The sequence below is a fragment of the Gouania willdenowi genome, chromosome 6 (assembly GCF_900634775.1).
Source record: "Gouania willdenowi chromosome 6, fGouWil2.1, whole genome shotgun sequence".
Classification (NCBI taxonomy): Eukaryota; Metazoa; Chordata; class Actinopteri; order Blenniiformes; family Gobiesocidae; genus Gouania; species Gouania willdenowi.
The window spans coordinates 34,520,502-34,592,590 of NC_041049.1; the positions used below are offsets into that span (position 1 = coordinate 34,520,502).

At 37.8% G+C, this 72,089-nt stretch overlaps 1 protein-coding gene across 1 annotated transcript; it reads left to right on the top strand.

The window, feature by feature from the left end:
* Window positions 1–16,646: 16,646 nt before the first annotated feature.
* On the top strand, window positions 16,647–52,443 carry alx4b (ALX homeobox 4b). Its single transcript, XM_028449025.1, has 4 exons — window positions 16,647–16,983; window positions 42,658–42,971; window positions 51,368–51,496; window positions 52,126–52,443. Exons 1-4 carry the CDS (start codon window positions 16,647–16,649, stop codon window positions 52,441–52,443), a joined length of 1,098 nt encoding a protein of 365 aa, XP_028304826.1.
* Window positions 52,444–72,089: the final 19,646 nt, after the last annotated feature.

Below are 72,089 nucleotides of genomic sequence, written 5' to 3' on the forward strand. Positions count from 1 at the left end.
ATATGTTAGAACAAGATCAAGAGTATGATTTAAACGATGAGTAGCTTCATTAATAGTTTGAAAAAAGCCAACTGAGTCTATTAGGGACATAAAGGCTGAGCTCAGGCTATCACTATCTTTGTCCACATGGATATTAAAATCTCCTACTATCAGTATTTTATCAGAACTGAGGACTAAGTTTGATATAAACTCAGAGAATTCTGATAGAAATTCAGAATAAGGGCCTGGAGGACGGTAAATTATCACAAATAAGACTGGCTGGCAGGTTTTTGATTCGATATGAGATAAATTTAGAACCAGGCTTTCAAAGGAAGTGTAACTGGCCTTTGGTTTAGGATAGATTAGGAGAGAGGAATGATAAATAGCTGCTACACCACCTCCACGGCCTATGTCTCGTGGCATATGAGTATTTAAATGACTGGGAGGAGTGGCTTCATTTAAACTAACATATTCATCTTGATACAGCCATGTTTCAGTTAAACAGAATAAATCAAAGTTATTTTCTGAGATAAGGTCATTTACTAGTAGAGATTTGGATCTCAGTGATCTAATATTTAATAGAGAACATCTAATGGTTTTATGTTTTGGTGTTTCTAGATTTGAGATTTTAATTTTTTTCAGATTTTTATAATTGATAGCTCTTTTATTTGATTTTATGTTAAAATCATTGTGAAATATGGGTCGGGGGACTGACACCGTCTCCATAAAATAATATTCATCACCATCACAACAGTTGTCATGGCGATGAACACAGCTATCCTGATAGCAATGGGAGGGAAACTGTCCTAAGGCAAGCGCAGAGGGGCGTGGAGGACTCCCCCTCTGTAACATGGTCTCATTCATGAGATGTCATAAATGTGCCATGTTTTCTGATAGTAGAGATGCTCCCTCCAAAGTAGGATGGATTCCATCTCTTCCTATCAGGTTCGGTTTTCCCCAGAAGGATCTCCAATTATCAATGAAGCCCACCTCGTTTTCTGGACACCACCTCGATAGCCAGCGGTTAAATGATGACATGCGGCTATACATGTCATCACTGGTCAGATTTGGTAAGGGACCAGAGAAAATTACGGAGTCCGACATTGTTTTAGCATAAGCACAAACTGATTCAATGTTCACTTTGGTTGCTTCCGACTGGCGACGTCGGGAGTCATTAGTGCCGACATGGAGGACTATCCTATCAAACTTACGATTACTCTTTGCCAGCAACTTTAGATTTGATTCTATGTCGCCCGCTCTGGCCCCTGGGATGCACCTCACAATGCCCGCTGACTTCGCTAGCTTCACGTTTCTCACTATGGAGTCGCCAATTATCAGAGTTTGTTCCCCGGTGAGTGTGTTGTCCTCACGGAGGGGGGAGAACCTGTTTGAGACGTGAACATGGTGGTGTCCCGAGCGGCTTTTTGACCTTCGACTATGCTTACCACGGACAGTAACCCACTCATTGCTGGCCGGGGGGGAGGCTAAGCTAGAGCTAGCACGGTCCGCACCGGCTAGGTCCTGCTTGCTAGCTTCGGTTTTGGTATCAGGGGTGCGGAACCGCTTCTCCAGATTGTTGATCCTCGCCTCCATATCTAACAGTACGCTACACTTTATGCAACTACCATTGTCCCTAAAGGAGGACGAGGAGTAACTAAACATCTGACACACCGGGCAGGAGAGCGGAGGGGAGGAGAGAGAAGCCATAGGTGCTAAATTTAAGCTAAGCTAAGCTAAGCTAAGGACAAAAGGAAGTTTAAAGGAGATTGTACTGCCTATAAGAGGCGAGATTGCTTTTTACTTAACCTTCGTACGTTTAACTGTACGGTAAAAAATTAAAACAAGTGTTTTCAAGGCTAAAATATCAATGACAACAAGTTTGATTAGAGTTAGCAGAACACAGTAGTAGAGCGCTGCAAACAGCGGTAGAGTGTAAACAGGAAATGATCGATACGTCACCAGCACGTCACCAGCACACATGGAACACCAAAACACCAAAAATAGATTTGTTCCCTCAGTACCGTTTGTTTTGCTTTGGGCTGCTTGTTTGCACTGTGACCCAGACACTGCTGGGTCAGCACACACACTGGGATCTGTTACAAACCAAATACTCACTAAAGTCTCAATCGGATAGAAAAGACCTATGTATGCATAATCTTAATGCAACATTTTAAGCTGTTAGTTTGTAAGGCCATGGGATAACAGCAGTGATATCAGAAACCTGTATTATATATAAATGCATTGTCTGGTCTGGAAACTCGATCATATGCTCAAGCCAGGGCGGGTTCTACGGGGTTTGCAACAGGAGCAATTGCACTGGGCCCAGGCCTGTGGGGGGACCCTCCTCCCAAAAAATTTAATTCTAATTATTATTATTATTTTTTTTTTTTGGTCACTCATTACAAGAGGCCCTTTATGTTGCTCTTACGTTTTTCCCCCATAACGACTTATTTTCAAAAATGTGTCAAAATGTGTGTCGTCACACCCCTCCCTCCACCTTTAGTTAGTATTGCCCATGCCGCAAGCGCAAGAGAGACTTAAGTCAATAGACATTCAGACTGTGACTCGCCAACATGTCGGTAAATAGATTAAAATTGGGTTGCCAGAAACGGAGAGAAGTAAAAGTAGAAAGTACAAAAAAGGAGACAGAAAATGCTAAAAAGGTTTACAGTTCGTGGTTTAACGTTCGGGCAGCCGCAGCAGAAGAACAAGAAGACACTGTGGATGTCCCTCTGAATGAAACTCAACGCACACGCTTACCAAACCCCCTCCTCCTACACTCACTCACTTCAGCAGCCACAGTGACAATATTAAGACAGAGTCGAATGAAGAGTTAGTAAAATAATAAAAAAAAAAGAATAATGGTTAAATTTGGAAATGGTTTGGCTTCAGAGTGTCACTTTGCGTGTGTGTGTGTGTGTGTGCGCTGTAGAGATCCAGAGTTGTCTGCGGGTCGATAACGTTGTAAAAAGAACTCAAAACAACTTGTTACCGTCACACTGCATGTTTATTGTAAGCAGAGGAAGATCAAACATTGCTTCTATGTTGTTTCAGACGGGACAGTAACAGAAAAGTAACATAAATCTCCGTCCATGCGCTCAGAACAAATCAGGACGTAAGCAGGTCTGACTCAACTCTGGCATTACGTTATCATGGCTCCCTTAAAGGGACAGTCCTCAGAAGGCCATCATTACAGCATCTGTGTGTTAGTAGTGGTAAGTATTATATAATAATACTTCTTCTGATAATAGTATCTGATAAATTCACAATTGTCAGTAATAATAAATCAATAATTGATAGTTAATTGTGGTAATACAAAAAAACTCTACAGCACTTTGGTCAGCTGTAGTTGTTTTTAAAATGTGCACAAATGCACATCATTTGTTTTATAAATTATGATATTGTTCTCTACACTTCTGTTAAAACTGACTTACCTTATTTTAAGGGTTTGTCTCTGAAAAAAGAAACTAACAGGTACGCTATGCTATAATAATTAGGGGAAACCCCAATTACATCACAGAGAATACATCAATATACATTGATTATTGCCATTCTGGTTCAATTGTATTCATCAAAGCATTATCTCAAGGCAAAGGCAAAATATTGAGATATTTATCGTATATTGTGATATACTGGATAGCTTGAAAATATTGAGAAATTACAAAAAGGCCATATCGCCCAGCCCTAGGTGGTGGATGTTGCTAGTTGGGTGTGTGTGTGTGTGGTGGTGGAGGCCCTAAGCAATGGTTTTGCTCCCTGGCCCAGAATTTAATAGGACCGGCCCTGGCTCAAGCTACTGCAAACTTGGAGACAACAGAAGATGTTCCACAGGAAGATTTGCTGACATTGGAACAACAAGTGGTCAACTTTCTGCACAGTAAGAACATAAACATTCAAAATGATGTAATATCTATTAGTCCCACATTACCAAGAAAGACAGAGAGAACAAAGCCAGCTATCATCATACGATTCATCAGTAGAAAGCATAGGAACAATTTGTTAATGCAAGCAAGGAAACTGAAAGGTACTAATGTATACATAAATGAACATCTAACAAAAAAATGGGGACATTGCACTCTCGTGCAAGAATGTTAAGAAAGCAGAAAAAATCTATAATGTAGATTTGGATGATAAAATATATGATGTAGATAAAGGCACCAACAAAAATACATTAATTCCTGCCAGTAAATGTGAGTATTATACCAATAAACAATTTAACAATGAAATAATGACAAATGGTACACTATCTATAATCCATTTTGACAGCAAAAGTATAAGCTGCAACTTATCACAAATAAAAGATTACCTAAAATATTTCAGAGAGAGTTTTAGTATAATTGCAGTATCAGAAACATGGCTAAGGAATGGGGATATGAGGGAACTGCAGATAGATGGAGATGAGTTGCATTATGTCAACAGAATGAACAAAAAAGCTTTGTATGTTAAATCAGTTCTGAAATGTAATCTGGTTTGTTGACAACATAATGGAAATGCTCTTATTAGTTGTGTCTATAGATCTCCAGGATCGTGTGTAGAGACTTTCACAGATAAATAGACAGAACTGTTTGACAATAGTCATAATAAGATAGTGTTTTTATGTGGAGACTTTAACATTGATCTAGGAAATCACACATCAACTGAGTTTATAAATTTGATGTATAGTTTGAGTCTGTTTCCAGTGATATTTAAACAAACAAAAATCACATCACACAGTGCTACTGTTATTGACAACATTTTCACAAATGCAACTGATGGAAAAGTAGAGAGTAGACTCTTGATATCTGATATAAGTGATCATTTACCTGTCTTTTGAGTTTACCAAAATTATCAATGTAATATAAAGGAAATACCCTCAGAAAAAATAATAAGGAAGAATCAGAAAAATCCCTGGAGGCACTTATAGAGGCTCTAAAGAAACAGACCTGGGATAATGTGTATGTACATGCTGTAAATAAAGCCTATGATTCATTTATGACAATAATATGAGATTTGTATGAAAAAAATTGCAAACAGGAGCATTCCAAGGAAAAACACAATTGATAAACCATGGATGACTAAAGGATTACTAAATGCTTGCAGGAAGAAAAACTATTTATATAGATGTTTTTTAAAAGGAAGCAGAGGACAGATATAAGAAATATAAAAATAAATTAGTTTGGATTATAAGAAGACATAAAGAATATCATGGTGATCTACTTAAAACAACTTTCCCAAATTACTTTGTGAAAGAAGATTTTGAAATATATGATAAAACTAAAATAGTCAATGAATTTAATGAATTTTATGTAAATATAGGCCCTAAGCTTGCAGCAAACATACCAAAAATAATAGCAAACAGTGCAGGTGAAAACCCAATAATGGATAATGCGAAAAGTATTTTTCTTGATAAAGTAGAGAAAGAAGAAATACTGAATATTGTAAAAGGTTGTGCAAGAACAGGATCCACTGACTGTTTGAATATGGACATGATATTAGTTAAAAGTATAATTGAAGTGATTATGGAAGCATTTTCACATATTTGCAATATATCACTCACAACTGGAATATTTCCTGAAAATATGACAACAGCCAAAGTTTTTCCACTGTATAAAAATGGAGATAAACATTCTTCATTATTCTCCAAATTCGTGGAAAGATATAATATTTTAACTAGTAATCAGTGTGGTTTTAGAATCAATCACTCCACGTCAATGACATTAATGCAATTAACTGAAGAATTATCAACTGCAATAGATGAAAAACATTATTAGAAAGCAGTATGTGCAGATGAACAATGTAAAATCTGCATTATATAATTTAACGTGTTGTGTGCCTCAAGGGTCGGTTCTTGGGCCAAAATTATTTATTTTATACATCAATGATTTTGTTTGTGTCTAAACTGCTAAAAAGTGTTCTCTTTGCAGATGATGCTACTTTATTTTATTCTCGGGAAAATTTAACACAGGTTTTGGAAGTAATTAAAAATGAATTAAAAATCTGGTTTGACATTAATAAATTGTCATACAATTTTGGAAAAACAAACTTTATGGTATTCAGTCACAGAAGTAAAGATATTGAATGTTCAGTTATTATAGATGATATTGAAATAAACAGAGTAAGGGAAACCACATTTTTGGGTGTTATGGTTGATGAGAATTTGAGCTGGAAATGACATATAAATTATACAAACATGAAAATATCAAAAACATTTGCTGTACTACATAAAGTAAAGGATATATGGATAACAAAGCACCGTACATGTGATATAGCTGTCTGATTGTTCCTTATCTGACCTATTGTGTAGAAATCTGGGGAAATGCCTGTAAGACAAACAGTCAGTCTTTATATTACAGAAAAGAGCAATCCAAATACAAATAATAAGTCAAAAAACAATATAGACATCCAACGAACCCATTATTCCATCAGTTAAAACTGTTGAAGTTCAATGACATTGTAGATTAGAGTATTTTGCAAATTATGCATAAAGCGCATCAAAAAATCTTACCTGCAGGTCAGATTTGTAAAAAAGAGTAAGTATAACTTAAAAGAAAAAGAGATCTTTATGAAACCAAAGTTTAGGACAAAAGGAGCGTTGCATTTCTGTGAAAGGGGTCTCTTTATGGAACAATCTGAGCAAGAATGTAAAAGACTGTAAAGCAAATATAAGATTTAAACATCTAATTAAAACAAGTACATTATTAAAATATAATGAACTCCTCTAAAGTACCATCATATTGTGTTGCTGTTGTTTACCCTTTTTGCTTGTATGTTTTTGTTCTAAAGTGTTGTGTCCTTGTTTGTTTATTTTTGGTTTCTTATGACAGAAATATTTGACACAAACGCGTGGCCATGCTTATTTTGTAATCATCGTAGACATTGTAGTTGTTGGTCGTTGTTTTCTCATGCTGTTGTAAACTAATTATTAGTACAGAGAAGTTTGTAAACTTTTATGTTATTAAATGTATTTTTTTATTTCTTTTTCAGTGAATGGCATAAATAAAAAAATACATTTGCTTACTAATAGTGACTGATCTTCCAAATAGCCACTTAATGATGTACAATTATCTCTGTATTTATCTCTTCTTTGTCTGCAAATCAAAATCATAATTGAATGGCAATTACATTGGTTGGATACAACACAGGATATTAGACCAGGCCAAGCACACGTGCTGAAATATCAGATAGACATGACTCTGGCGCTACTGTCATGCTTGAATGCAATGATTGACATTTCTGTTGGAAAAGGAAAAGAGCATCAACATAGGTCAAAACAATAACACATACTGTAATTGTAAAGAACTAGTACAGTGCCCGTCGGAAGTACGCATTCATGTGGGAGCTTAAGTAGAGTTAATTATGGCCAAATGAGAATGTGTTTGAAGGTTGGATGTACAAAGAGGTGTACATACTCTGTACTCTGTAGTGTTATAAAGAGGCTTATTTGCAGGTACAAAATAAAACAGCGTGTGCGATTTCACTGGTTTAATTCTAAGGGACATGAACATGATAAATGTGTTTGATGATTTTTTTTTTAATTCACTTTTATATTTTTTTTGTTTGGTGTATCTTTCTGAAATGCATGTTTTTTGGAATCATTATGTGTATTTGCGTATCTTTCTGTTGTGTTTTTATGCATTTTTTGTATAATTATAGTTTTTTGCTGCTATTGTAGCATGATTCTGGAGCCATTTTGTTCAATTCTGTTATTTTGTGTATTTTTTGTATAAATATTTAGTTGTATTTTTCTGTAATGTATGTTTTTTGGAGTAATGTGCATTTTTTGTATAATTATTTTTGGTTGCTAGTAAAGTGCCCGTCTTAAGTATGTATTCATATAGTGGGAGCTTAAGTAGAGTTGTCATTTATGGTCAAATGAGTATGTGTTTGAAGGTTGGATATACAATGAGGTGTACATACTCTGTACTCTGTAACATTATAAAGGTGTATATTTGTGGGTGCAAAGTAAAACAGTGTGTGTGATTTTCCTGGTTTAATTCTATGAGACATGAACATGATAAATGTGTTTGTTGTTTTGTTTTTTTTACTCACTTTTATATTTTTTTTGTTTAGTGTATTTTTCTGTACTGAATGTTTTTTGGAGTCATCATTATGTGTATTTTTTATCTTCCAGTTCTCTTTTTGTATAAGTATTGTTTTTTGTTGCATTTGTAGTGTGATTCTGGAGTCATTTTGTATCTTTTTTAGTGTAGTTTTTTTGCATTATTTGTGTATTATTTGTATAAATATTAAATATTTAGTTTTGTGTATTTTGTCGTTTAGTGTGTGTGTGTGTGTGTGTGTGTGTGTATGGGGGGGGGAATCTATTCTAAATTTATGCGCACCAGTCCATTTATTAACTTTCACTAAACGTATCTATTTTCAGTAGTTAGATGTAGTGGCAGGTGTGGCGTGAGTGAAGCTGCAGTAATCAGGTGACCTTCAATATGTAACACCGTATACATAACATGTAAACACAGAGCGTAACACGACAGTCACTACCACCCTATGAACAGGTGTAGTGACACAGACTGTAACTGGACTAAATGATGGTCCGTTATACACTCACACACTTACATACCTGCACGCATGTCACGTAGACGGTGATCGATAGTGAAGCTGATTGGCATGTGTGTGTGAGACTCTCTACCTGGGACTCTAATCTCCTCCATTAGTTCTCACACACACTGCGGATAAATGTGCAGCTTTCAACACAGCAGCCATTGCCGTCAATAATTTCCGGGTGAGCTCTGTCCGGTCTAAATACACCAAATTACTCCAAAATAACAGACACACACACTTGGGGTATTTGGAAGCCATTGACTAAGTTTCAGGTCAAACTCACACCGCGTTGGGGAGATAATTGCTCCACACACACACACACACACACACACACAGACCATCCTTGATTTTAGAGATAGATGTTTAATGTGGTGAAAAGAGTCAGTCAGAGTTAGTAACATTGACATTCTTGTTCCTACAAGAAGCCTGTTGCGTCAATCCCCACGTTTCCCTGATCCACAGACGTCTGTCTCTGAATTCATCGTCTCTGTATAAAGTTGGTCAGCAATCTTTGTTTGTTTGACAATGTTTTGGCATAGTTCCCTCTGATTGCAGACAGCTGTGTATAATATATGCCTGTTCAGTGACAAACCATTTATGTTTGATTTTATTATTAACTTGCTTTCCTCCTTCTGCTCCACTTTAAGGAGCAGTGACTCCAGCGGATCAGCATTTTTTTAATATTTATAAGTTAGACGTTACCCATTTTAAAATCAATCAAAGGCTGAACAGTATGACCCCATGCCCACATATCTGAAATTAATACAGTGATATCTGACACCCCAGAATGCAATTGTTGTTATCATCAATGGGAAAGTATAGGCACAAACTTCACCAGTGCCAGCCCCCTGAGACATTAATATTAAAACACAACTCAGGTGAAAAGGATCAGCACCACTCCTTGACACAATGGTTAGGCCCTTTTCCTCCTCTTCTATTAGGCAGGTTTGTCTTTCTGACCTATGGGCCTGAATAATGAGGACATTTGTTCTGTTGAATGAGTTGAGCACAATCCTGAGTGCAAAGGCACCCCGCCTCTCCTTCAGGGAGAACACATCTCCTGTCCACATGTTGAATAATTACACTTGTCCTTTAGGTGCAGCCTGTGCTGCTCAAAATAGGGCCCAATGTGTACTTATAATCTTAGGCTGCAGCATTGCAACACAATTGATTTTAGTTTGTTAGTTTAGTCTATTAGGTTTCTGAAAATAGCAAATGTGTTGGAATTGCTTCACTGTTCAAATGGTTTTTACAAAAATACTGCTTAAAATGAAAGGTTAAAGTCAGATTTCAGTAAGATTTAAAAAAATTATGCACTGCTTTTTCTGATTGTGTAATGTTAGAATAGTGGTTAATTCCTCTCATTGTGTGCCAATACCATGCCAAAAAAGAACATATTCCTTTCCGTGTGCTCCCCCTTAACCATGCTCATTGAATTAAACATCAGTACAACCACTGCCTCTTTTTTCTCCCCTCATCTATACCTAATTTAATCAGAGAATCTGCTGATGCAGTGTGTGCCCACTGCATGTGAGACCAATTTTGCTACACACAATCTTTTATTGACCCCCCCCCCCCCCACACACACACACACGCAAACAATTTTGAAATTAAAACATTAAACTTCTGTCTCTGTGATATTTGGATATTTACGGGGATTTTAGGGAGAGAGCTACATTTGTTTTAAGCACCAGGATGACCTTTGATGAACTTTTTGTTCTGGACAAAAAAGAAGTAACACAAAAAGTACTGGTGAATTGAAACATCATGGATACACACAAAAAAAATCTAAATAAAATTTGGAGGTTACGACAAACAGAGTTGGTGTTATGTATCTACTGGTGCCCAGCGTTACCTGCGTGATGATGGCTGCCATTGGTAGAGCTAGGTATTAGAACATGGAAAATATTGTTTTTACTGCTCTCACAAAAGCTGTGTAATTATCTTTGTAAAAGTCTCTGATTGTAAATGTTCTAACATCTATTGTTTGCTTCGCACTTGCTTCACAATGGATTGTCCATCACCAGTTTATTTTGGATGCTACTATGCTATGCACCACAGAGAAAAAAACTTAAAATGCTGTTTACAAGCTGAAACAACCACAGAAACAGGAAATGGAAAATTGCTGGTGGAAATTATGTGGGATACCAACTGAAATAAATCCTAAACAGTCCTATCCTCTCTGTGTGCGGCCCCTGTGTCTGTGTCGTGCTAATGTAGCAGCCTGCTTTTGACCTTGTGTGCGTGCGTACGTGTGTGTGTGCGTGCGTGTGTGTGTCTGTTCGTTTGGTGTATAGTTAACTCTGCACGTCATATGTTCCCAAAGTGGGGTACAGGTACCCCCAGGGGTACGCAAGTTGGCATAGGGGTGCGTAAAATAGAAATTAAAAACAGTCCGACAACATTGGAAACTACAATAAAAATAGAGCAGCAGTCAGGAGCCTTCATGCATTGCCACAAATGACACATTGGTCTCTGTAAGTCTGCCCTCTAGTGGTGATAGAAAAAAACAAATCAAAGAAGCACAAATATGATGAGAACTACATCGCTTTGTGCTAGTCAAGTGTGCTTGATGCCCTTTGCCACCACATACTTCTGTGAAAATAGATCTTCAGCTTTGACAAACATGAAATAAAAAGGAGAACAAGACTTTGTGTGGAGAAAGATTTAAGACTCCGACTCTCTCAATTTAGCCAAACATTGCAGAGTTCTGTGCATTCTCTCAACCTCACACTTTTCATTAAAGTTGTAACGAATTGTATTTCACAGTTAAGTGCAACACATGTTTGGTAGATTACTTTTCCAAAATAAAAGCGATTGTTTCTCACTGAAATTGCCAGTTGGCTAATTAATTAACTAAACTGTGTGATAATTCTGAATAAGATGTTTAATTGTGTGCATACAGATTATTATTTTTTGCTTTTTATCATATATTATTCCTAAAGAGGATAGGTAAAATTCAGAGACAAATTTCACTGTAGGGATACATTATATATGACATTACATTGTATGTTTTTTTGTTTACAGGAGTAGGAGGTATATGAACAGTCTTTTTGAAGCAAGTGAGGGTTGTTTGTATAACTTAAATATCTTCATACAGCACCTCAATTGTAAGTTCATCTAAATATTAAGTGTCTAGAAATATAATTTTTTTAAAAAACAAAAAAGAAACATTTGATTTGTGAATGTCCTTTGGCCAGCTGCGACCCGCTCACCATAAGAAGCCATCGGTCAGTGTAACAGGTCCACACACATGCATCTTTCCTCTAACTTCACTCATTATTGGTGATTCAATAACTAGGAACATCAGATTATTTAATGCCATTACACACTGTATTTCAGGTAGAGTTTAGATTCTTGGTCCAAGCCCGACCCAAGTTCGTGCCGGGCTCGGGTCTCATTTTCCCGCTCAGCTGTTGAGCCGGGCTGGGCTCGGGCTTCATTTTTTAACTTTTTAAAAATGTTTTCAATCTCTGTTACATTAATATTATTATTTAATAAACACAAAGACACTCTTATATTGTAGTGGTATCATTTCTAAAGTGATTTCTGCTAGTAGTGGGATGGGATGTTGACGGTGTTGTGTTGCGTTTTGTTGTTCAGCGTTCATATTCACTGAATATTATTTACTGATTTTGCTCATTTCTCACTTGCTACTGGAGCACAGGGAACAAATGTGATTGTGTGCTTCAGTCAGGTCTTCGCTCCACACACGGGCCGCGCGGTCTGGTCTGCAATGCTGTAACGGACTGGGTTCTATGTTCTGGTTATGTTCCACTTGTGTATATTCAGTGGTTACCTGATGCTGAAATTTCCCATGGCCGAGAAGGCATCATGGTTACGTGCAGCTTTCTCTGCCAATGTGTGTCTTTATTTACATGTGTTCTGAGTGTTGATTGGCTGGGAGGCTGGGGAAAGGGCGGGCGTAAGCGAGGAAAAGAGTGAACAATTCTATTCCCACGATAGTGTGAGTGTATGACGATGTAAGACGGTTCTTTGTGCGCTTGATTGTTTATTTTTAGCGTGTTACTACGACCTCCATTAAAGCCTGTAAAACTGTGATAACAGCTCGAGTCACGTCATTACAATATATTTTGGGCTGCGGTGAGTGTGTGCACGCCCCCCAGCCCCCCCCGCCCCCTTCCCCCTTGCTGTGCAAGGCACTGCGCTAATAATCTACCAGCTGCCATACGTTCAATAAAATAATAATTTACGTCAGGTTTGCTTCAGACTCGGGCCTACAATTTAAGTGAATGGCTCGGGTTGGGCTTTATGCCCACGGGCCCGGGTCGGGCTAGATTTTTTGGGCCCGATCTAAACTCTAATTCCAGGTGCTACAGTTGTTACTAAAATAGTGTTACATGCAGTGACGGGCCGTGACCACTAGGGTTGGGTAGGCACGTTGCAAATTGAGACCACCAATGACAATTTCATATGTTTCTGCTGGCAACTGTTAATTCAATTCAAATCAATTTTATTTGTATAAAGCAATTTACAACAAAATCATCTCAATGTGCTTATCAAAATATAAAATTCATAATAAGAAAGAAAAAAACCAACAAGATCCACATGAACAAGTATTTAGCCATCTAACAAAATCAACATCATAAACACCATTAAAGAAACATAAACAATTATTTAATATAGCCTCCATACTCTCCCAACAAGACATGTCTCATGACACGGCAGCGCATCCGTTGTTTGTGTTGGAAACACAGAAACATGGAGAAAATGACAACAACAACTCAGAACATCCTCAGTGAGGTACATCCCACCCACTAGCTAGAGAACATGGCAGCAGCGGTCACGTGGTATCTATTCATTAATGTACTGTGAACTTACGTATAGCATTTAGCATAGCGCGGTTACATCGAAAGGCAGCTCTCTACGCTGCCTTTGGACGTAAATGGTTGTCATCTTGGGGACCTGACTGTGCATGCGCAAACACGTAGAAACACGTAATGGGAACGGAGGCAGAGGAGCAACGTGCCTTTGGGAGGGGGGCGTGGCCTCCCTCTGCCTTACAGCGGAGTGAAAAAAAAATAAAAAAAGAGACTGTGCAGCTGTTCCAGGAAATAGCGCTGTTTAGTAATTTGGGCTATGAAACACACAAAATGCTGATACTTTAAAACTTATAGGTACTGTAGGCTATTGGAAATGGAAAAACAAATAATTTATAATTATATTATAATTAAAACAAATAATCAAAATATCAATTCACCCTTGGGTAGGCACTGCCTACCTTGCCTACCCTGACGGCACGTCACTGGTTACATGTAGGAACAAAAGACGCAACCTTCTCTTTAACGTTTTAGAGATGTGTGGAAAATCTGTGTTCATCTCTGGTCCCCTTCATACACTGAATCGAGGTATAGAACGCTTTAGCCGTCGCAGCTCCACCTCTTATAATCCTGCTGCGAATCCATGATTTCACATTTATTGATAACTTCAAACTTTTTTGGAAACGTGCTGATCTATTCCAAAAGGATGGTCTCCATCTTAACTTACATGGATCCCAAATGCTAAAATCAAACTTACAGTCTGTGATTCACAGCTCTACATGTGCATGACTACCTGAGAAAAAGCAGGCAGCTACAAACACCTCCATAGAGGAGCCTCCTATCCAAAACACAAAGCATTTACACTCATGAATTAGTTTCATGAAGTTTCTACAACACTCAAAGAAGTTGGCTAAAAAATTTGCATCCTCCGAAACATCTATTATGAATTAAATATTTCAGGGCTGGTCAAAAACTAAAAAAATACAGTGTCCTTACTTGTAAAAAAAAGAAAAAACCCAGGGAATCTTCCATTGAGGGGGGAAATTGTTTAGCCTTGTTACCGTACCCTAAACTGCAGCAAAATAAACATACAAAAGTGTTTCCCTATAATTAAGTTACTTAAATGTGTGACCCACAGAAGGGCTCTGCCTTTATTTTCCTCTTACTACAGAGTTCAATTGACAGAAGGCAAAAAAAGGAAGAAAAGATGGCATTGGCCGCATACTAGCGTGGACCTTGGGAGTGCACATTTCAGATCCGATTCTCATGGACAGGCGCTGAATCGCCTCAAATGTATATTTCAAGTCTTTTGGATGGTTGAGGTGGGTACATCACCCAGGTCTCACATGACGATCTTTTCCTCAATGAATATGGTAACGTTGTTGTAGAAAACTGGAAGGGGCTCCTTCATATTGTCAGCAACCAAAAGGATTAAAATCACCAATCCCTTGATGACGTCCTCCTCAGGATCTGTTGGCTTTATAATAATAGATCTTTTTTTTAAGAATAATTAGCTAATTATGACGTTTTATTTTTAAAAGGAAGCTATATTCATTATTGAATGACTTTGTACTTTGTACTAGCAGACATAGAGCATTTGAAATTCTAGTACATTAGCACACAGCTAAAATGTTCTAAATGTCAGCAATTTACACAGCTAAAATCAATATCACTAGTCACTTCCACTTAAAATATTGATCAGCCAGTTATTATTTTGTTTATTGTTTTATTCAAGCAATGTTGCTTAAAGCTGCAGTTTGTAGAATTGTGAGGCACTCCCTCCTCCTACCTCTCCTCCTTAACAAACACCGGTCTTCTTGTGCACACGCACACTGTGAAACTCTTTGCGACTGTTTTCTTCAAAGAGACTAGTTAAAAATGTAGGGACTTTGTCTTGTGTTATTGGAGAGTTTTCTGATGTTTCAGAGACATGAAAGCACATATCATGTGACGACAGTAAAAGGCTCACATACCAGCAGCTGCAGAAGATCCCAGCAAATCAGAGCAGACACACTCCATCCACACTGCAGATGAATTATGTCTGTTCTTAGATCATTTTTAATAAGCTATTTATTCCGCTGTTATCATTCTCTCTTTGACTCGGGACGGACTGCGCTGACTGAAAGCAGTTTGCACCTCTGCCTTTCTTTTTCCTCTTGCTTTGCCGTGTAACTGCTGTGCCAAAAGCCGTGTTAGAGACTTCTGCTAGAATATATGCCATGGGACTGTCCCTACTCTCAGATCGAGAACACTCATAGACTTTTGACGAACAGCTCGAGCAGTCAACAGTAATGTTTAAATGGGATCACCCCATGTTGGTAGAAAGATCTCTGATTGGATGAAGTCCATCGTCACGCACCTGTATTTTCAAAGTTCATTTACAGGACCAGGAGAAGGAGAAGAGATGTCCACTCAGAACACTTTGGATTGCAATATGCAATACAATACAATAAATAAATAAAAATCTCAGGCTCTAAACACAGCTAAACTTATTAACTCTAAAACAGATGTTTTATTGGTCTCTATGATGCATTTGGTTATTGTTGGGTCATTTCAATTTTTGTAGTTACACAATATCCGTTGATCATTTTAAAACCAAAAAATAATATGTTGCTCAGTAACAGTTGTAGAAATGTAACAAATTACTTTACTTCTTTTAAAACATACTAGTAACAAATAAAATGACTGATTTGGAAATATACTACAAAGTACCCATAAAGCAACCCAATTACAGTAACGTGAGTTATTGTCCGTTACTTAACTAAATAGTGTAAAAAAACAAAACAAAAAAACAAATCAATGCCATCTCAAATGTGTTTGAAATATAGATGGCATAAATAAATGCATGCCCTTTAATTATATGCATGAAATAAAATCACAAATGTGTGTGACCTACAGGTCTACGACGTTGCCCACAAGTGGAGCAGCTGTGGGGTTAACAGTGTTAAAGTCAGGGCTTTGGCTCCAGAATCAAAGCAGTTCTAATGATATTAATGTCATGCGTTGTGTTGTGTGTCCCTTTCCTCTCCCTCCGCTGGGCCTCCGCTCTGCAGCCTGCATAGTGCATGGTGCATATAGCCTTCAGATACAGCTTCTCCCTCTTACATCCTCCACTGTGACAAACCTTCAGGGGGCTTTTAGCGTTAGTTCATTCTGCAGCCTCTGGAAAACATCTGATTCATTTTTTTAACCAGAGCCAGATGCGCCAGGCCGTGCGGGAGCGCGCTGGATCGGCTTTAGTGTGTGCGTGAGACTGTCAGCGCGTCCTGAGGGGAGGGAAACCAACTCCGAGTGGACTTTTTCTTTCTTTTTTTTTTTTTTTTTTAAATCTAAACATTTTTTTAAGGTATGAACGCAAATTCCTGCGTCTCATACTGCGATATGACATCCGTGGATTCATATTATTGCGCGTCTCCAGCGCACAGTAGAGACCACCAGGCGAACCCTTTCAGGACCTTCACGAGCTCAGAGAGCAAACACAGCACCACGTTCATCCCGTTTGGTAAAGGACAGGCTTACGGAGAGAGGTCAGGTAGTCCATATGAGCCAGAGTGCCAGTCAGTGGATGGCACAGAGGAGGACACCTTCAACAAGTACCACATCTTCATGCAGCAGCAGACCTGCAAAACCCCGCTGGAGGGCAACGAGCTGCACCCGGACACCGGGACGCACATCTCCTGCTACGGTACACACACACACACACACACACACACACACACACACACACACACACACACACACACACACACACACACACACACACACACACACACACACACACACACACACACACACACACACACAGTAATAATAAGCTTTATAATTATTATTATTAGGGACATTTTCTGTGTTGATGATACATAAGGAGACGCACAAACCAAACTCAGCGTCTTTTTGCGTATTTGTGTCAAACGCAACTCTCTCCCTGCTCATATAGGAACACACACTACTTTTACCTCTTATTTGACTTTATTTGTTTATTTAAAAAAGTTATGTAGGTTAAGAACACGCCGCTAAACTGTAACCAAATATTGAAGACACATGAACTTGAATAAAATGATATTTTAATGTTTTGCATTTGGGCCTATTTAAATGTAATAGTTTTGTACTTGTATGTACTTTAAAATATTTCGGGCCTGATCAATTTTAAAGTCACAATTTTTTCTCTCCAAAATTGAGATATTTTATAGAAAACGTGGTTGTTTTTTATTTTTCTTCAAACAATAATAATAAACACATTTTACGTAACATACAACTTTAAAATCCAGCGTTTAATTAAAACAAAACACCCGCACAAACACAATATATCCATGCACTTCTTACATTTTGAATTGAAAACAATGACTGTTTACATCTCTGCAACTTTCCCTCCATCCTTTATTGGCAATTGGTGTGAGAAATTTGAGCAAAAACATGTTGCTCATCAGGTATACGTAAGAATAAAACGGGCCAGCTGATTTATGAGATGTGTGAGATTCAGTGATGAAATGTGTTATTAAATGTAAGACATATAGAGATAATACTGATAATACAGATTCGTTTCAAGTGAAAGATTTATTGTTATAAATTTTTTCTTTCGATATTGAATTTGGGAATATTTAGTAAGTTTTCCTCTCATTTGCTGCTAATCTAGATTTTAGCAATTAATTTAAAAAATAAATTATACACATTTTTAAAGGAATTTTAATATCCTTTTTGTTTTTAAAGTTTAGAGCATATCAGACTCTTATCCCAGATGTTTACGCTGTCTACATCATAATGTGATTAAAAATGAAACTTCAAGCATCTTTGTCTTCATGCCATCATAACAAAACCCAAAAATTTGATTGTGTCTCATTGGCTCTTGATTTTGGAGGCATTTGGCTCCAACGTCCTTTATTATAAGACAACAGCATTTCTTCGTAAATCCCTTCAAAATAAAAACATCAAGTCATTTTTTTGTAACAGCTGCAACCTTCTTTATTTCAGAATCTGTCATTTATTCTCCATGTAACACATACGTGTTGAACTCTGGCCCTTCAGGGCCGCTGTATTGAATGTGATGTGTTGAATATACTTACCTGATTATGAGGGCTAGGTACAGTATACATAATCAGGCCTGTTTATAAAATACTTTTCTCCATAGGAACACCTAGATTTGGTGTCTCTGCTCTAACACACCTGTATATAAAGATATAGCTCTGCAATAGTAAAGCAAAAAGACGTGTTGCCTGCAGGACTGCAGTCCTCCATGACACTGGCTCCATAACATCCAGAACCACTGTGTTGATTTTGCAAATGTGTTAAAAACAGTGGTTCAAAAATTGGTCACCCCTTCATAACAACTTTTATGATCTACTTCAATATCTTTCAGTCTCAAGACAAGTATGTAGATTATATTGTGTAAACTCACTGAATGATGTGAATACTGCCTCTGCCTTAGAGCAAAACTTTGGTTGCCGATTTCTGTTTCTTTCAATGAATTTATGCAAAACGTGAAGTTAAAAGTGTATTTTTCCTTTTGCCTTCCTTATCCGTTAGTAAATATCCAAAACACCTCAAATATAAGCAACATAGTTGCTACTATATTTTAAACGTACTACATTTAATGTACAAGTAGATCCCCATTATATTTTAAAGTGCAAATGCCCACAACCCACTTAAAAATTGGTCCATGACCCAGTTTTGATTCTCGACCCAAAATTTAAGATCATACTGCAGAGATGTTAAAGCAGTACTCCTCCATCGAAGACATCGTGCAACATGATTATTAAAATGTTGCAGCCAGATGAAGGCATCCTGACTGTGGGGAGGAAACTTTGAGCTTTCGCCAAAGCCTGAGGTGTCGACAGAGTTGTGCTGTTACATGTGGTCCATGATGAGAGATAAATTATTCAAAGCTGACTCTTTATCTTTACTGTTGTGGCAATTCATAGTCCACTGAGACGAGTCCACATGGGAACTTTATACAACACACAGCAAACCACCAGTATAAGGGTGTAACATAAAATTGTTAAAGAATAATGAAAAAGGGAGAGGGAAATGTAATGATAATATTAATAATTTGTTATACTCATTGATTTATTGTTTAAATAATATACTATTATCAGGTCCAGGTCTCAGATGAGAGGGCAAGATAAGAGGGTGAATAAAATAATAAAAAAAAAGCTGTTATTGAAAACATGACTTTTCTGAAAGTTCATTTTCAGCAGCCCCCTGCAATGTGCTTGCACTCAATCAGGGGGCCACGTACCACTGGTTGGGAATAAATTAACTGAAGCACAAAAACAAGTTTGTAAAATATATTTGCTATTATCCTTTAATAGACATGAACATATGCTGTCCAAAGTTAATAATTTAAACACCATTTATTTTGTGTTTTCAAAGTTGTCAATATATTGAATAATTTGAAAAATACAGTTACAATGTTGAGAAAAATATCTAAAAGATTTAAACCATCAAAATTATTTTGAAAATTAAAATAGAAACAAATGAAAATATTTGGAATGTTTTTATATGAAATAATTAAAAAAAAGTTTTGTTAAATTTGATTTGGATTTTTTTTTTTTTTACAAATCTAAAAAAACAAACCAAAAAAAAAACCTTACATAAATCCCATCTTACATGGTTCAAAAGTAATAATGTGGAGTAGCCTAATAAAAAAAAAAAACCCAATGCATTTAAAGTCTGTGTAAATCAGAAATACATTTGTGTTATGAGTTTGTCACACCACACAAACATGTGTCATTGACCACTAACAAATTTGAAAAATGAAAAAAATCACTAAGTATATAAAATTAGTTCTCAAAATCATAGAAAAACTCTGTGCTCTGAAACACTGGGAGCGTGTCAGTTAGAGGTGCTGGAACCACGCCCATACGTGAAAATGGCGCTGCCTCCGATAACTGTGTCTATGGGAGAAAGCAGTGTGAAAGCGGCTCCAGCAATAGTGCCTAATTGTCCAAAAGTGCTCAGATCGAGCCAAACAAGGTTGAGTCCGAATATGTGTAACTCACCTGGATAGAGTCAGGACTGCGCCGCTGGAGGTGAAACACCCAATCGCGGTGCAAAAAAATGCTCATTTAATGGAAAATGTGGCACCAGCGGACACGAATAATTGCCCCGAGTCTGAATATGTGGTTTGTTTTTGGCTAGGGGCCGTATTGCGCCCGCTAGAGGCCGCAGAAATTTGGTGTGTTTCAGCAGCAGGGTCGGGTTTATGCTAATGATGGCTCCTTTACGTAATGTAATTGAATTATAAATGGTTGAATGACTTTTCACATGTTTTAAGGAATACATTTATGACCTATTTATTGTGTTTAGAAGAAAATGGCAGAATTTGCTTTACTTAGAATTTAAGGCTGCTTATTGGGGTCCATGGTATTCAGTGAGTCATTGTTGTGGGACACTAACATTTTCAACTGTTTTTACAACAATGGACAAAATCAAACCTCCCTGATCTAAAGTGAAGCTAAGGAATGCATGCCAGCCCTGCAGGAGAGGTCTGCATTAATGTAAGTCAGATGTGCATAACTGACTCCTTTAGTTCATACTCCCTAAACATCAGATCTCCAATGCTACGCTGTCTTAGAGATGACAAAGTAGGGTTGGTTTATGTAACCTTGTTTCAACAAAATGTGTACAAATAAGCAGCTTGGACAGGGAGGTTAAAGCCAGAGAGACTGGGAGAAGTAAAAATGTTAGTGGGAGAGATGTATATGTGTGGGGATACCTGTTTACATGAAAGCACTTAAATCGTACTTGATCAGTAAAATAAATTAATCCATTCATATATTTTCCATGCGCTTGCTCCTCTTCTGGGTCACAGGGATCATTCAAATACAGTAAAAAACAACAACTTTTTTTACATGGCTTATATAGCTGTGACTTTTAACTTTTTGGGTTATAAAATGAATTAATTGCCTTTATTGGCTTAATTTTTTAGACTTCATTTTCTTTCTCAACATAAAATTAAGTTTTTTTCTTACATTTATATCCTATTTAAAATATGTATTGAATAGTCTCCCATACTCTCACAGTCTCTTACTGTATCCCTAATGGTACAGGTACTCCCATTTGGTGAGCTTGCAGTTAAAACAGCTTTTACATGTTTGTATGCTTGCCATTATCCTGCCTAAGGATGTTTGTGAAAATAAGAACATTCAACTTTAGAGACATCCATCAGTCAGCCATTTCATTTCTTATTCCAGATAAGCAGTGAGGGAGAAGTACCATGGTACTGTTCTGCTCATAGGTCATTGATGCTAAAGCCTAATGCTTGTAGCACTTAACACAAGAGAGGTCCTCAGTATTATTCCAGGGTAGGACCTGGAAAACCTATGTGTGAATCGTGAATATTCTTCCTGTGCTTATGTGGGTTTAACAGCGGTGGGGGCTTGTTTGGGGGGCAGGGTACTTTTGGTCTTTCCCAACATCAAAAATATCTTGCAACTTTGGTTGAAGCTGACCAAAAAGAATCAATACATTTAGGGAAAGAAACCCCTGCCCAACTTGTTTTGATTGTGGCCATCCAGTGAGATCTGAGACAAATCCTCATCATCTTAACAACAAAATACAACCCCTGGGAACGTCAAAAGCCTCCTGTCACAATAATATGCTCCGAGCACATGTTAAAAATCCTTAGGGGAAATAATGTCACAGAATATGTACCGTATGCTCCAAAGACTAACACATTGTGTCAGGTTTAACAAAAAGCAAATGCTACACCTATGTGATCATGCCAGTGTGCATAAGTGAAGAAGAATATATTAGAATGTATAATGAGAGAGAGGGGAAAAGGATGAATTCCTGATGTGTTCAGAGTGAAAAACCTACGTGAACACACAAGCAACTTGTGCTGTCAGAAGAAATACATACAGGTGAGCTACATTTTCCTTCTTAAAATGGAAAGTATTACATTTGTGTGTTATAATGAAGTAAATACCTATGTTTTGAAGAAGTTTTACTTTATTTATCCAATTCCCAGTACTTTAAGTGGAAAAAAGGAAGTGCCGGTACCAGGGGCATAACACCACATTTTGGGCCCTGGGTACAAACCATGTTGTTGGGTCCCTACTGTAAGTTATGTTTTTTCCACCTAAAAACTATGTTAGTATTATTGTATTATTATATAAGCTTTCTTTTTTCTTCACAGTAACCTAATGACTCCATATCCATTGCTTTTATTTTATAAATCTGTTCTGCTATATTTTAGTGGTTTATTGAATATTGTGTTTGTGACATACTTTTGCTACAATTTAGTGGGGGCTGGTACATTTTTTGTGGGGTTGGAAGGGGGATACAACTAAAACTAATAATAATAATTATAATAATAATAATAGTAATAATTAAAACTGCAAGCAGTGATAAAGGGCACGCGCACCTGCCGTGTCTGTCGAGGCTCGAGGCTACTCCTTCCTACTGGCCACGTTCAAAATTAATTCCGTACAGCACGAGGTCTGGTTGCAGAGTTGGGCATCTGTCTCCCACAAACGTCTGTGTGGTGCCAGTGAAAATGATTATGTTTCATAAAATGTATTTACTGTATTCTCTAGAACAGGGGTTAGGGTTATGGGGTTCAGTATGGGGCGTGCCTCTGCGGGGGGGTGCCAGAGTTCTTCAGGGGAGGTGCGACGTGCAAGAAAAAATGCACCCAAAAAAATTGTGGTGATCTTTCTCAGAAAAAGCAGAAGAAGAAAGGGGGCGTGTGTCATGTGACAGCCTGTATGCAGGTGTTTCTGAGGGTTTTTTTGTCTCTTGTCTCTTATGGTGTCGTGTCTATGGTGGGTTTCTCAAGCGTCTGATCACAGGTGTGAATGTGCATAGGTGATCTACTCCGTCTCAATTTTCATTCAATTTAAAAAAGCTTTATAGGCATGAACAACATATTTAAATTACCAAAGCAAGTGTGACATTGAACAATGTACAAACAAAAATACATTAAAGACACTACATTACAAAAATAATAAATGTTAAGAAATAGCAACATTCATGTGGTAACATTTATGTCTCCCTGTCTGTTTTCGTCCCTCTGTGTGTCTCCATGTTCTCTGTCTGTCTTAAGTGTGTGTGTGTGTGTGTGTGTCAGTGTGTGCGTGTGTGTGTGTGTGTGTGTGTCAGTGTGTGTGTGTGTGTGTGTGTGTGTGTGTGTGTGTGTGTGTGTGTGTGTCAGTGTGTGTGCGTGTGCGTGTGTGTGTGTGTGTGTCAGTGTGTGTGTGTGTGTGTGTGTCAGTGTGTGTGTAACCTGACAGTGAGGACCAGTTTGGAGAAGAGTGAGAAATCAGTCACACAAGCATAACCTTTGAAAAATAGAGATTAACAACATAACATAGCCGCTGGGAATATTTTGAGCAAACTTTGCTATATTAGGGTCAAGTACCTAATTAACAACAACTTTAAACCTCATATCAATTGAACAAACCAGTTATGAGATAAAATGCTTTTCAGCTGTGCTTAAGAAGACAGGAGGTGATCACAGAGGACTTATGTTTAATAAAATTGTCATATAAATTGAATCGTTCCATTCAAACAAGGTTAGTAAGCTACTAATAACGACTAAAAGCATGTAAAATGGTGCTTCCTGCATAAAGCAGTGATATTAAATATTACTATTGGCTAAGAAAAAACACATATCTGTAAAAAGTTAGAGTGACAGACTTCTTTGTAGACCATAGGGTGCAGTGTGTGAAATGTCAGCCATAGAAAGCTGATTACGTAGAGACAGGTTTGAGCCTCCTCAGACCTTCCTATGATTTTTAATGAATTTTTGAATGTTTGTGAAAAAACATCTCATGCTCACAAGTAGGTGGTGCTGTGTCTACAGTCAGTTATTTTATTTGGTATGTGTTAATTGTCTTAAAGTGATAATTTGTGTGAAGTTTCAGATCGATCAGACCATGTACAGCAAAGATATTACATATTTACTGTTTCAGGGGTTTAAAATGGCAATCTCGACCAGAGTTGAAGGCTTGCCACGCCCACACTGTGTGAGATATGGAAAGACTTTTAAGACCTATTGACTTCTCATCAGTTCTTTAGTGATGTGCACAAGTTTCAGGCCTCTATGATGATTTTTCTTGGAGCTAGAGGCTAAAATGTGAGTCCATTAAATTGAATTAAAATTAATTTTGATTAAAAATCACAGCGTTTAGAACATGGCTTCAAGAGACATTTTCTTAATTTATTCTATAAGCCTGTAAATTTTGAGATGTCTACTGCAAATGTGCGTGAGGGGCTGCTATTTAAAAGTTCAAGGGGGCACTAGAGAGCCAATTTTTAAAAAGCAATTACAAAAACGTTTTGAAATTTTAGGTTTTGGTACCCTTAACTTACATTGCAGGTTTCGTCACTTGCAAACATTTCTAACTACTACAATTGAGACATGACGCTCTACCACAGGAAGTGTGTTACGTAAAAACTCATCATCTTCATGACAAATGATCGTCCACTTATCCAGAGCATTTTTGAACACAGAAGACTTGTCAAGTGAATTTGTCAGGTCATTGCCTGTGGAATGTGTTCTCCGTTCTGCAGATAACTTTGGGTTTTGATTGAATGAGTTTGGCTGAGTTATTCGAAAATTTACAGTTTTAAAATTGATGAAAATTTAGCACCTCCTGTAGGCCTGGCATTGTGGTAAAAACACAGTTTTTAGGAACAGTGGGGTCTCCAACTTGTCAAGAACATAAATCCTACATTTCATGTGGAAATTATGAACATTCTAGGAGGAGTTTGCTTTTAAAGATGGTGTGGTTTGGCCAAAAATTGAGAGAAAGTGCTAAATTTGGCCTGCTAAATTCAAAATTGCAGACTTCCTGTTGAATTTAGGTTATAGGTCCAAACTATATTTTTCCTAGTTACAGTCCCCTGCATATACCTACTGAATGCCATCCAGCGAGTTCAAACCAGTGAAAAGTTAAACTCTAGACGGCGCTAAGGAGTCCTGAAATTACATTAAAAAACTACAAAATTTTTCACCCAAACTGTGTCATCCTGCCAAATTTCATGAAATTGCATGCCTGGGAAGGACCTCACAACTCCAAGTAAAGTGGCAGTTAAATAATATTATTAATAATAATAATAATAATAAGAAAAATCTTTTGGGGAACAGTCGGGCGTTCACACCACTTCTGGTGCTCGAGCCCTAATAATGAGGCGTTTTGAGGAAGGTGGGCAAGCTGGAAAAAGTTCCGGTATACAACTCATGCTGGTTAAAAGTCCCTGTACACTGTGGGGTCAAATTTAAAAGTGGTAGTACTGCGTAACGTCGCATACAGACCCACTTAAAGCACTGCATTGCCTCATGACTAGTCAGAACCTATGCAGCTTTATCTGCAACAAAGTGTTTTCCTGCATTGCTACTCATACTTTAAATATCCACTGACATTTACTCATCTCAAATAAGAACTTTAGTCCACCTGGTTTTCAGGTCAAAAACATTTTGAAAATCACAAAATACAAAAAACCTTGGAAATATTAGTTACAACGCAGGGTTTAAACATTCATCTTCCTCAAAATACAATGAGACAAATAAATAATGAATGAATTTGGGGATTATGTTAAAGAAAACAGACTGTATATTTTATAATACTAGTACAGTGCCTGTTAGAAGTATGTATTCATATAGTGGGAGCTCAAGTACAGTTGTCAATTATGGCCAAATGAGAATATGTTTGAAGGATGGCTGTACAAAGAGGTGTACATACTCTGTACTATGTAGTGTTATAAAGGGGTTTATTTGCAGGTGCAAAGTAAAATAGTGTGTGCGATTTCCCTGGCTTAATTTTATGGGACATGCGCATGATAAATGTGTTTTTTTTATTCATTTTTTTTTTACTCATTTTCATATTTTTGTTGTTGTTTGGTGTATTTTTCTGTAATGTATGTTTTTTGGAGTCATGTTGTATGTTTTTTGAGCCTTTTTTATATTTTTGTGCATTTCTGTTGTTGTTTTGTGCATTTTTAGCATAAATGTTGTTTAGTTTATTGTTTTATTTTACTCATTTAGTATATTTTTATTATAAATACCTTACGTGTGGTGAGGGCATGTGCGCATGTGTGTGCGTGCTCCCGTGAAATGTTTGAGACTCTGATAACCAAACTCCATAGCCATTGTAGCGCCAATCAGAAAAGTAACAAAACTGTGCAAAACAAAACGTAAAGCTCCAAACTACATGAGTGAGTAAGTGAATTAAAGTATTATCTACAATTCGGCTGTTTTTTTAAAAAAAACAAAAATCATTGTTTACCTTCAAACTGAGTGGTCAGAGTTTAGCTTCCATGCACGGCACCACAGAGAATCTGCAGTTTTCCAGATGGAGAATTGAAACAGTGCGTTAGTGAGCAATTATGTCTATACTAAAAAGACAGAAAGGTCTGTGTGTGTGCACGCGTGTGTGTGTGTGTGTGTGGAGTGAATATCTGCCCGACACGGTGCGAGTTCGACCTGAAACTTTGTCAACGGCTCCCAAATACCCCGAGTGTGTGTGTCTGTTATTTTGGAGTAATTTGGTCATTTAAAAATGTTTATTTTAATTTTATTTCACTTCTGGACGGCCCCTGAGGTCAAAACCTATTCAGCTTTTGACCTGAGATCGTGAGGGGCGCTAGCGCACCATCTATATCTATTTCACTGCACAGCTCACTTCCTGTGAGTGCCAGAGCTCCTGTGGACTACTTTTTTACTGTTCCTTATTGGTGATGACGTTTCAAATCGTTTATTTTCATGTTAGTTTGACTGTTCGCTATTTAGACCGGACAGAGCTCACCCGGAAGTCATTGACGGCAATGGCTGCTGTGTTGAAAGCTGCACATTTATCCGCAGTGTGTGTGAGAACTAATGGAGGAGATTAGAGTCCCAGGTAGAGAGTCTCACACACACATGTCAATCAGCTTCACTATCGATCACCGTCTACGTGACATGCGTGCAGGTACGTAAGTGTGTGAGTGTATAACGGACCATCATTTAGTCCGGTTACAGTCTGTGTCACGACACCTGTCCATAGCGTGGTAGTGACTGTAGTGTTATGCTCTGAGTCAGATCTAAGTGTTTACATGTTACGTAGACTGTGCTACATAGTGAAGGCCAGATGTTTACTGCAGCTTCACTCACGACACACCTGCCACTACATCTAACTACTGAAAATAGATACGTTTAGTGAAAGTTAGGCAGGCACACACACACTAAACAACAACAAAAATATGAAAATGACTCAGAATGCACAAAACTAAATATTTATACAAAAAATACACAAAAGACAACAGAAATGGAAAAAACTACACTAAAAAAAGATACAAAATGACTCCAGAATCACACTACTTAAGGCAACAAAAAACAATAATTATACAAAAAATGCACAAATAACATAAAACAAAAAACTAAACAATATTTATACAAGAAGTACACAAAACGACAATAGAAATGCACAAAAATGTACAAAAAGGCTCCAAAAACACACAAAATGATTCTAAAAAACATATATTACAGAAAAATACACAAAACGACAAGAAAATGACTCAAAATACACTCAATTAAATACTTATACAAAATTGCACAAAAAGACAACAGAAAGATACAAATAATGACTCCAAAAACATACATTTCGAAAAATTCAACAAAAATATGAAAATGGCTCAAAATACACAAAACTGAATATTTACACAAAAAATACAAAAAAGTGACCACTGAATCACTACAATGGCAACAAAAAAAAACAATAATTATACAAAAAATGCACAAAAACACACCAGAAAGATACAAAAATACACATGACTCCAAAAAACATATATTACAAAAAAATTTTAAATAAAAAAAAAAACAGCAAACATTTATGCACAAAAAGACAACAGAAAGACACACAAATACACGACTCCAAAGAACATTACGTTACAGAAAAATACACCAAACAAAAAAGTATAAGAGTGATGATGAAGTCATGCACACGTCCCATAGAATTAAACCAGGAAAATTGCACCCACATTTTGCACCCGCAAATATACCCCTTATGCTCCCACATGAATGCATACTTCCGACGGGCACTCTACATTACAGAAAAATACACCAAACAAAAAAAATATAAAAAAATATTAAAAAAAACAAAACATTTATTATGCGCATGTCCCATAGAATTAAACCAGGGAAATTGCACATGCTATTTTACTTTGCACCTGCAAATATACCCCTTTATAATGCTACAGAGTATGTTGTCATTATTATGCCCATAATTGACAACTCTACTTAAGCTCCCACTATATGAATACATACTTCCAACAGGCACTGTACCTATGTTATATTTGATTAGATAATACTAATATAAATGTTCTCTTTCATACAGTTTTCATGTTGTTTCGTTATTCAGATTTTGTGATTTGCATTGACATGTAATTTGACCACTTGCGCAGCTTCATCTGAAGAGCTAATGTTTTGAAAGTAGTGAGTCGCTCCTTCACTTGAAAGATCAATAGATAATTAACAGGGAAAACATTTTTCTTAAGGATTGTTAGCAGAAGGTCTGATAACCTATACAGTAACAGCAATGCATTAAGTCTGATTACATCATAGAAACATGAAACCTAGTTGTGAAGGCCAACTTCTGTATCTTTCTCTTTAATCACTGACCACAGATTTTCTTTTGTTTTCAACAGAATTTAATATTATCACAAAATAAAACCAACCAATCTATTGCAGCAGCTTAGCCCAAGGTTGGATAGAAGCAATGAGGTCATGGTTGTGCTGATTTCCCAGGAGCTGAGGCTAAACAGAGAGATCGCTCTGTTTTCCAGGGAAATTCTTGCGTGAGCCATTGGCATAGCTCTCTCCTCAGGAACATGTGGGAGCCTCCCTTCCACTGAGGAAACAACGAACAACATCAGGTCATGGACTGTGCAGTGTCAAAAAAACGTGCGGAACCAACACAAGATGGAAAATGTCACTTGTTGTCACATAAAACAAAAGAACTATTTCTTTTCATGTGGTCCATTAAAAATGATGGATGTGAAAAGCTTTGTTGACCTGCTCACTGCTTTAAAAGCCCATTTTAGAGTATTTGGTTTAAAAGCATTCCCTTCCCCATTTAGTGTTTGGTCATTAACCCTTCCCCAGGTTACTAATTTATAGTGTTTCTTTTATTTGGCTTCACTTGACCCTCCTAGTCCCATTCCATAAAAACTGAGATGGTGTCCTGTTGCTTTACAGCCAGTTAAATTACACTTTGATGTTTTCTCTCTGTTTTCTGCAGTGATTAAATTGCTGACCGACCCTTGTAAATATGTGACCTCGGCTAACTGAAGAGGTCTGCAGCTTGTCAAAGTCAAAGCTGGCACACGATTTGAATCACGGCATGATTTTCAGCACATTCAACGCTGATGCACGCTGAAAACATTAGCAAACACACACGCACGCACAAAATTCTGCAAGTGCCAAATAATTCACAGCCAGAGGAATTTTGGCTCCTGTAAGAAAGTGGTGTGATGGTTGTACTCTTCAAAAGAGTCAGCTCAGCATGCAACTGTAAGATGTTTGTGGCAGAAACATTTTTTCTTTGTGGTTAGCGTCACAGTGGGAAGAGGGATGAGTAGAGTAACAGACAGGGAAATCATGCAGATTCCAACATGAAACGTGGCAATAAAAGCCTGTGTAATGCTGAAATCAGCAAATAATGGAGTTATTAAATCATAGATCTTTTGCTTAAAGTCCGTGTAAAGCAAATTCAGCCATTTTCTTCAAAACACATTAAATAGGTCATAAATGTATTCCTTAAAACATGTAAAATGTCATTCAACCGTTTATAATTTAATTGTGGAGCCAGTCTTCATAAAATGTGTCTCAAATTTCTGTGTTCAAGATTTATTTATTTATTTATTTTGTTCAAGATTTAATGGGTGGGTCAGAAATCAGCTATGATTTCTGACCCACCCATTAAATCTTGAACAAAGAAAAAAAAAAAAAGAAATCATAGCTGAGTTATGTAAAGGAGCCATCATTAGCATAAACCCGACCCTGCTGCTGGAGAACACCAAACTTCTACGGCTTCCAGCGTGCGCAATTTGGCCCCTAGCCATAAACAAACCACATATTCAGACTCGGGGGGGAATTATTCATGTCCGCTGCTGGTGCTACATTTTCCATGAAATGAGCACTTTTTTTGCACCGTGATTGTGTGTTTCACCTACCCGGCGGGAGAGATGCACATATTCGGACTCGGGCGGAGCAGACCTTTCCACTGACACCTCGTTTGGCCCAGATCCGAGCACTTTTGGAAGCATTATCAACGCTGGAGCCGCTTTCACACTGCTCTTTCCCATAGACACAGTACACGGAGGGGGCGCCCTTCCCGCGTGTGGGCGCCTCTAACTGACACGCCCCCAACGTTTCAAAGCACAGAGAAGTGCTTGTTTTTCCGTGATTTTGAGACCTAATTTTATATACTTAACAATTTTTGAATCAATGAAACATGTTTCTGTAATGTGACAAACTCATAAAAAATTTAATGATACTAAGCTTGCTGCTAATTGGGAGGAATACAAACGTCTGTGAAACATCTGCAATACTCAGACTAGAAATGCTAAATTTAACTATCACAAAAACAGTCTAACAAATACATTTAAAAATCCCAAAGCAAATAAATAATTTAACAGGAAAAAACATTTCTTAGGCCACAAATATGCTTATTAAAGCTGCTATCCGGAGTTTCTGAGAGGGCGTCTCGATGTCCCGCCCTCACCAGCCTCACATCCTCCCCCTGTCTCTGCAATCTACCAAAAGCCACGTCTCTACTTTTCTGCACGGAACATAACAAGGTCGTATCGGGTCGCATTGATATAGGTCTATGGGTCAGGTAAGAGCCAAAATCATATTTACCTGTTTGCTGTTGTGACGCGCGGCCTTGTTTCCGTGCACAGTTCCACATTCACTTTGATTGACAGTCTCAAAAACAGTCAAAGCCTTTTGACTGAGTGCAGTCGGCGATCATTTCCAGTTGTATAGGGGTCTATAGGACGAAGGAGGGACTTATAGACATTAATGTGTATGATTGACCACCGACAGTAGACCATAGTAATAGACTAGTTATGTATTTTTTTGCATTTAAAAAATATCATACATAAGCATAGATTTGTCAGAAAGTCAGAATATCAGCTTTAATGATGTAGTTACAAATGACTCTGATACCATCGCAAATGCCGCTAATCAATATTTCTCTCATTGCCTCAGGTTCAGTCTCCTCATGCTTCTGTTTCCTCTAATGAGGTTCCACCTGGCTGCACTTTCTCCTTCTTAAGGGTTAACCCAGCTGAGGTGGAACAGATCATAAATGGGCATTCTCCTAGCAGTGCTGGTCCTGACGGCATTGAGGCCAAGTTTATCAAGCTTGCCTCTCATGTTCTGTTTTCCTTTTGCATAACTGTTAAACTTGTCATTTAATACCTGTGAAGTTCCTTCTGCCTGGAAATGTGTGACGGTAATACCTCTTCACAAAGGGGGTGACACTAGCAACATAAATAATTATAGCCCCATTTCAATTATTAATAGTATAGTTAAAGTATATGAAAAAATGTATTCAATCAACCATCAGAACACCAATCATCCAAAAATCTCCATTTCAATGTGGCTTCAGAAAGCAGTCTGCATTACAAAAATTTACCAATTATATTTTTTCTGGTTTTGACAATAGTTTGCTTACTGGTGCTTATAGATCTCACAAAAGCATTCAATATGGTTGATCATTACTTGCTTTTAGACAAGCTTAATTCTATAGGCCTAGATAGGTCCTCGCTTCTCTGGTTCAATTCTCCATCTTCATCATCGGCAGGAGTGTGTCTTTTACAAAGGCAGCTATTCTGAATTTTCTTATATAGAAAGGGGTGTGCTGCAAGGTTCTTCTCTGGGTCCACCCTTATTTTCAATATTTATTAATGCCCTTCCCCTTGCATGTAAGGACTGTTATATCTAGCTTTATGCTGATGACCCTGTGATTTATTCTTCTAAATCCAATATCACTGACATCCAGCACTCAATTCAGCTTGACTTCAATTCAGTTCAGGTACGGCTAGAATCTAACAAACTGTCACTAAAGCAATCAAAATCAAAATTTATGTTGTTTCAGAAGTGAGTCCGTCCTGTTTCTGCTAATGTGATCAAACTCACTTTTTCTGATATGTCACCAGTCCCAGTTGTTGATCAATTCAAATATTTCGGCTTACGGCTTGACTCTTCACTCTCTTTTAAAACTCATCTACAAACGATCACAAGTAAAATTTCATATCGATTAAAACTACTTTATCAATCTGTGAGCTGCTTCAGTTTCTCAGTTATAAAAAGGATAATTTCACAGTTGATACGTCCCATTCCTGATTGCAGTGATATAATTTATCAAAACACTACTGCCTCCATCCTCCAACCACTTAATGTCACCTACAACAGCCTGTGTAGGTCTATCCTCCACTGTCCTTTTAGAACTCACCACTGGCTCACTCTGGCATCCAGACAACAGCTTCACTGTTATTATTTATATGCAAATCTATTAATCTCAGTTTTCCTGATGATCTAAAACAATATTTGATTCCTCTTCGATCCTCTTACAGTTTACATTACTTAAATTAATCATACCTTAGAGTCAAAAAAGAAGTTGGGAAACACTCATTTAAATATAAAGCTCTGTTTGATTGGAACATACTCCCACTAGAAATCCACTCTCTATCTTCTCTGCCTCTGTTTAAAATGCTCTTGTGCACCATCTCCATAACTCATGTTGTAAATATTTATTTAGTCTGTTTTGCTGTATCTAACATTTGATGCAATCTTGAGGACCCCCTCAAAAATGAGAGGATTCATCTCAAGGGGCTTATCCTCTAAATAAATAAATTTGATATGTCAAGGTTTTACGTAATGTTAGAAGTAACTATAAACTTAAGCATATGTTTTATATCTGAAGAAGTAGATTACCTACCTCTGTAAAAAAAAAGGGTTTTCTGTGACAGGCTTTGAGCTTCAGAGCCATTGAAAAAGCCTTATTATTATTATAATTATGAAATACTGCCGGTACACCATTTGAAATTCACCAGTCTAGAGGATTTGTTAGTTTTTATCACACTGACAAAACCTCACCAAAAACCAAAGAAAGTCTTCTAAGTTTCCCTTACATTTGACAGTTTCCTGAAACTTATCCAGGCTATGCTCACCTGGCTTTTCTTCTACTCGGCTGCACACTTTTTCAATGCATATGTGCCTTGCTCAGTGGCATTACTACATTCTATCTCATATGCAAATATCAGCCAGAAACCTGGAGTTGAACTTTTTATTTAAAAAAAGAAAAGAATTGCAGCTGTGCTCCTGCCCGTGGCTAGAATGAAATTACTGTCCAACACTAGAGAATAAGGGTCTGACTCAGAGATGGGTGATGTTACAACATCTGCCTATATGGAGACTGTAAAATGATTTGACAGGTATGCTATGGCAATGTGAGGTCATGAACTCCTGGTGAGTGGTGTTGTTCCATTAGCGTCTCAGTAGAGGTAGGTCTGAGTCGCAGACAGAGTGGGAGAGGCCTGCAGTGTTAATGGAAACACTACATCTTGCATGAGCAAGAGGCCAAATAAACCACAAAAACAAACATGCATGTTGCAGACCACCGCCTAGCTTCATCACCCTAGAACTATTCAGTCTTCATGTATTGGCAGAGGAAGGAGGTGGTGAAAGGAGGTATGTTATATCAAGGATAAGTGACATACATATATACCAACTTATACAATAGTTAGTTCTGAGCAAGTAATTTGATTGGACAATAGACATTCCAAGAGTGCTGATATAGGCTGTCTTGTAAATGGCATACTAACATTCTACTCGTACTAAGTTTGACATCAAAATGAGCATGTCGTGGATTCACATTAGATAGTATGGAAAGATTGAGTACCTCAGAAATATCCTGATGTATACAATATGGGGAAATGTTTTAAGTATGCACGGTGGGCACACTAGTCATAGAATATCTCCTTTCCTATGCACTTTTCCTTAACCCCTGCAAAAGTTAAGGAAAGGAGGCTCATTGCTTCCTTTATAACCTCCTTTAGCCTAGCAAACACTGATGCATCCTTTACCAAAGGAGACGAGATAATGCTGCCCCACAATTCCTTTAAGCGACAACATTTAAAAGGACCCTCTCACGTTCATGGAAAATTGATTTACATTCAAACCTTGTGATATTTGAGATTATCAGCAGTTAGAGGCACCAGGGAAAGTGTTATAAATACACTTTTAGTAGTCCATGTTCGGAAATTAGTAGTTTTTTCACCACGGCAGACGTCACTAAACTTCACTGCTGTCGGATTATAACATCACCTAGTGCAATTGTGTCTGATTGTCAAAACAACGTCATCGCCTTTCCCTAACTCCTTTAGGAAGTCTCCACACATCTTTCCTTAACCCAATGATGTCATCCAGGGGGTTAAAGAAAAGTGAATGGGAAAGGAGATAGGAGGGATTATTTGAACGCACCGCCCATGATGCATTGCGAGCAGAAGGTAAAATGGTCCTGTGACCAGCTTCAAGCTAAAAATCAAACCTCTCCTTTTCAAACAAAAGCATCTCTTCTGGTCTTCCATGTTTACTCTTTTGTAAATAGGGCTCTTGTTTTGAAGTTCACAGGAAGTTTTGTCAGTAGCACAATGGCTGGCCTCCGAAAATCTCTGAAATGTCGGCAAATTCAGTAGAACAAAAACAGCTTGGAGTGGGGCTGTTCATTGACTTAAAGAGTAACTAAACCCCAAACCCACTTTTTTCTGTTGAATACATGCGTATTTGTGTATTAAGTAGTGCTGTTTATTAAGCATAGTCCCACTCTTCACATTTTAGTAAAAGCATTTCAAATTTTAATTTTGCATATTTACGTAGTTGTAAAATGTCAGAGTTACTGGCCACTAAGGGTTGAACGCCCTTAGCTATTACAGCTATTACAAATTTGTTATTGGCAGAAACGGATTCTTTAGATTGCCCTGCGTCATGATTTTCAATGGTGGTCCCGCCTCTCCTATAAAAGCTGAGAGGAGGGAGGAGTATTATCCTCCAATCACAGCCCTCAGTGAGCATTGATTGACAGCCTAAATGAAGAAGTCCACTGTGTTCATGTGAAACAGACCATTGTCCCGGTGATGTTTGTGACTCTGTGCTTCTTTAAAGAGCACATTCTGGTCTAATCAGATAGTTCATCAAGTTTTGTGTGTATTTACAGACACATCTACTGTATGCTATTTGTGTATTCCCGTCTCTCTCTGCGTGTGGGCTGATGTGTGTACGTCTTATCGCTATGTGTGTGAGGTGGAGGGAGAGCAGGACTGTTTATCCCTGAGTGATGTCTGTCAGGCTGTGTGTGACCTTCACGTTGTGATTGTGTGTGCCTGTAGTTGTAGAGATAAAGCTCAGCTTATGAACTCGCTGTGTGTGTGTGTACGGACACATCATTATGGGCATTACTGTCTGTCTCTGCACATAGCAGTGTGGGCGTGTTTTACTGCTACAGCTGTAACGTCCATAATCAAGCATTTTTTTTAATTTCCCTCCGAGTGGCAGGTCAGCAGAAAGCAGGGGTTTAGTTACTCTTTAAAGAAAAAAGTAAGCCTTTAACATCATGATGTTTTATTGAATAAATTGGAACATTATGGGATTAGGGGGGTAGTTTTGGCTCAGTTCCAAAGTTATTTAAGTGTTTAAATGTTTGGACATTACCAGCAGGGTTCAACAGTGGCTAGTATTGGGACAAAAATGTTTTATTCTTTAGATAAATGACATATGGCACATATCAAAAGTACTTAAAGGGGACATATTATGAAAAATCCACTTTTGTAGTTTTTTTGACCACACATGAGGTAACTTGAGTGTCCATCGGCACAGAAAATGTAAAATAAATCCATCCAGTCGTTTGTTTGTGGTCTGTGTAAGTCTTACAACACAGAGAAAATTACACATTTGTGACGTCACAAATGAAATCGAGAAAGAAAAACCCTCCCTTCCGTTGGTAATTCCACCTATGGATTCCACCCCCAACCTGATGAAAACTTTTGCGAAAGTCCGCCATTGTTTGTCTTGCTAGCAAAGGAGTGATGGCTGCCGGTAAAACTAAATACAGAACTTTCCTGCTGCCGGTGCAGCGCCTCCACAGTGAACGTACACTGTATGTAAGCACTATTTGTTCATGCGGAGGTGTACTTCGCTCTTGTGGTTTGGCGCATTGGCGAACCTGTTATATCGCCTCGTATTGCTGATCTGACATGTTTGTGACACAATGTGACACAGCGATTGGAACAAAATAATTATCACCTTAAATGCACTATTCCTGTAGTTAGAAGAGCAGAGGAGGAGGAGAAAGTGACTCAGCAGCTTAACACTCCGGTGAGAATTTGAATGACTGCTGCTGTAAGACCCTTTTGGCTGAAAACAATAACAACATTGTGTGGATAGCAAAAATAAAATTGCTTTGGTGATCCCTGATCACCCTGTAAAAGAGCTAGACATGAAGGGGTTTATTTTCCCATCTGGACTTAAGCATTTTTTTCCACGCCTGCAGTTACGTGCTTCTCTCCTACACATATTCTCCGGTCCAGGCTCCTGACACGCCTACCGCACGTAAGTACAGCAAAACCCTGTAGTCTGTGAATGAAGGCGGGTTAAAGGAATGTTAAAGGATATCATTTCTTTTGGGCTGTCTAGAAATCACGGAACATGGAGTTTCCCCAGCGCTTGTAAATATCATTGAAATTCGTGAAAATGATAAAGTTCACTTTTATTTTTAAACACCTTCATTGATAAACAATGTAACAGGTTGATTTAATCAGATCATTGATCAGATTATTGCAGTGTGAGGATCGGCCGCATTCTTCTGTCCAACTCACAGTTAAAATCTCTCATCATCATCATCATCATTATCATCATTGCTGTAAAGCGTGACCGTGTTAGATGCACTGGAGATATGAGGAAATAAGAGCGTCCTGCTTTATTACAGAGGGATGTTTGCAGTGAAACAGAACTATTGGCTTCCATAATACACAGTTTTAAATATAAATTGTTTAAAGTGACCTGAGCTGAGCCTCATTAAAATATGTGTGGGAACAGTTTCTGGTTCATCCTTATCTGCATATAACAGATCGTTTCACTCTGTAGTGGATCAAACTGTGACTTTTACGTTGGACATAGTATGAAAATAGTTGAATCACTGTGACCAACGTGGACAGAAGTCTGCATCTGTCAGTTTTAATTAATCATCCAGCAGCAGCTGAGTGATCACAGCTGCTGCTGCATGACGCACGAGTCCATGTGGCTTCCAATGTAACTAAGTCCATATTTCTATTGCAATATAATGTTTCACCTTATCGAGACGCTGCACTTATTCTAGAGATTGAAGCACGTAAGAGGAAAAGGACTTATACACACCGGAGAATGCCCGTAAAGCCAGATTTGAATGGGAACACCCACATTTCAGGGCTGCTCCACCCACAGTGCGTAACTGGGAGGAAGGCGAACTACAAGATCTGGTAACCAGAGAAATGATAAAACTAATAAAATGGTTTAATAAAAAAGAAATTGTCACTCAATTTGAATAAAACACATGTAATGTTGTTTAGTTACTGTATAAATAACACAAGTTAAAATAGACATGGATGGTGTGAATAATGAACATTTTAAAAAAAGTAGATTTCTTGGTATCATAAATGATGAAAAGTTTTATTGGAAGGCGGACATAACTGGACTTGATTTATATAGAGCTTTATCCCCACACTGAAGCAGTCTCAAAGCACTTTACATATCAGCTCATTCACCCAATCACTCTCACATTCACACACCAGTGGGACAGGACTGCCATGCAAGGCGCTAGTCGACCACTGGGAGCAACTTCAGTGTCTTGCCCAAGGACACTTCAACACATAGTCAGTTACTGGGCTCGAACCCCCAACCTCTCCATCAGAAGACAACTCTCTACCACCTGAGCCACGGTTGCACATGAGACATTCATTCCAAAATAATGAGAAGCATTGCAGAATGAAGTAAAGTCAATCAGGTCCTGGAATATAATCACTTCACATTTTGTTCTGTTCACTGATCTCACCATATCAAAGTTACTGCACTGAAAATCGGGTCATTAGTTACAAATCAAGTAAACACTCATTGTTTATTCTTCACAAAGCAGGCCACAGGGATCATACAAATCCATTATTCTTACAGTCTCATTTACTTAAGTGTGCTGATCTGGTAGAATTTCAAATGGCTCAAACAATACACAAAGCAAAAAACAACCAACTGCCTCTAAATATTCAAAATATGTTCACTGTAAGAGAGAAGGGCTATAACCCAAGGCTCACACTGATTTCAAATCTGTTACCCTGCATACAGTAAGAAGGACTTTTGTATTTCTGTTTTTGGTGTGAGGCTGTGGAACAGTCTGAATGTGAAAGTGGTAAAAAGAAAATTATTTTCAGTAGGTGTAGGAATTGAGACATATTACTGCATTTGTATGTGTGCTCGTCTGTGCGTGTGTTTCTCAAATATCTCTGCAGATCAGGGTCAGACTTTTTTAAACTAATATGACACCATAGCCCCTCCCCCCTCTGTTCAGCGCAGACATGGACGAAAAACACACATATTGACCAATCAAATGCGGCTTGAAGAGAAAAAAAGAGAGAGAGAATCAAAGCGCTTCCCAATCAGGAGCCGGCTCACATCGTTCACGTCAAATAGCCTGCTCTCAGAGCCGGTTTGTTAGCGACCACTAGAATGAGTTACTACTCAACGTAAGGCTGTGGGTGTATGTGTCTGTGAATGTGTGTGTGTGTGAATCTATGTGGGTAAGTACACGTGCGGCAACATGGATGTTCTTGCATGATGTGACATGCATGCTGATTGAATTACTCCCATTTTGTTACATGCATAAATATTACATATATTTAATCATTTACTGTACAGTATATGATTAAAACGACCCTCACTTAAACTAACCCTCACCATTACTGAACAATTTCTCATTCTAATAAAATTAACAACAGCCGTCATTCTCTATCTACCTCATCAATTTCTGTCTTAAAACTAATTATTTAGAACTTAACATGTTTGTTTAAACATACTAAGGGTTTGTGTTCAACACCAATGCAACATCTCAACCATGATAAACAATTCATACTTATTACAATATTTGACCAAACATATCCTTTAATTATCCACAAAACAGAAATCTAACCAGATTTATCCTTCAAAACACTTTCAAATATCATGCTGTTGCATTGCTGTTTTTGCTTTTTCCCAATGACTAAAAAAGGCATCGGTAGTGGTACTTTCACATTAGTGTAATGGGGTTCAACTCTCTACAGTGTCCTTGCTAAAAGCCAAAATATATGAAAACACAATCGTTATCACTCAACACATTTCACAACAAACTTAATTGTCCCTGACATCCCACCTTCAAACACAACCTCATTTGGCCATCTATGAAAAAGCTACTTAACCACTTTTCTATAGCTATACATACTTCTTACGGACACTGAACTAGTATAATTGTGATAATTGTGGCAATGAAGTGATGATGATGATGAGTTGATGATGTTGGAATATTGATGATCATGATGTAATACTACAACTAGTTATTTATAATATTAAAAACAATCATGATGTTAAAGACAATGACAACAGATACAGTTTTTTTTGTTACTTCCTTAATTGTTGTTTATTTCCTTTTTCCTTTTGGAACTAAAATTGTTCATGTCTGAAATTAAATATTACATAATATAACAATAATGTTCCGTATCTGTTCACAATTTTAGCTTATTGAAAAAAGAAGCAAAATAAACTGTAATCCTAAACTTTAAGATCAAAGAAAGGAGTTCAAGATTTGGGAAACCCTGATGGGCTGGTTTCAGACCAGACACTGTGCTCATCCTGCAGATAAGCAAAAAGAGAGTGATGAAGCAGGAATATAACTACAGTCCTGTCTATTTATTCACACAGCTGTTTGCTCATCAAAGGAGAAGGTACAGCGCTTGTCATCTTTGAATAAATGGACTAAAATGGTAAATGGACTTGATTTATATAGCGCTTTATCACCACACTGAAGCAGTCTCAAAGCGCTTTACAGCTCATTCACCCATTCACTCTCACATTCACACACCAGTGGGACAGGACTGCCATGCAAGGCGCTAGTCGACCACTGGGAGCAACTTTGGGTTCAGTGTCTTGCCCAAGGACACTTCGACACATAGTCAGGTACTGGGATTGAACCCCCAACCTCTCGATCAGAAGACGACCCTCTACCACCTGAGCCATGGTCGCCCGTGTATAGAAAAGAATAGAAAAGAAAAAGTCAACACGTGCTGACAGAAACCGAGCCAGTTTGTTGCATAATGGATGCTTGAAAATTAAGGGTGACAAAGACACTTTGGTTTACTATAGGTGGGTGGAGGTCCATGGAGACTGTGCAGATTTTATGTGGCTCTGGTTTCCACAGCGTGATTGAGGATTCTCTGAGAGGCACTTTACAACTCTTGTCAATATGTAGTGACACTGCTTTTAAACAAAAAGACATTTCTTCATTTCTCCATTTTACATTTCAACTGAACCACTGCATTTGCAGAAATATTTCGTCGTATCTAATAATAAAAGCAAGAAATGTCTGTGCGTGCGTGCATGTGTGTGTTTGTGGAGTGAATTTCTCCCCTTCTGTTTGACCTAAAACTTTGTCAACGGGTTCCAAATACCACAAGTATGTGCATCTGCTACGTACTGAGATGTACTCATGCTTGCTGGATTATCCATGCACAGAGATTGCTGCACTGATTTTAAAACATCACATCACTCGACCATTGATAAAAAATCGACCAATGATTAAAAAAATATGATTGTCATGATCAGATTTATATGAATACAAGAGCTTAGTATTGTAAAGTTACATTAGGTTAACTGTTATTTATTGCAATGTATATTATAATCATGTTTTTTGGAAAATATACTATTCCTATTCGTATTGAGATTGCTGCATGAGACACTATTACTTACTCAAGTTGTTGACTGAGATTGTCACTCAGATTGCCTATGTGGTACCACAACCACAAAGACAAACATTTTAATAGCACCTTAGCATCTACAATAAACAGCACTAACCATAATAACACACACACACACACACACACACACACACACACACACACACACACACACACACACACACACACACACACACACACACACACAATTGTGAGCCACATGATTTATTCTGTCTGCTCGCTAAGTTACATCTGTTTGTATAATAATTATTAACCTTGGATGATAACCACCCCTGCACTAAGAAATGTTAAGTGCTAAATAACTACTTTTATTTGTACGAATTTATGTGTCTTTTATCAGATTCTACCTAAACCGCAGCATTGGTACAAACTTCATCAATTTATGATGCACATGTCCCATAGAATTAAACCAGGGAAATCACACACACTATTTTACTTTGCACCTGCAAATAAACCCCTTTATAACACTACAGAGTACAGAGTATGTACACCTCTTTGTACATCCAACCTTCAAACACATACTCATTTGGCCATAATTGACAACTCTACTTAAGCTCCCACTATATGAATGCATACTTCCGATGGGCACTGTACAAGTGGTTTTTAAATGTGCCAAGTAAAAATAATTTTTTTCTTTTATTTCCTTATACCATTTTAAAGTAAAATATGAAATACCACAAAGTGCTGCCAAAATGATTTTTGTGGTTTATTGGATATAGTAGGCCTATTGGTCAGAGTCAAATTATTTAAAGTGTGGACAGGTGTGTTCTTCTTGGTGGAGAGGAGGGGTACCATTGCGCTTGGGATTGCACCCAGCTCATTCAGCTGGATCAAACATCTTGTGCCTCTCTGTGCAGTGTCAGCTGTAGCCTTTACGCACAGGTTGTGCACAAGAAAAGAGAGATAATGATTCACGTCTGCAGCTGTAAAGATGAGAACTTCACCTCTCAGCTGGGAATTAATTATTTGCTTAGACATGGCAGGCTAATGCCAACCTGCTGCTGAGCCACATGTGGTTCATGGCACTGAAACCTGATTGAGAATTCCTTTTACAATTTGAGATTCAAAATGACTGCCATCACATGTTATAAGCATGGGAAAAATGTGAGCCCTGAAAATATTGTAGAGTTTCAATGAATTTGTGTAATTGGAGGAACTGAGATATCCACGGTGAAATTATTTGGTAATTTACACAATTATTCATGTTTTCTCTGTCACTTTCACTTTCAACTGCAGGCCGAAATGGAGGCTTTAAAGGGCTGAATTTTGCTCCTGGGCCTAGACTTTTAATGTTTTTGCAAGTTAGTAACAATAACATTCTTCCTATTTTTTCGTTTTCTTTTTATTTCAGGAAAAGACAGCAGCACCTTGACAGAATCTGAGATGCCCCCGAGTGTAGACCCTCCTGTAATGGAAAGCAGCTACCTTAACTTAAAGGAGCCTGGAGTGAAGGGGGTTGGGGAGCACCTGGGTTCAGACCTTTCCAGGCCTCTGGACAAAACCGACGCTGAGAGTAACAAAGGCAAAAAGAGGCGTAACCGCACCACATTCACCAGCTACCAGCTAGAGGAGCTGGAGAAGGTTTTCCAGAAGACACACTACCCTGATGTTTACGCCCGTGAGCAGCTGGCACTTAGGACAGAACTGACAGAGGCTCGTGTTCAGGTGAGCATTTTAAATCCAACGCTTTATTGAGATGAGCCAACATCCACTCTAATTTACAAGGCTATAGAGTTACTCATCAAACCTGTCATAGTATTCAGTTGAATATAAATGTTCACCTATCTGACCTATCTATGAGATATAGACCCGTAAAGAAGTGTCTGTTGGCTCCTATTTCAGTACAAACATGAGATGATTAAATGTATTTTAAATGCTTATCCTGTTGTTACATTGGAAGCGCTCCTTGAGTTTTTATGTTTGCATGCTAATGATCACCTGGGAAACTGAGAGGGTGGACACGTTGACAAGGACTGATTGCTAGGACTAAGGGAATCCTCTCTGAGCTCTTACATGGTGCAGGCACTGCACAAAGGTCAAGGGCCAAGGATTTCTACTCAATGCTGCAATGTTCAAACCACTTCACTGCTACACACTGAAGACAGAAAACACATGGAAAGCCATCAAAGCTATTTGGAGTGCAAATAGAAAAACACTTTGAGATGCCAGTTTCAATTTCCAAGCATGAACCAAGATACATTCATGGACAGAACACTGGTCCGGTGCTTGTGGTGGTACAGAAAATGATGCAGTGCTCTCACACAGGCTCATTTATTTCCCAGATGAAAATAATTATTCCTTCTGCCAGGCACACAAAAGGCTCCGTTGAGTAACTATGAGGTTCAACCCAAACTGTAAATATGAGCCTTGTGACAAGTAAACCCTGCAATTTCTACTGAAGGTCCACCCAGACAAAGTCCAGGGATGTCCAATTGTTGAATTGCAAGGGACACTCAAAGCTTTCCAAGCCATTGAAGTATCCCTTTCATCTTCAAAACAAAATAAGTTTCCATCTAGCGCACAGATGTGTCCCACAGTTTCATCCTCAGTTTGATGTTGAATGCCCTCACGTAGCTGTGCCACAACTATCTATACTAATCTACTTTAACTGTCTTCTGCTGCCACAGGTTTTAAGAGCACAATTGACTCTCAACCTCAGACATGATCTCCAAACATGTTGCAGACATTTCATGGTGGAGGTATGAGTGATTGGCTTGACGGTTTCAGTGGTCCTGGGTACTGGATCTCGCCGTTCTTGTCTTTCTTTCTGCCTGATGGCTGTGGGGCATAAATAAAGTTCATAATTGCTCTGTAAGCCACATTGTGCTGTCAGCATCTTAGGCAATTACTATATCACCGAAAACAATCTGAGCTCCAAAGCAGCAAGCCACCTTCCCTCCAGATGTCTCCTGGATAATGAAAACACAAATAAAAGTTTGAATTTGTTAATTATCTGTCTTACGGCATCACATGCAGGATGAGTCAATGATTGCTGATTGAGATTCTGTTTGAGCAAAGACATAGCTGGATTTTTTTTCTCAGTGACATAGTTTGGGAATCAGAGACACGAAGAGGCAAAGGACACATATGACTTCATAATGTTCCTGAATGATCTCTCTGCCAGACTATTCGGCTTCGTCCCATTCATACGGCTGTTCAAAGGGAAGACTTAAGATCTTAAACCCTCTGTGAGACATAACACTCAGGGACTGAAAACCAGAACAACAGGGACTATGCGTGCTCATGCATCGTATGCATCTATTGAAAAAGATTCCTTGAGTATGAAACGGTTGAATTTAAAATTGTGCATTTGTTAGGGAGTGGTTTGAAATTCAGTGCATAGGATGGCGTGTAAAGGTCCCATGTGTGTATGTGTACGCCTGCTCTCAAACACATGCCTCACAAAAGGTCAGAAGGGTTAGCTGCGGAAAGCCAAGGGCTTAGGCATCAGGAAATTAAACATGAAATGAAAACAAGCTCCAGTTTAACATTCTCCCATCTCACTTTTCAATATCCACACTTCCCCTCACAGACTTACAAAGGAGGAGCAGGGAGGGGAGAGACACAGGGAAAGGGTCGACATTGGGGACAGGGACAGAAAAAACAAACTATTCTGAGAGCTGGCTTTAAAGTAAGGAAGAGGAAAAAAGTTTAATCAAATTTAACGAGATGAGTATACCTTGGAAATTTTAAATAAAACTAAAGTTTCCTGATATTGAACAGAAATGTATTACCAAACCATATTTTATTAGTGCCCTAATTTTGAAGATTATGCCTTACAGATAATCAAAACCCAAAATTCAGTGTCTTGGAAAATCTTAATTTTACACAAGATCAATAAAAAAATTTATATTTTAAACAAAAAATATAAGCCTTCTGAAAGTATGTTCATTTCTATGCACTCAATACTTTGGACCTTCTTTTGTAACCATTACTGCATCGTTGTTGTCATAGGCTGTATGCCGGATGTAATTTCTACATATTACTCCGCAGCGTACTAATGAGTGAGCGCATAGCCCTCAGTGCTCGTGCTCTGTACGGACCTGCTTGGAACAGGTCACAGGAGTGGACTAGAGTGGTCTCACTTGAACAGGAGAACACGCAGACGCTTATAAGGTATGTAGGGCCCTATAACTTCCACATTAAGGAATCATTTAATCGGCCATTAAAAACTGAATGCACTGAAAGTGACATAATGTGAAAGGGGCCGTTCATTAATTGCCCCACCTCGCACTTTGTTGAACATCCTTTCTCACAGAGCTAAACATGTCGAATGGGCCACCCGCAACACCGACGAAACTACATATATGTAGCTGCTAAGATTTAATATTTACAAATTCCTATACAATTGCAGCTTTAAATATGTGTTTCACTATGATGATGCAGCTCTTTTGATCCGTCAGCATCAAATTACACGGTACAGTAACACTGCGACTGGTGTTTTTAGGAGGTCTTTGTAGCTCCTGCAGCTCTGCTCAGCAACAACTTCAGGTTGCTGCGACGCAACAAACAGGGCGGAGACGTGTTCGTCTTTCCTTCTTGTCTTGTCATTGTTAGGTTACGTTTTCAGAAAATCCTCTAATGCAGAAACCCGTCCATCGTCTAATGTCAGCAACATAAACCAAGGTGGTTCTCAGTGGTCAAGGAACAGCAGAAAATGGAGTTAAAGGGATTAAAAAGTTGTAACTTACTATGTACAACCATGCTCTCATAACAAGCAAAGAGACCTCAGAGCTTGTGTCTGTATCAAATTACGTCTATTAGCAGTCTAAACATAACTTCCATGCAAATTTACTAGTCTGAAGTTTTATCAGGGCTTAATAGATATAGATAATAATTGCCTATATTTATTTATTTATTCATTTATTCTTTTTTATTGAACATACATTGCCAATTACAACAGTTTACATTTCCAACAGATAAAACACAGTAACTAAGGATAAAAGAAAGGAGAACCAAGAAAATGACACAATGCAAAAAAAACAAAAAAAAAAACAGCACAACATTTAGTGATCTTCAGGTTTAAAATGTTTACAGAATGAATGTACATTTTAACAGCTTTTTTTGTTTTTAACAAATTTTATGGTATTGATTGATGCAAATTGATGCATCTCATGTTCAAAATGGTGTCCGTTTGGTTTTGTCTGTGCCCATTTTGTTTTATGTATATGGTATTTTGTTAGCATGATTATAGCCTGTATCAGGAGGAAACGGTTTTTTGGAATTATAGTATTTTCAAAATAAAAAATGATGTCACTGTCCAGGAGGCCAACCACCTGACCTGTTTTGTTATGAATACGTTTCTTATATGAGATCAGAAGTTTTTGCTGTAGGTGCAGTGATAGAACAGGTAGATAATGATTTATCTACTATCTACTACTATTTTAGTTAAAGAAACTTCTTTAACTTTATTGTAGATACAAAGCCTCTCACCAACCAGTCACGTCCTGCTCCAGTTTGTTTCTCTGATGAATTCCAGAGTGAAGTAGCGATTGGTCTTTTAATAGGTTGGATGAGGTTCCTGATGTATTTATTGGTACATGTTTTTTCCATAGTATCAATTTCTCTAAGGTATAATTGGTTCTTAACTTTCTGTGTTAGATAATTGAGAGTTTTTTAAGAGTTGTTACAGACTTTTTTATATTCAATTTGCAAGATTGGAAGATCATATATTGCAGTGAATATGGAAATATTTGCCCTTGTGAATAGACCCATGCCTCATGACCCCACAGCTCACGTGATCCACAGGGTCCTCTGCCATGTTGGAAGAACAAGGCATGCAGGAAACATTTTGAAACCATAGACTGTATATAGGGAAGCAGAGAGCCCACAGCGATGGTAAACTTTTGCGCTGTGTTTGGTTCTTCTAACTGGATTATATAAGACTGTTCATTGTAGCCATGTTGTTTGTTACCTCGATGAAGGTCCTTTGACTGAAAGCTTGGGAAATGAAATTATTTAATTTGCATTGATCCAAGTGTGCAGATCTATTTTTCACACAAATTTAGGTCATCAATACAGTAGCTCAGATTCTGAAAAATAGAACTGAGTAAAAACAAATCCTTGATAATTTCATTTACACACAGCCAGAGATAGATGATGACTTCTAATTTTCTTATGTTAAGTCAAAAATGTACATATAAACTATATTTAGTTATGTATTACCCCTAGCTGGTTTAAAGAGGCATCATGCAGAATCATGAACAGGATCATACCTTTAAAATTTTCAGTCATCTAAGCATAAAATTGGGTAGAAATATTTGGAGCACTTATTCTCACAGAAAGTGTCACAAATAGGGATTGTGGATGAGAAGGACCCAAGCGCAAAGACAGAATCAGCCTGCAGGCAGGCGTAGCATTCATAGTAGGAGTCCATTTTAATTATTTAAAAACCAAAATCCAAAGGAGGCACGACGAAAACCAGGGAGCAAAATTGTTGGGTTGGCTAAATTTGATGGGTAAACTGGGAGGCTACATTGTGTTTGACACTGACCCAGACACTGACCCAACCAGTGTTTTGTCTGATTGCTTTCAATGAACAATCGTTCATGTACTAAGGGCAAATGTGAACTAAACATACGGAATTTCTGCCTGAAGACCAATAATGACATGCAGGAAGCAATTCTGTCCTATTTGTGCTTGGATCAACTTAAAGGAGAAAACCAAGCATACAGACACAGTTGGGAAAAAAGCATTTGGCTGGGAGCAGTGTTGGAGAGTAACGCATTACATGTAATGACATTACGTAATCAGATTACAAATTATGACTAACTGTAAAACATTACAGTTACGGTTTAAATTGTTGGTAATCGGATTACAAATACATTGTTAAAATCAATGGATTACACAACGTTACTTCTCAGTTTTGCTGGTTTATTCACTCTCAACATGGCAACGCAATGCTTTTCCCAGAAGCCCAAATGTAAATATGAAAAAAACCTATTTGCATCTGTCATTCAATCTAATGATGTTGTAAAACAAGCAGCAGGAGATAGACATGGAACAGGAGGCAGAGAACCGGTAAGAATGCGTTTGTTGCTCAATGCTCTGCAGCACACAGAGCACGTATGGATACTGAGATGATGGTTCTAAAAAACTTGCTCCGTCTGTAAATACTTTAGATGTTTTCAGATAAATATTAAAGGCACACAATATTTTTAAAGACAATGTTTTGACCTTGTAGATTATTGTTATGCTTAAATTGAACTGTTCTCGAAAAACCAAAGGTTATAAACTAGTCACTAGTGGATTTGTTGAATAGACTAGTAGACTTCACACATTACGTTTAAAGCAGATGATTATTATGAGTATTAGTTATTATTACTGTGAACAATGTCACCATCAGCCCCGAGAATCTTGTATTTACAATAGTTCTCTTCATTCTTCTCATTGATAGCTACAAATTACATTTTTGGGCATGTAATCTGTAATCTCTAACTGATTACATTTTGAAATTACCTTCCCAACACTGGCTTGTTTGCAAATTGTTTTATTTCAGATTAGCTGTATAGAGCACAGTTTTAACTTGAAACCTTAGAGTCTGCTGTATTGCTATTTCTTGTAACAGGGAAATATAGTGTTAATTACATGCCCCTGAGAGAGATTATGCATATATTTTTCTCAGTGAAGTGAAAATGAACTTGTTGAGTCTTTCTTTGGCTTGGCATAGCACTTGGTTCATAGTACTCTTTATTTTATTGACCTCCTTTACCCTTTGCTTTCTCCAAAGTGGGATGAGCTGGTCTGTCAGTAGGTTTCTGCTAATTAAAGACGAAAAAAAATCTGGGGAGTAATCACAGAAAAAATGCTCACGTACATTGAATTATGTATCCCAAAAACACATACACACGTGTATGTTCTTGGTCGAAAGTTCAACATTACTGCATGAACTGTACAGAGGGATTCCATAATGTATCCTGCTGTGCAGAAATGTGGGAGAAAGCACACCTTTCTGTGGGTGATTTATGAAAGGCTGCAGACCCAGATGTGGATCTGTCGACACTGGCAACCTGAAGGGAGGCAGACGCCCACATATCAAAGGCGGGGGCTGAACCACGCAGCACCAGGGACACTCACCATTTTCATATCAATAGCTCAGAGTGGACAGCACTTTAAAGGCACATCAAGTCTTTAAACTTGGCTGAGAACTTTCATGTGCAGTAGGATTTATTTGCTTTTCCATTTTCAGTTTACATGGTTCAGCATCTTGCTTTGTCGCGCTGAGGATGAGGATGGTCAGCATTTTCATTTTTACAGAATGACACTTGAGTTTGCACCTGATATGAGAGTGTAGATATCTACGCAGGGCTCTACACTAACTTTTCCAGTGGGGGCACTGGTGTGACTAACTTTCTCAGTTGGTCGCACCAGCACAGAATTTGGTCACACCTTTTTTGCCTTTTTTTTGAGCGGGGGTGGGGAGAGTGTACAGCATAGCCATGCATGCTAATGAATAGTTTATTTAACTGGCGTACCGTAGTTTTGTATGAAGTGAAGATTGACAATGACTCGAGATATATTTGCTAAATGTTTTAATGTTTTAGTGTCAATATTAAGTTTTTCTGCAACAAGCAGTGGCTGAAATAACAGGTAATTTTTTGTATATATAAATAAATAAATATAAAAGATATAAATCTTCCCCTGGTCAGGGGTCTGTAACCTTTACTCTACAAGGAACCATTAACCTCATCTCACCTGGATTAAAGTCCTCCTGGAGCTGAAAAATACCTTCTTAATGAAGACAATACAGTGTATTAAATTATATACAGTTAAAATTATGTAGAATAATGTTTAATTTAATTTGATGTAATTTATATTGATCATGTAAATGAAAACTTAAAAACAGTAAATGAAATTATTTAACATCAAGAAATAAAACAGTATCTTTCATCTTCAAATTCTTACACATCTCATTTTACATGAACACAATGTTATATAAAGAAGTTTTTTTAGTTCATGTATTTGAAAAGCTACAAAAAGTAACTTGAATTTGATAACACATGATCATGTGATCAACACATGCTAATAACTCATTTCTTGCCACACATTAAACATGCATATTTAACCATCACATTGGTGGTTAAATTAATCTGTTCCCACACATTTAGAATCTCTATTTTCTTCCAGAACAGTGTTTTTGTTGGTTTAGTTATTTACCAGGGATTTAAAACTTAATATTAGTCACAGGAAAGTTGATGGTCTGTAGATGTTGCAGGAAGTGAAGAAGGAAGGTGCTGAGTCATTGCACAACATGATTTTTTTTAGGTTAAAAAATTGTTATATCTTGATTTTATTTGTCATTAATCATTAATAGTCTCAGTAAAAAAAAACAAGTATTTATTTATATATATATATATATATATATATATATATATATATATATATATATATATATATATATATATAAATGTCTTGAGAGAACCACAGCTGAACATCTGGCCTGATATCATAGTCCATCAGTTCTGGTCCCTCCATGCTGATTCTGATGAGTGTGTACGCTCCATCTCTGCGCTTGGCACGTTCTTCCTTTTTACTGCTGCCCTCAATGTGAGCGCGCTCTCAGTGAAGGACTCGTTATGTCTGGCTCTGTTCACGGACCGCGCGCACTCCAAAGGAGCACATTGGTGTTTATACTCTGTGTATTCACCGTAGCATTACCTGCAGCAAAGTTGCGTGAGCGCACACCGTCTCCTCACCCGCTGCACTGCGGTCAAACCAGCCTCCACTCAGAAATCTTCGGTCAACCTAGCTGCCAGCCATTTTGTAATGCCTGTTTATAGACGGTTTTACGGTAATCCTGCATTGTGGAGAGAGAGAGAAAGAGAAGTGCACACTGTGGGACGTGATGAAGTGCTGAGCCGCTCCGTATAAAAATAACGTCACCCTATACGAACTCGCACGGATGTGACCAGATAAAATTTTCACTCGCGCACACTGAAAAAATACTCACATATGCATTTTAGTCGCAGTCTCGAGCCCTGCTACAGTTGAAAAGGTTTACTTTGGGACTGACTGGTGTGTATTATGAGATGATCTTATGAAGCCCTTTTTTACTTTTACAGGTGTGGTTTCAGAACCGCAGAGCCAAGTGGAGAAAGCGGGAGCGCTTTGGCCAGATGCAGCAGGTTCGCACACACTTGTCCACTGCCTACGAGCTGCCACTTCTCTCTCGGCCTGAGAACTATGCACCGGTAACGCAAATAACAAACACATTCTCACCTGAAGCCGAGAGGTGTGGTTTATGAACAGTTTAGCAAACAGATGTTTTGTGTATGGCACAACAAATAATACACCTTTTATTTTTATTTTTACTGATGTTATGCTATAATCAATTTGTTACAGTTTTGACAGTTGACATCCAGGTTACACATAAATAACATCTGTTGACTGTTTTTGCTACACACAATATGTAAGATCTTCTACTTAGTAGTTCGACTGTAAGAAGATAAAGTTCACATAAAAAAAATTAATAAATAATAAATTAAACATCAATAATAATCATAATTTCCAAGACAATAATATCAAATAAACAAGGAGATGTAGGACAGTTTTTTTTTCCCTGAAAGAATTTGCTCCCAAAATAGACACTTTGTATCTCACCATCAAACAAAGTACCGGATTGTATGGCTTATTATGGCACAGGCTGACATGGTGATGAACTGTTTAATTATTTTGCCACTAATCCCAAAACTTGCACTAGTAATTAGAAAACCACTTTGGATTGATTGAGTAAACTGGACTAATTAAATTTAAAATTGAAAACCTGCTGGTCTTTCATGGTAAACTGTGTTTATAATCCTATCTCTCTCATGCTCTTTAGATTCAGAACCCCTCCTGGATTAGTAGCAGTGGAGCATCTCCAATACCTGGCTGTGTAGTTCCCTGTGACTCTGTGCCATCCTGCATGACTCCTCACCCTCATGGAGTTGGGGGTGTAACTGACTTCCTGAGTGTGCCCAGCCCTGGGAGTAGCCACATTGGACAGACACACATGGGCGGGCTGTTTGGGGGTGCTGGGATGGGCGGGGGAATTAATGGCTATGATCTAAATGCTGAGCCGGATCGCAAGTCCTCTAGCATAGCTGCTCTGCGTATGAAGGCCAAGGAACACAGTGCGGCCATCTCCTGGGCTACATGATTTCACATCATAGCTGCATCTTGGTTGTGCCGCCATCAGCAAGAACTTTGGGGAAGAGGATTTTTGTTTTGGTTGCAGAGGCCACTCTGACAGCCTACACAACCAAGATAACTGTGACTATGACTGTTAGTAGATGCTGAAAATGAAAAATACTGAGGGGTCACTAAGTTATCATTTTCACTCTTGAACTCTCAGGTTTTTTTTCTCTTTTCCTTTTTCTTTAAAATCAAATTTACCCTCAAAATGTGGTTAAGTGTCAGCAATTAATGATAGTGGTCTTTATAAGGAAAGGCATTTGGAAACATCTGTGAACATCAGCTTTAAACATATATTTTTTTAAGAGGTTGATCTTGATTCAAATTACCTGACTCGCCATCAATCAGGTCAGAAAGTGGATCTGAATGTCTTGTCGTGAGTGTTTACATGTTTGGATAGATGTTAGAGTAACATATTATTCATACTTTATATTTATTATTCAATATGATTAATGTCCACCTGGACAAAGAAATGTCAGACCCATACCAGCTGCCGAAGAAGTGTTGACCAAATCAATGGTTTTTTTCATCCATGAATATAAAGTGCCTAATTTTCTTTATCAGGGATGCAGGGCCGAAAAACTCACTCTTTCATAGTCATTGTCGGGCTACCATCAACCAAGCCGACAAGTGTTTGGTCTCTGGGAGTACACTATTCACCCTGGAGAAACATCACCCACACTCAGGGAGAACATGTAAACTGCTTCTTGAAAGAAAGTCTGGCCTTTCAGCCTCTGTCCTACCAATTGGCCCTGGACAGTTTTAGTCTGTGTAAATGATACATAGATGAAAATCATCATGAGCAGAAATGACATGATAGTTCATTTTGGTTGGAAGCTAGAGTTTGCACCAATTTTTAACCAGCTTTTCATTTCCTGTCCGAGGGCTGCTTCTTGGGTTACAGAGAAGAGAGGGTCGCTCGTTCCCTGCCCTGGGTCATCACAAGCGAGTGTCTTCCTTGTGATGGCCAAAGCCCAGAAAAATGCAGAGGCTTGTGTCAGGATAGACATTTGAACAAACAAATTAAACATGCAAATAATTAGCTGTGGCCAAAAACACATTTCATTAGGCTTTACAATATTAGGTTAAATCTGGCAACATGGCTGACCGTTTGCCTCATGGGCCATATTTTCCCATGGGGTAAGTTGCAAATTTCTCACATTCCACTTATGTCTGTCATTATATTTACACTTATCCAGACAAAGCAATTGCTGTGTTTCCACAGAGCAAGTATTCATAATGAAAAACAAATTAAAAGAGAGCAGGGATGCTACTTTTAGCTGTTGTCTTAACTGACAGTTTGAACTAGGCGGCTATTTATTAGAAAATACATGGGCCTATATTTATAAATACAGAACAAAACAAAATTGATTGAAAAATATTGTCATACTATGTACAACATAAAGCTACAATTTGCATGGCTTTTTACATATGCTACAAGTATATATAACAAGTGAAACAAACTGTCATCTGTCCTGCCAGGAAGAGACGCCCTGGCCGCATATGTTGTGTGCGTGGACTCTATTCCTACTCAAATGTACATGCTGTGATTTTGTAGTGTTTTGTTGTGGCCGGTGTTTTTATTATTATTATTATTATTTTTCCAGAGTATTACAGTGCATTCATACATACATACATACATTTCACATCTGTATTCGTTGCTGTACATTTGGGTCATAAAAGAGTCATAACAAGATTGATCCATTTTAAATACAACATGTGTGCAACACATACACATGCTCACGAGGATACACACGCTGCAAAGCACAATGCTTTTAAGTACATTGTAGCCAAATATTCTTCTTGGGGAAATTCACATATCTTATCAACTAAACCTGTTACATTCTACTTCAATGGAAAAGGCCTTTTCAAATTTACAAGTGTTAGCAAAATTCCATCACGGGAAAGTATGTCTCCTTTGTAAATTAATGACATAAGAGTTAATTGAAGGGGTATACATTACGCTGTCATTATTATGACCTGACACCTGTCATTAGCATGAATAAGGTGTCATGAAGGCTGTCATTTAGTGTTGTTCGTTAAATTATGACACCTTTGGAGCTATGTTGGCATTTCTTGGGAAAGCATTGTCATGACAACTTGTCATTAGGAGGACGAGACGACTTACCACTCACAGAAGGCCCCAATTCCAAATATAAATTGGATAAAATAAACCATCCAAAATACTGCTTTAATGGTTTAAAAATGGGGGGCACAGTGACTTAGTGGTTAGCACGTTTGCCTCACAGCTACAAAGTCCTAGGTGGAAACTCTGTGATGGACACTTAGGTCCTTTCTCTGCACAGTTTGCATGTTCTCCTAGTGCTTGGCTGGGTTTCCTCAGGGAACTCCGGTTTCTTCTCACAATCTAAAAATATGACCCTTCACTTGATTGGAATTTTGAGATTGCTCCATAGGAGTGAATGGAAGTGTGAGTATTGTCAGTTTGTGTGTCATCCTGTGATGGACTGATTCCCTGCCCAGGGTGTACCCCCACCTATCCTGCAAAGGAAGCTGGAGATAGGCACCAGCAGACCCCTGTGACCCTGAAACAGCAATAAGTGGGTCAGAGGATGAATAGATGGATGTTTGATAATCAGGTCTGTTATGGCACCTGGCCAAAATATAAAAATTGGTAGGGTATTTTGCTCTGATCAATATCAAGTTGTCATGACATGCTTTCCCAAGAGATGCCAACATGGCTCCAAAGGTTTCAATAATTTAACAAATGACACTTAATGATGACCTTCATGACACCTTAATAATGCTAATGACAGGTGTCATGTCATAGCAATGATAGTGTAATGTCAGCCTCATGTAAACCCTTTCAAATAAAGTGTTACCAATTTATTTATATGATTCACAGGTCTATTTACGCGTGTCAGGAGTCTGGACGGGAGAACATGCATAACAGAACGGTGCACAACTCTGTGCATATTTTAAGTGCATAAGTGATCCTTGGTCGCCCAATAGTCTGTATTACGTTCACACTTTTTCATTTGATACCAACAACTCCAAACACAGCTAGGAACACAGTAACTGCAGTTTTACAGATGATCTAATCACATATTCTCTTATACTGTATGTGGTTCTTTTTAAACTGGCTTAAATCCTAAGTTTACTTACTTTTCAAGCTTTTCACATTTATTAGAACAAAATCTTCACTCATTCCCTGATAAATATGACTAACTAACAGAGGCTATAATGACCTGCTTTATTTCCTTGTCCATGTTAATAATGTTGTGGCTGATTAGTGTCATGTTTTTAATGTTTTAAATATACAGTGTACATTTGCAGAAATTTGACCAACATTAAGATGTATTTATTAGCCTTTATTTAAGCAAGTAAAAAACCCAAACCTTTACATTTGAATTGTGCAAGAACAGCACTACTGCTCATATAGTACTATATAGAGTATATAGAGTACAGCAATAAATTAGAGTAAAGCAAACATCAGGGTAATAAAGATAATCAGCACAGCATTAAAACAAATCACATTTGTTTTCAAAACATGATTGTTCAGGTATTTTTTTCAGTGTTACTTCTACTTCTGGTGATGCTATTGCAATACTGTGTTGCACTTACATTGTTTTTAATCTTTTCACCCCAACTTCCTCTGGGATCCATGTTTTATAGAAGCCAAATGTTTTTTCTGTCTGCACTGTGCCTGTCCAATATCTGTCAATACTTAGCACCAAGTTTACCATCACTGAGAGTCAAGCAGTATTTTGTGTGTAAAAAGTAACTTGCTGTTTTTTGATTATGGTTTTACAGTGACTTTGAAATAATTTGCTCAATGCAAATATGTAAGTTTCAAATAGTTGTAGAAAACATAATTAAAAATAACTTTCTCAAAGGCAATTTGAAACGCTTTAACGTCATATTTACAGGGTAGGTATCATAAGCTATGGCTCCAGTCAACACCTTTTTGGTTCATTCATTCATAAAATGGTGTGAAAAAGTGTTTGCCCTCTTCCTAATTTATGCATGTTTTCCAAACTTAAATGTTTCAGATCATCAAACTAATTTAAACATTAGTCAAAGATAACACAAATAAACATAAAATGCAGTTTTTAAATGAAGGGTTTTATTAATGAGCCAAAGCTACATGGCCCTGTGTGAAAGTGTTTGCCCCCCAGCTCCTGTTAAAACATAACTGTGGTTGATCACATCAGAGTTCAATTTCTGTAGCCACACCCAGGCCTGATCACTGCACACCTGTTCTCAATCTAGAAATGACTTAAATAGGACCAACCTGACAAAGTGAAGTAGACCAAAAGATCCTCAAAAGCTATAGACAACATTCCGAGATCCAAAGACATTCAGGAACAAATGAGAAAAAAAGTGATTTAACTCTATCAGTCTGGAAAATGTTATAAAGCCATTTCTAAAGCTTTGGGACTCCAGCAAAAAAACACACAGTGAGAGCCATTATCCATAAATGGTGAAAACACGGAACAGTGGTGAACTTTCCCAGGAGTGACCGGCCGACAGAAATTACCCCACGAGCACAGCAACGACTCATCCAAGAGGTGACAAAAGACCCCACGACAACATCTAAAGAACTACAGGCATCACTTGCCACAGTTAAGGTCAGTGTTCATGACTCCACCATAAGAAAGAGACTGGACAAAAATAGCCTGCATGGCAGAAATCCAAGACGAAAACTACTGCTAAGCAAAAAGGACATTAAGGCTCGTCTCATTTTTGTCAGAAAACATATTGATGATCACCAAGACTTTTGGGAAAATATTTTGTGGACTGACGAGGCAAAAGTTGAACTTTTTGGTGTCCCATTACATCTGGCATAAAAATAACATCGCATTTCAGAAAAAGAACATCATACAAACAGTAAATATGGTGGTGGCAGTGATGGTCTGGGGCTGTTTTGCTGCTTCAGGACCTGGAAGACTTGCTGTGATAAATGGAAGCATGAATTCTGCTTTCTACCAAAAAATCCTGAAGGAGAATGTCCGGCCATCTGTGCGTGACCTCAAGCTGAAGAAAACTTGGGTTCTACAGCAGGACAATGATCCAAAACACACCAGAAAATCCACCTCTGAATGGGTGAAGAAAAATAAAATGAAGACTTTAGAGTAGCCTAGTCAAAGTCCTGACCTCGATCCTATTGAGATGCTGTGGCCTTAAAAAGGCACTTCAATCACCAGGAACACCAATTTCTGGACAGAAATTTGTTGTAATACTTTTAAGATGACAAAAAACACAAAAACTCTGCAAGTCTCAGGTCAGCAGCTACACATACTACTGGTCTTCCTGCATCAGGAGTAACTCCCATAATCAAGGCATTTTTAAAATTTCCCCCCTAGTGGTAGGTCAGCAGAAAGCAGGGGTTTAGTTACTCTTTAATTTACATAGACAATCATTATAGCCATATTATCACTTAGCCTGTCTGCATATTGTTTATGTATTGATTGATTACTGATTGATGTTACTTTATTGATCCCACAATGGGATAATTTCACTTGTTACAGCAGCAAACATAAAAAGCAAAAGCAAAAAATATGATAAGCAGTGCTCATTTGAGTATCTAACATTTTACAGTGCAGACTTTAATGCTATTCATGTTCTTGTTCTTAGGGATACAAACATTGTCTGGGGAAATTATTTTAGCTAGGTGCTGCTACTGTTAAAATGATCAAAAAAGGTAACTAGTACTGTTGTAGTGAAACTTGTGGGGTTTTTTTCTTTTTCATTTTATGAAGTCAGATGTTATCTGTAGGTTTTTATTTGACTGCCAATTTAGTATTGAATCTTATTTTATCAGAAAAAAACTGATAGATGAGACAGACATTAAAAAAATGAGCACCACCAAGAAACAACTTCTGGTGCTCCTTGAGAACCAGATCAAAATTGTTGTGTGCACCCCTGGTTATGACATAAGAGCCTTATGTCATAACCAGGGGTGCACACAATGTTCAGAAGTCTGATGTGTTAACCTTAAGTGTACAATACAATGAAATGCCTAAATGACTATAGTGAAGTACATTAGGATACTAGACAGGTAGTGTTTGTTCAAACAATAACATTGCTAAATCAGATTCCATATAAATAAACCTGTGTTTAATAGCTTTGCAGCCAGTGAATTGTGCAACAGAAATACTTTTTACTTTTAAAAGTACTTTTGAGTACATTTTAGAGCCTGTACTTTTTATTTTTACTTGAGTAGATATTTGGATCAGTACTTTTTTACTTTTACTCAAGTCATTTTTTGACATCGGTATTTTACTTCTACTCAAGTAAGGAATCTGGGTTCTTTTTCCATTTCTGCATATACTGTAGGTTTAACTGTATAATCTCACTAACCTGTCAAGACAAACAGTGAGGATTTGTAAAATTCATCATTTCACTAGGTTTTTTTGTTGTACAAATTGTCCTTATTTGGAACAAACAAACTCACGGAACAAAAAGCAATTGCAATGCTGTAACACACTTATTCCTGCACACTACGCACTAGTTCATACATAAGACATTTAGTTCAAAAAGGAAATTTCAGTGTACAATTGGGAAAACACATCTATTCAAAACACAACACACATTGAAATTGAAAATACTTAGACACACACTGAGTGACAAAATTGTACAACAATCATAGAGAGAAAGAGAGAGAAATGCAGTCGTACAGGAGAGACCAGAGCACCCCAGGTTTGTTGTTGTCTAAGATGATGTTGGTTTCCATCGGGCTGTTCTGGTCCTAAACTGGTTCACCAACCATGATCCATTGGACGTTGTGTACTTGCCCACCTGACCATTTCTGATTTCAATAGAGGATTTTTTTTTTCCACACAACGGTATATTTTCCCCCATGCTTAACGAGAGAAAACAGTGCTTGGGATGTTGATGAGACGGCAGGAACCATAATCCCACTTGCACACAATTGTATTTTTCAATGTTTACAGTAGTGTATTGTTTGTTGTATTTCTATATGTATACATATGTATTAGAGATGTAACGATTAATTGTAAGGCAGTTAAAAATCGATTCATAGGTATCACGATTCACATCGATACTGTGAAAATTGAATCGCAGTACTTTTTTTCTATCCAGAAGTGTTGGCGGCAGGCGGAATCTGTTAATACTTTCTTTCTGACGGCCTTCTACTCTTAAACATATTCATAAATGATTCCTTACCCCTTTAGCACCAAAAAAATCTATAATGTTACGTGAATATCTGTAAAAGTCACGTTTTTCTATGCTAGCATAGCATCTCTTCTTCACTGCAAGATATCTGCATGCCAACCGACCACTGGGTTACCTGCGCCCTCTGCTGGTCCAAACAAATATCTAACCTAAATACAGTTAAATTACTGTTTTTAAGTCCAATTGCTAAGGCACAAAATACATTTTCAGTTGCACTTTTAAAAAGAAAATCAACTATTATGCCGTTTTGCATTGTTTACTATAGAACCAGAATTTAAATTAATAGGGTTCTTCTTCATTTGTATTATTCCTTTATTTATTTCATTCAAGATTTATTTTTAGTTAAATTGCATTGTTTTGAATAGTTTATCAAGGAATTCTTTTGACAATGAAAAATAAAAGGAAAACAGTATTGTTTTTTATTGTTTTCTGCCCCCAAAAAATAAAGGAATATTTTTCAGTCATCATTTTTCTACAGTCCCATTTTGTAAAATAAATCGTGAGAGAATCGTATCGTGAACCCAGTACCGTGAATCGAATTGTATCGGGAATTGAGTGAATTGTTACATCCCTAATATGTATTCTAATAAATTACTATAGTGATTTTGAATTCAGTATTTCATTTTTTGGTTAATGTGAAAATGTGCCTTCTGTTGAACTGAATAAAAACAGTTATTATATAGACTGCAGTGTTTTATATAAAGTAGACTAGTGTGTTGCTGCTCATTTAAAAATGTATTCATATGAAAGAGGTGGGTATCATTTTGTCATCAAAGCGACATTTTTTGAATGGTTTATTTTACAGTGTTGTGTCTTATTTGCTTGTGTTTTGAGACAATGAGCCAAGTTTTGCTAAACATGTTCAAGCAATGGCCAAAACTGTAAATGCAGATAAAAAAAACAATCCAGGGGCGGTGTGTAGCTCAGTAGGTTGAGCGCCCGCCCCATGTACCGAGGCTGTAGCTCCTCACCTGCAGCGGGTCCAGGTTCGATTCCCGGCCTGGGACCCCTTCCTGCGTGTCATTCCCTGCTCTCTCTCACCCCCTTCCTGTCAAGCAACTGTCATATAAAGGCCACTAGAGCCAAAAAAATCCTTTAAAAAAAAAAAAAAAAAACAATCCAGGTAATGAAGAGGAGCAGCTCCATGTGCCCTGAGCAGCTCTTATTAAGCCTAATGGCTCCCACTGCTTGGGCCAGGCTCCACTGACACTCCTAATAAAAACCTGAATGATCAGGACACCATGAAGACCATTATGGCACTTCAAAGTTCACACCACAACATTAGGATCCTTTTGATACAGTAAACAGGACACACAAAGTTAACAACTGTTTTTTCATCACTTGACCTGTCAAACAGTCTGCTCCATAAACAAGAATATGTTTGAGCTGCTCATTAGGGACCATCGTTAACGAAGTTAAAGATATATATATATATATATATATATATATATATACGTATGAGCTTGCAGCAAAATGTCTATCAGACCATATTTTGCAGCTTATACGGTTTAATGGTGAGAAATCAAGTTAGTGATTACATTGTAAATCAAAGTTTTAAACTAATGTTTTCATAAAAAGTCAAAGTTAGGTGCTAAAGACTGTATGTTTAACACTAATTTACCAATTACAATATTTGAAAACAATTCTAGAATTGTGATTAAGAACAATTAAAGTAAACTTCCTTCCTCATCATTAACCATCTTATGTATGTAGTATCCATCCATCCATCCATTCATTTTCTGACCCGCTAGTTCCTGTTTTCAGAGTCGCAGGGGTCTGCTAGTGTCTATCTCCAGCTCTCACTGGGTGTTAGGTGGGGTACACCCTGGAGAGGGTGCCAGTCCATTGCAGGGCAACACACAGACACGTCTTAAAATTAAACTAATATGATATAACATGGTATATTATGACATGATCTAATTATATAGTAAATATCAATGGCAGGCTGTACATTTGGTACCTGGGTCTTCAGTGGAGAGTTAGCAACTTGATTCATCACTATGACATCACATTTACTAGCATTCAATTTTGCAAATGAGGGTGAAGACAAACACAACAAACTACAAAATACAGATACAACAGTAACCTACAAAAAAAACATTTCAAACCATGTCACACTCACGACGCAGATGCAGATTGTTTTTATTTTTTGCATAGAAATACTTCAATGACCCTCAATTTCAACAGTAAATCATTTTCTATAGGCCAAGGCTGTGAGTCACTCTATTGTATTCCTGGTATGGGCTTTGTGTTAGAATGTCTTCAACTGGAATTCTCCATGCACTGAGCCTCTCCGTGGGCCTGCTGCACCTGAGATGTGCACAGTGGAAACAGCCTTAAACTGGTTCCTCTCACTCTCAGTCGTGTAACAAAACACTTTCAACATATCCTTGTTTTCCTTCATCACAAATATTAGGGCAATAGATTATCAGAGGCCGTAAGCCAGTACTACTGCTCGAAGGCATGGTCTGGAAGTGGTGGACAAATGCTTCTACAGAGCTGAATCAAGTTTGCCAGCATCGGACTTGGCTGATCTCTTTTCATGTCTAGCTTCTCATGAAAGTCCATCTTGAAATAGCCATTGTGGCTTCAGCTCGCTGCTTGTCACTAGTGTGTATCCAATCAAAAGAAGTTCCTGCTGACGTTATTGTACACCAGCTAGCTCAATAGTTACTCAACACTGTGAGACCAATTCATTCATGTTTACAATCACTTTAGGCTACAGGCGCCGCAGTGTTGTTTATGAACGCATGAGGGCAGATTTCTTGGAACCTGGCAACGCACTATGGCTGAAATATAATTGCGTATTGGCTCTAACAGAAAGGCCAGCCCCCTGGAAGCAGCACCAAAAAGAGGGAAGCTATAGAATACACAATGGGGAATAATGCATAATACATACTGTATTCATGGTAGGTTCTGATGATGGCCTGCAGAGAATCTTAGGTAGGGTAAAATATCTTTTACACTTTGCAAATCTACCTTATTGCTCAAAATGGACCATATAAAGATTCAGATTGAGCTGACAAACCATATGTTTGACATATCTAAATTAAAGTAACCCTTTGCCATGCAATCAACTTTTTTACATTTATAAAACCAAAAACCACTTACATCTATTATCCTTTTAATGAGATTCCTAAATTAACATTCATGGAAAACCATTTGCTATGACAGTCATCTGTTAGCCTAGCTGTGTGAAGAATAAGCTGCTGAAGAGAAAGAAGCAAATCATCATTTTGTCACATAAAAAATACCCTCATTACAGACCCAGCAGTTCACCTACAGCTGCAGTTTGGACATACTGTACATGAAGTCATTTCCACAGAGGCCTTAGTTGATTGCAAAGCTTGACAAAGTAAATAAAAGCAGAGAGGAGAAAATACGAGGCAAAATATAAACTTAGGAAATACATTGCTTAACATTAATCTGACTTATTCTTAAACAGTAGTCTACTGTTTAGACTGTTGGTTATTAAGTTTGACCAACATTAAGTTGGTCAAACTTAATTTTGTTCACAATAATGTTGTGTATCGTTGTCATTTCAGTTACAGACTCTCCTCAAACTTCCAGAACTTAAAGTCGCTGCTGATCCTGGTGCCTCATACAATGGTGCATCTTTAAATGTCTGGTCGAGCCCTAGCCTTGAAGACCCAGACTTGAGGACTTGCACCATATTAGAACAGCAGGGGGAAAGATGTTGCAGGAGTAAGTTCTGAGTGGAGAAATATTAAACAAAGAACCAGGACTATTTTTATTTCTAATGGGCTCACTGACTGTCATCCAGCCTTTGCTTTTCACATAATCCCCAGTGTAGTGGCAACACACCAAAGCAAAACTTTACCACTTCTTGCAGGACATCAAGTTTTCTGACTCATCTGTTCCAAATATTTTCCAACAAAAAAAATTAAGAAAAAAGATGCAAGCGTAAAATGAATCAATCTGTCTCTTTAATCCCAAAAATAGAAAACAAAAATAAAAGTTCCAAAATCAAAGTGTCCTCATATTTAAAGCTCAGTCTCAATGTCCCCCCCCAAAAAAAATAAATCCCTACGTCACGACCACAATGACGCCAAACTGCGACAATGACGTTTACGATGGCGATGACGTCATTGACGACGATGATGGTGGCGCTGACGATGTTGACAACTTTGATCCTACTAACCCGCACTTTACGGTAAAAACCAGGTTTACAGTAGTAAGTCAAAACTAATAGAGCACAGAAACTCGGATCATTTAAAAACATCAACACAAATCAATATTTAAACAATATTACATTACCTTTAAAACTATTTCAAAATACCTACCCCCTATGTATTAATATTTAAACATAAAACACTATGGCATAATAATGCTATGGCTCTAACACCCAGTTCTATTTCATAACCTTTATGACTCACAGACAGGAGAACATCCACTCTGTTCAGTTAACATCACCAGTCTGTTTGTGGGTTCTTTTGAGTTGTCCTTGACTTGGTCTTTTAAACTAAACATGATGCCATGAAAATATTTAAGGTGATTGTGTCAGTAACAATCAATATTCAGCAGCCCCTTTATTGGGTGCACTAGTAAATGATGTGATACATGGCACAGCTCTACCATAGACTCTGCCTTTACATGCTTAGTTTGACTTGATATTCATTGTCCAGACCTATTTATTTCATTAGGAGTGCTGTAGTGAGTGGAGGGGATGTAATAGAGAGCACCAAACACACTTTTTTCCTCCTCAGATCAACACATTTAGAGATAGTCTTCTACATCCTTGCCCAACAACTACTATTAGCTAATTTCATCAATATAGCTAATCTGTGTTTACAATACCACCCCCTGCTGTTTGGTAATGCTTCCAACAGGGCATTTTGTGTGAATTTGTAATTCTGATCAATGTAAAAAAAAAAAAAAAAAAAAAAAAAAATGCATTGCAGATACCTTACAATATTTGACTTTAATATTTAATAGTTTTTAATCAACTAATGTTTCAATTGGTTTTTATCTAAATCATTACTTAAGAACTAAATGTGAATAACAACTCACAGAAGGTCTGTCATGTGGTGACTGAAATCCTTATTAGATTGTCCCTGAATGTATGTTGTCCTGTTTGAAGGTTCTCACACAGCAATAAAATCCCAGTGGATTATAGTGTGACATTAGCTGAACCCAGAGGATCTAAATGTTGGGGTTGGGTGCTAAATTCTCTCGTGTTCTGGTCTAGGGAAGGTTTTAGAAACTGAAGGGAATCAAGCCTATTTACAAAAACAGCAGAGTTAATTTCATGAAGGCAGCGCCTTCAGTTTATTGCATTGTTTGTAAAGACATTTTTAATTCTAATTTAGAGAGACCACTACCTAGAAAACACACTAACCTGAAATCATGAACCACCTTTGCTTCAAAGTGAGCGGTGAGGTTCACGGCTGGTGAGGAACTACTTTTTCAGAATCCACTTTATAAATTTATGAACACAACAGAGCAACGTCACCATTTGAATAGTTTGTTAAAAAAAAAGATCTTTCCTGATTATTGAAGTCCATGTGCTGGTCCTTCTGCACAAAAATGTCTATTACAACATAAACAAATAAAGACTAAAATTGTAGCTTGCTGTCAATTCCTCACAATACCATTTTTAACTGAGGCAAGAGCTCTGCCGTCCACACTTTTTTAATCAATCAGAATCAGAATCAGAATTCCTTTATTAATCCCAGGAGGAAATTGCTTTTGTTACAGCCACAGAAAAACAAAAACACAAATAAAAGAATAAAAACGTTAACAAAGACGAAAGAAAGAATAAACAATAAACAAGTGCATAAATAAGTAAAAGACTGTTAAAAATATGGATCAGATGCGCACACATTACAGTAGTAGAAAATAAAGTAGGATAGATACTACTACTACTACTACTAATAATAATAATAATAATATACAAATTATATACAAATATGATAAATATTTAAAAAAATAATACAAATGTACAAACAGGATTTAGACATTTAGAACAATCAAGCTGTGAAGTTACAGTAATGAATTATACAGTTTATTTGCCACAGGCAGGAATGGTTTCCTGTGGTGTTCTGTGGAGCACCGTGGTTGGATCAGCCTGGTGCTGAAGGTGCTTCTGTGACTGACCAGCACATCATGGAGTGGGTGGGACTCATTGACCAAGATGGATTTCACTTTGGACAGGCTCCTCCTCTCTGTCATCAGCGACAACAAACAACTTATATGGAAACAGAACAGTCGACAGATTGAATTATTAAATTAAATACATTTTTATTTTACCATGATGTGCGAGAGGTGAGCCTCTGCCTCACCTGCCTCCCCAGACCACTTGTCCTTGCTCGAGTTGCTTGTTCGTTTGCACCTTTATTTTAGGACAACATGGGTACAATTCACATCTGGACAGAAACAGAATTGGCAAGTAATTCTTGGTTTAGAAGACAATTAAGAAAAAAATAATGTATAATGCCTGTCACAGACCAATAGAAGGGAGTGGTCTAGTACTGAGGGGAGTGGTGTCCTAGTGGTTAAGGATGCTGGCCTTGTAATCAGAGGGTTCCTGGTTCAAGCCTTACCTGGGCCATTACTGTGGGATGTTGAGCAAGTCCCTTAACAGCTCCCCAGGTGCTGTAAAAAAAAAAATGGCTGCCAAATGTTCCCCAAGGAATGGCTAGTGAGTTTCTCCATTGTGAGATAATGAAGTATACAAAATCCAAAGTGTTTTGTATTGTTCACCTGTTGGGATTTTTACTTTGCCTGTAGATCAGGAAAGAAAATCTTGATTTGACCAAACCAGCCTTAGATTTGTGTATCATCAAGAGCCAGTTATTCAAAGGTGATCTAATTTGAATTTCATCTAAACATAATTTTTCTGCAGTTTGTAAGTTTTTTTTTGTTTGTTTTATAATTCATAATCATCTTATTGCATCGTATATTGTAATCCAAAGTGTTATGAGTGGACAGTGAATCTCTGCTCCTTCTCCTGGCCCTGTAAATGAGCTTTAGAAATGCAAGAGCGTGACGCTGGACTTTAGCCAATCAGAGATCTTTCTACCAACAGGATGATCCCATGAGCTGTTTTAAGCATTACTATTGGCTGCTTGAGCTGCTCGTCAAAACTCGATGCACATTCCCAAGCTGAGGAGCACACAATTGTATGACAATAAGAATGTTTTTGCAATGTGCAAATCTGCCAAACAAAAATTTTACGTTAACAATGTTACATTTGCAGAATTCTATACAAAAATTAGGGGTATTTTTGTGTCCTACTAAATAAATAATATAGATAAATATACACAGCAGGAACCACAGATCCACAATGAAACAAAAATAAATATGCAGCTATAAAGCAGTGTAAAGCAAAATCTTGCTTTATCTTGTTTTATCTTACAATCAAAAACACAAAAAATATATGTAAATCTCTGCTGTTTTTTTCTTTTAAATTTTCCTTGTAGTGTCATAATAGTAACAAAACATATGACATGGCATCCGCACAGAAATAAGAGTTTGCTCTTTGTTAATACTGTCCGTGATTTAACGGAACATTGGGGCAGGTGAAACAGTCATTGTACCTCATTAAAAGAAGATTGAGATGTCTTCAACCCCCATCTCAGTTTGAACTTTGGGCAGCTCGTGGCAGCAAGAAGGGCTTCTTTGTTGTCCAGTACATTGGTGAAACGAGTCTGGATGGCCTGGAATACACACACAAAAAAAATTAATTGTACTATGCAAGATTATTCTATATTCTGCATATACATTATATATAATACTATATAATAAATGATGGTAAAATAAGTCACAGTATAGGTTACTTACTTTTACAGTGACATCTGGTAGGCCCGCTGTCATCTTAGAGAGATCTCCTTTTTGGGTCTGGGTTTTTGTCATCACCATAGGAACACTCATCACCTTGCAATATGTCGAATGCTGCTGTTAATGGCTTCAGTGCAGTGCAGCACTCATGCATGAACTGATACTCTTTTTCAGTGAAGCATTTGACTCCGAGCTTGTTGCACAAGTGATTCAGCTCATTCATGGGAATCTTAGAAACTCTGGAAACTGCTTAAAAAAAGGAATTCCACCTTGTAGAAGATGGAACCAGGAGCTGCACTTGTTCTGCTGTAACAGTAGAGTGACTTGCTTTGGTCCAAAGTGCTGTGCATTTTGCAACAGTAACCCTGTACACTGATTTAGTAGGCGTACTACTTCTAGCCGTTAAGTATTTTTCAACGTCACTAGTGAAAATGAGGTTGATGGTATGTGATGCACACCTGTAGTGTGGAGGGAGGGTGAGGTGCTCTTCATCAGTAACAGAGGTGAGGGCGTCTGCTATATATGTAAAGGTTACTTCCTGCTCTTCTTCTTCCTCCTCATCCTCTTCATATTCAGACTCAGTCTCTTCAGGGGTTTGAAAGTCTTAAATGCTTTTACAAAATTTGATGCATTATTTGTCAGAGTAGCCACAAGTTTGTCTAATACGCCATAAGCTGAGTGAATCTACTCCAGTTCAGCAGCTATGATATCAAAAGTGTGCCTGCCTCTTTCTCTTTTGCAAGCCAAAGCAACTTTGTGTCGTTCCATGGTGTCCTTGTTGTACCAATGAATGGTTACCCCCATATAACTCCTTTTGTTTGCCGTCCAGATATCAGCAGTTGTAGAAAAAAATTGCACTTTGTCTAAAGTAGACTTTAAATTGGCCTCCATTTTACCATACTCATTTTCCAAATACAAAGTAGACAACTTTCTGTGTGGCAAGTATATGTTATTGCTAGTGGGAATTTTGTCAATAATACAACGAAACGGTGGAAAGCAGTTGTATTTCCTCCATATATGCAGCAACAAGCTGATCGAGATTTGCTACGGTTAGTTGGGACTCACGGAAGAAATTCAGTTTTGGTTTTTAGCTGGTGGACCCCCACTCCCACTGGCATCACTCGCTGACTCTGTATCTGTAATCACTGTAGATGCTTGCAGTTGAGTTGTGCTGTGTACTCCTTCTAAATGTTTCAGAAGGTTCGACGTGGAGTTTTTCACCGTCAAAATAGTCTTGCTTCCGCCACATAATTGACAACGCAAAACAATATTCTTTCCACTTGTGCCAACAAAGGCGTTACCTAGTAACGCATTACTGACCAACACTGGTGGTTACACGGCAAAGCAAGGGGAAAAAAGAAAGACAGAGGTGGATAAGCAACAGAATAAAGGCAAAAACGTGTTTAGGAGGAACGCTGTCCACGGAGTTGGTGTGTGCAGCGAACTGCGAGCGATCTGCTTTCAGTCAGCACAGTCCGCCCCGAGTCAGAGAAAGAGAGTGAGAACAGATGGAATAAATAGCTTATTAAAAATTACATAAGGTGGAAAAAACAGACCCAATTCATCTGCGTGTGGACGGAGTGTCTGCTCTGATCAGCTGAGATTGGCTGCTTGTGTTTGAGCAGCAGCTGTGATTCTGACCCTCTTACATTTACAAATACAGCGTACGTGCAAAAAAAAGCGTATGCCACAAATAAACCGTGTCTACTCTCATCTGGACAAGCCAGCGAGCACTGTGAGAGTCATGTTCTTTGACTTTTCCAGTGCTTTTAACACCATCCGTGTTACAGACAGGTGGACTCTTCCATTGTGTCCTGGATTGTGGACTACTTAACTGGCAGACCACAGTATACGCCTGCGACACTGTGTGTCTGACAAAGTGGTCAGCAACACCGGGGCCCCTCAAAGGACTGTACTCTCTCTCTTCCTCTTCACCATCTACACCATGGACTTCAGCTACTGCACTGAGACCTGTCATCTCCAGAAGTTCTCGGACGACTCTGCAGTGGTTAGATGTAACAGGGAGGGGGACGAGGCGGAGTACAGGGCTGCTGTGGACAGCTTTGTCACATTGAGTGAGAGGAACCATCTACAACTCAATGTGACAAAGACCAAAGAGCTGATTGTGGACCTGAGGAGAACAAAGAGGCCAGTCAGCCCTGTCTCCATCTAGGGGGTCAGTGTGGACATTGTGGAGGAGTACAAATACCTGGTAGTGGTGATTGACAATAAACTGGACTGGGGGAAGAACACTGATTCCCTCTACAGGAAGGGCCAAAACCGCCTTTATTTTCTGGTCCTTCAACATCTGCAGAAATATGCTGATTATGTTTTACGAGTCTGTGGTGGCGAGTGCGATCCTCTATGGTGTGTTTGCTGGGGGAGCAGACGCCAACAGACTCAACAGACTCATCCGCAAGGTCAATGACATTGTGGGGATTAAACTGGACTCTCTAACAGTGGTGACAGAGAGGAGGAGCCTGTCCAAGGTGAAATCCATCTTGGTCAATGAGTCCCACCCACTCCATGATGTGCTGGTCAGTCACAGAAGCACCTTCAGCACCAGGCTGATCCAACCACGGTGCTCCACAGAACGCCACAGGAAATCATTCCTGCCTGTGGTGATCAAACTGTATAATTCATCACTGTAACTTCACAGCTTCATTGTTGTAAATATCTGTATCATATTTGAATAAATATTGTACATTTGTATTATTATTATTATTATTATTAGTAGTAGTAGTAGTAGTAGTAGAAGTAGTAGTAGTAGCATGATCTATCCTACTTTATTTTCTACTACTGTAATGTGTGTGTATCTGATCCCTATTTTCAACAGTCTTTTACTTAATTATACACTTGTTTAACATTTTTTCATTCTTTCGTCTTTGTTAAACGTTTTATTCTTCTTTATTTGTGATTTTTTTCTGTGGCTGTAACAAAAGCAATTTCTTCTTGGGATTAATAAAGGAATTCTGATTCTGATTACAAAAACAATCAACATATGGATCTTTTCTGCTCCAGTCGAATCAACATTTCTGGAATGAATAAGTTAAACAAATTTGCTCTCTCTTAAATGTTTATTTACCTCATCCATTAACACCTGCAGTTCAGTGGCTTCAAATTACCCTCATATGGTTGCTATCACTCTGTTTTCCAACTGTAGCAACCAAGAACTTTAGTTTGTCCACTATTGGTTGCGAATTTAGTCGGGATGTAAATCTTTGGGTGTCTCACGATTCGATTCGATTTCGATTCTTAGGGTCACGATTTGATTGAAAATCAATTCACGTTTTAACTGATTCTCTCAATTAAAACTATTCTCGATTCTCAATTCAACAGCTTCTCGATTCAAAATTGATACAATGAATAGTGTGTTAAGGCAAATTATGGCATCAAAACAATATAGTTTGTATAAGATATTTTTAAATAAACTATTCCACTGATGAAATCACACAAAGGCAAACTTAAGACAAAAGGTAACATGTATTCATGCTAAATAAATAAAAACTTATTCACTGTACAAGAAATAACCTACACAAATAATAATTGCCCAAATAAAAGCTTAGGTAAGCTGCCCCTTTCTTCCAGAAGTAAGTCTCAACTCTCAGTGACTACAAGAATACCTTCAAGGTATACAAAAAAAATCCAAACTTCTATTCATAAAAAAAATTGCCTAAATAAAAGCTTAGGTTAGCTGCCTTTTTCTCGCAGAAGTTACAAAAATAAACTCTATACAAATAACACAAATTGGTGTTTTGTGTGATTTTTCAAAATAAAAACTTTTTTTAGTGAGTCTCAATTCTCAGTGATTACAAAAATATGTTAAGGCATACAAAAAGTAAAGCTTCTGTTAATAAATAAAATTGCCTAAATAAAAGCTCAAGCTGGCTGCTTTTTTCTCTCTCATAAAAGGTGCCCATTTCAAAATACACAACAATGTAACTGGTGTTTTCTTTTATATTTCAAAAATAACATTGTACAGTCACAGTCAGTAAAGCACATTTAAGACCTATCTGATTTAAATTTAAGACAATTTAATACTTTTTAAGGCCTAAAAAAATAAAATTACATATATGTATATTTTAAATCAATTTTTGAAGTTTATGAATAGATTCTTATGTGAATCGATTTTTTCACCAGGTAATTTGCGGGGGAATTTTTACTTTACTACAAAATTTTGCTGACCTCCGAGGTCCTGTAATAATACTAATCCAATGCGAAATGGGCAGGATCTGATGCGTGATTACGTGTTGTTTTGTTTCTGGTGTCATGGTGATGAGCATACAGTATATGAGTGCATGCTACCCTAACCTTCACCTTCACCTTCACCTTCACCTTCAACTTCACCCTAACCCTACCCTACCCTACCCTACCCTAATCCAATAAACTAATAAAACACGAGTACGCTCACTTGGAAAACAAAAATAAACAAAATTGGATTATTTATTTATTTTTAGAAAAAATGCATTTTCCAGTAATATGCTCATAATCAATCTCAGTACAAGGTAAACTCTTCCTGTAAATAGCCTGTATTTTAAAGTAACTTGTCTAACTTAAAGACAAGCAACGTGCAATTAACAGTAAATATGCAATGTGTTGCCTTGTATTTGAAATGTAAGTACAGTATATTAAATAAACACATGCTTCATATAC

Bases quoted from the DNA above. Each gene is read 5' to 3' on its own strand.
- alx4b (XM_028449025.1), top strand. From the start codon at position 16,647: ATGAACGCAAATTCCTGCGTCTCATACTGCGATATGACATCCGTGGAT. The intron at 42,972-51,367 runs GTGAGCATTTTA...TTACTTTTACAG, and splicing joins TGACAGAGGCTCGTGTTCAG to GTGTGGTTTCAGAACCGCAG. The intron at 51,497-52,125 runs GTAACGCAAATA...CATGCTCTTTAG, and splicing joins GGCCTGAGAACTATGCACCG to ATTCAGAACCCCTCCTGGAT.